Source organism: Entelurus aequoreus, linkage group LG24 (assembly GCF_033978785.1).
Source record: "Entelurus aequoreus isolate RoL-2023_Sb linkage group LG24, RoL_Eaeq_v1.1, whole genome shotgun sequence".
NCBI classification, from domain to species: Eukaryota; Metazoa; Chordata; class Actinopteri; order Syngnathiformes; family Syngnathidae; genus Entelurus; species Entelurus aequoreus.
In genome coordinates, this window is record NC_084754.1 from 25,737,724 (window position 1) to 25,798,671 (window position 60,948).

A 60,948-nucleotide genomic window follows, 5' to 3' on the forward strand; every position below is an offset into this window, starting at 1 on the left:
AAGCATTTCCAAGCATATAAATGAACCTAAAATAACGAATCTCGGCTGCTGTTATGTAGTGTACGGCAGATCATCATCGTTATTTTTAAACAACTGTATGTATTTTCACATGTTTCGTGATTGTTTAGGAACTATGTGTATGGATGTGTCTAAACAATTTTAAAGGTGAGTATAAGGGTGTTAATTTATTTCGAGATGGCTCCAAACATGTTTAAAATAACTTATTTAGAAAGTCGTTAACAGGTTATTAAATAAATATTACATTTATAAATAAGAATTCTTACTTTGCAAAAATTCTCCATCGAACCAATTAACCGCGAAAACGAGGCACGACAATAGTTCAACATTTGGTTATTTAAGAGCAATAAATGTAGGTGCTTAGGTAAAAGAAAAAATCTAAACGAACAGATTCTCTCTTCCCACTCTCTGGGTTGTGTGTAATGTAAACAAGGATGTTTCTACCTGACTCATGTCTCGAGTTGATCAACTTCTTTGAGTCAAATATACGCCTTTTTACCCCCTTTCTGTACCCCAAGGAGGCCGACTTGAAGAACCTGTCTGGTTACAAGCAGAGCATCATGAGCCTGTCTGATGGAGGGAAGCTCTACCGCGGCGAGCTAGAAATCGTCCTCTGCAAGGAGCCAATTCAATGACTTCTCATCCTGTCTTACTGTGTATCCTAATCATGTGTGACTGCCCTGCCCTCCGAGTAAAACACTCCCTCCCAGCTAGCTCCCCAACAGCAAAACACCAGGTGCATGTGCCGGCTCTCCCATTTCCTCTTAAAGCTACTACTTCTCAATGGATAACAAGTGCACAATTGGCACAAAATAGCGCAATTGCAAAAAAAAGAAATTGCATTGTTTTCTGTAACCTGATCTCTCAACCCTAAGGTGACCTTTATGAAATTAATCAACTAGATCTTGTAGTCCATTTAAAGTACTTTGTAATGCCATGCTATTATTTAACATTCAATGTTCTTTTTGTCCTAATACTGTTAATTGAACATTTAAATAAAACATCTTAACATGAAATCATCTTTCATTTTCTTCTGATTTATGGTCTGAGGCAGACCTGGGCAAATTAAGGCCCGGGGCCACATGCGGCCCGTTAAGCTTTTCAATCTGGCCCGCCGGACATTCCCAAATAATTTTTTTACATCTTTAAGATGGAAACTAGCTGCCATTATGATGTGCAGTCATGTTTTCTAAAGACTGCAAGTCTTGAACTATACAAAGTATTTCAATGGTTGGAATCTGCGCTTATGGATGATATACCAGTTACTATGGTAATCTAATGAGTTACCTTGGTCATCTAATTAGTTACTATGGTAATCTACGTCACAGCAGTTCAGACGAGGCACCAAGCAGTGTGGGCGGGAAGCGTTTCCACAGACGCGGAAGGAGATTTTTCACAACAAAGTTCTAAAGCTTAGTGATATATCAGATATATCAGATTGTAGATGGGTTTATTTAGTACCCTTCGCATTCATATTTCACTGTTTGTTGCATTTTTGTTGTGTTTCACTTGATTGTAAAATATGTTGATCGAAAGGGGGTGTGACATTCATATTTTGTCAATATTCAGTGTTTTATCGGTCGTAGAAAAATGTAAAATTCCATTATGCTTTTTAAGGCGGTCTGTCATAACGTTTTTTGGAATTCAATCAGACATTATTGTGAGGTTTTGTATTAGTGTTTCTTAAAATAGATATACCGGCCCCCAGACATATTTTTTTCTCTAAATGTGGCCCCCGAGTCAAAATAATTGCCCAGGCCTGGTCTGAGGTCAAGGCAGGCTCATGACATAAAGATCCGATCTAGTTGTTAAGGGCCACAACCACAAGTGGGGCCACATATGGCCTGGGTTTTTGTAAAGATGTTATTGTATTGATCTATTTAATTTAAACCCGTCAGTTACCAAATACGACATCATAAAAGTTTAGATAAAATCAATAAAAAGAATGTTTGAATCAAATTAAGAATGTGTAACAACCTACACCCCCCTTATAAAATGCAACATGGTTCAGTCCTCTTGGTAGCAGCAAACAGATCATGGAACACTTCATTGTTGTGTTCACTCAACACAGACGCCATAAAGTCATCAAAGCTCACCTTTATGCATTCACACACAACACCAATATTTGATAGGTGAAATAAATGTAAAAATATGATAAGTCTATTTGTGGCAGCAATGGACAAATGATGTTAAAAGTTTCACTTTTGGATCTCACACACATCATTGTAGTGTGTTCAGTTAAAGTTGATTAAAGTTTGAAACAGACTTCACGAGTTTTTAAATCCACAGGAGAATTAACTCCCGGTTGATGCTCAATAATGATAACATATTATTATTATGCTCCAATGATTATCATACATGTGTGAGGCAACACTATGAAGTAAAGGGAACCTTGCAAATTACATCTGTTATAAAAAGACAGTTTCAACCAAATTAGGTAAATAATTTGTGATTTAATCCATGTAAACATACTGAGTGTGTGTATTTCAGGCGGTGGCGTTTTCATGATCTGCCAACTGTCTGCTTTTTGCTGCAGTGTGTGGTTTGTGGGTCACGGGGCAGCACCTGATTCCCATTTCCCCCTGACTACTTAGGCTCTCCAGTCCATTCGCTTGGTGCCAGTAGATTCCTGATGGTTCGCCCTTCCAATCGTGTTCATCTCCTTTGCTTTGGCTCCACTCACGCTTCTCGTTTCCTGTGGCTCTGCCCCGGCACTACTGTGGAGTGTTAACTGTTTCCTCTCCACACCTTTTGTGTGTGATTTCTTTTTCTTTTTTTTTTACAGCTTTTGTGTGCATCCTTAGTTATTTTTCCTCACTCCTTTTTGAGTGCACTTTTTGGTATTATTCTTAATATTTATTTTCTGCTGACCATGACAAATCTAATGGCCAATATGGGCTGATTTGACTGCCGCCTTCCACACGCTGTCTGCCAATGCCGGCACCTTTCGCCAGCGGGTTGATCAGACGTGCACTGTGACTCACCCGGAAGGAGGTCACACCGGGACGGGGACCTTCCCACATCCTCCAGCAGCTACTCCTCCCACACCTCGGAGAGTTTCACCGGTGAGTCTGGTTCCTGCGAGCAGTTCTTCCATCGTTTGCTCATTAGTTTTTGACCAGCAGCCTGGTCTATTACTGGTAAGGAATAGCCTGCCATGAGCCTCTAATCTGACAAAGCCACACCTGGGCCTTGGCCTTGCGCACGGCACTACCTTGTTTAGGGAATAAATGATGAAGGTGTTCGATCATCCCCTAAAGGGCAGAGAAGTAGGCAGTCGCTTGCTGGACTTTAAAGGCCTACTGAAACCCACTACTACCGAACACGCAGTCTGATAGTTTATATATCAATGATGAAATCTTAACATTGCAACACATGCCAATACGGCCGGGTTAACTTATAAAGTGCAATTTTAAATTTCCAGCTAAACTTCCGGTTGAAAACGTCTATGTATGATGACGTATGCGCGTGACGTCAATAGTTAAACGGAAGTATTCGGACACTATTGAATCCAATACAAAAAAGCTCGGTTTTCATCTCAAAATTCCACAGTATTCTGGACAACTGTGATGGTGAATCTTTTGCAATTTGTTTAATGAACAATGAAGACTGCAAAGAAGAAAGTTGTAGGTGGGATCGTTGTATTAGCGGCTGGCTGTGGCAACACAACCAGGAGGACTTTGACTTGGATAGCAGACGCGCTATCCGACGCTAGCCGCCGACCGCACGGATGATCGGGTGAAGTCCTTCGTCTTCCCGTCGATCGCTGGAACGCAGGTGAGCACGGATGTTGATGAGCAGATGAGGGCTGGCTGGCGTAGGTGGAGCACTAATGTTTTTATCATAGCTCTGTGAGGTCCCGTTGCTAAGTTAGCTTCAATGGCGTCGTTAGCAACAGCATTGTTAAGCTTCACCAAGCTGGAAAGCATTAACCGTGTATTTACATGTCCATGGTTTAATAGTATTGTTGATTTTCTGTCTATCCTTCCAGTCAGTGAAGTGAAGTGAATTACATTTATATAGCGCTTTTTCTCAAGTGACTCAAAGCGCTTTACATTGTGAAACCCAATATCTAAGTTACATTTAAACCAGTGTGGGTGGCACTGGGAGCAGGTGGGTAAAGTGTCTTGCCCAAGGACACAACGGCAGTGACTAGGATGGCGGAAGCGGGGATCGAACCTGGAACCCTCAAGTTGCTGGCACGGCCGCTCTACCAACCGAGCTATACCGTCCCGTCAGGGGTTTATTTCTTTTGTTTCTATCTGCATTTAAGCACGATGCTATCACGTTAGCTCCGTAGCTAAAGTGCTTCGCCGATGTAGTGTCGTGGAGATAAAAGTCACTGTGAATGTCCATTTCGCGTTCTCGACTCTCATTTTCAAGAGGATATAGTATCCGAGGTGGTTTAAAATACAAATCCGTGATCCACAATAGAAAAAGGAGAAAGTGTGGAATCCAATGAGCCAGCTTGTACCTAAGTTACGGTCAGAGCGAAAAAAGAACCGGCACTGCACTCTAGTCCTTCACTCTCACGTTCCTCATCCACGAATCTTTCATCCTGGCTCAAATTAATGGGGTAATCGTCGCTTTCTCAGTCCGAATCGCTCTCGCTGCTGGTGTAAACAATGGGGAAATGTGAGGAGCCTTTCAACTTGTGACGTCACGCTACTTCCGGTACAGGCAAGGCTTTTTTTTATCAGCGACCAACAGTTGTGAACTTTATCGTCGATGTTCTCTACTAAATCCTTTCAGCAAAAATATGGCAATATCGCGAAATGATCAAGGATGACACATAGAATGGATCTGCTAACCCCATTTAAATAAAAAATAATAATTTCAGTAGGCCTTTAAGCAAGGAAAGCTCTCTGTGACCGCAGACTCCATAGACTTCTGTATTCTAGCTGCAGAGAGCGGATATGGTTACGCTGTTTTATGCAGACATTTTTGCAAGGGATTAAATCATTGCATCAAGTACAAACTTCCAATCCTTGATAAAACTACCACCCTTGTCACACACATTGACTTAGCCATTTGTCTTGATGATGGAATTAGCGAGTGCAATAGAGAAGGCACTAAGAAGGATAACCAATACCTCACCTCTTCGCCGAAGGGAACGCTATCGACAGCGGCAGAATCGAACCTGTAAACCTCCACTCGTCAGCTTAACGATACTAGTGAGGTGCCAATGCAGCTTTTAGGACAAGTCACCACTGTGGAGCGAGCTCATCAGCGAAAATTTTGCCTCTGTGATTACTGTGAAAGCCCAGACCACCATATTTCCAACTGCTCCATTCGTCCTCCCAGACAGACGGTGCTCGCACCCCCCGCTCCTTAAACTTTTTCTTATTCTCTTCCTGCGGGAATCAACTAACAGCATTCTACTAATGGACTGTGTGAGTACCCGCAGGCTCCTAGACTTGGAAAAAGAGACTTGAACTTTCAGAGACTTTGTCTGGGGAGGAAAATATGTCAAGATTGTTGCATTTATTGACTCGTTGGCTGAGGATTGCTTTATGGACTCGAACTTTGTGGACTTGCATAAGATAACTAAAATTTAACTTTGCTTCCCTAAGAAGGTCCGGTCTTTAGACGTCGCTCTTTAGACGGTCGGTCCTTAGACGGTCGTTTACTGGCGAGGGTGACGCACCAAACAGAGACTAGCTTTACAGCTATCGCTTCTTTATTCTTCTATGTCAGTTGACACCCATTGTATTAGGTCTCACGTGGCTCAAACTGCAAAATCCCAGTACTGATTGGGGTAAAACCACTGTTTTGAATTGGAGCACAATTTTTTGGCGTCCCGCCGTTCCCTCGTTTGCCACTCCTAGCCATGTTAATGAGACCATTAATCTGTTGGGGGTACCTGACGAATATCATGACCTCAAACAGATATTTAGTAAAGACCAGGCTCAGTCCCTTCCGCCACATGGTCCTCACAACTGTTTCATTAAACCCTTCCCGGGGGCATGTGATAGGAACACTCTAATAGGAGGTGTAGAGAAGATTGGCCGTTGCCGCCTCCAAGACCAAGGTCCCCGACAATGTTTCTGCAGGCAAGGTATTTGTACCTAATGAACTGAGATCTGAAGTCCTGCAGTGGGGACACCCGTCCAAGGTATCCTGTCATCCTGGTGTGAGGCACACTCTGTTTTTAACCTCACTAAATATAGGAAAACCCGAATCCCATTTTCTTCTGACTACTTAAAGGCCTACTGAAATGATTTTTTTTATTTAAACGGGGATAGCAGATCTATTCTATGTGTCATACTTGATCATTTAGCGATATTGCCATATTTTTGCTGAAAGGATTTAGTATAGAACAACGACGATAAAGATTGCAACTTTTGGTATCTGATAAAAAAAAGGCTTGCCCCTACCGGAAGTAGCGTGACGTAGTCAGTTGAACATATACGCAAAGTTCCCTATTGTTTACAATGATGGCTGCATGAAGTGAGAGAGATTCGGACCGAGAAAGCGACAATTTCCCCATTAATTTGAGCGAGGATGAAAGATTTGTGGATGAGTAAAGTGCAAGTGAAGGACTAGTGGGGAGTTGAAGCTATTCAGATAGGGAAGATGCTGTGAGAGCCGGGGGTGACCTGATATTCAGCTGGGAATGACTACAACAGTAAATAAACACAAGACATATATATACTCTATTAGCCACAACACAACCAGGCTTATATTTAACATGCCACAAATTAATCCTGCATAAAAACACCTGCGTGTTTGTTATGCTAGCTCCTAGCTCCTATGCTAGCTCCTAGCTCTATAGAACACGCCAATACAATTCAAACACCTGATCAACACACACAATCACTCAGCCCAAAAGACCGTTCACCTAACCCAAGGTTCATAAAGCTTATATATTTTAAAAAAGTTACTTACATACGCAAAAAAAAAGTTGCGCACATACGGTCAAGCGATCAAATGTTTAGAAGCCAAAGCTGCATACTCACAGTAGCACGTCTGCGTCTTTGTCATCCAAATCAAAGTAATCCTGGTAAGAGTCTGTGTTGTCCCAGTTCTCTACAGGCGTCTGTGTATCGAAGTCAAAAGTCCTCCTGGTTAGAGTCTCTGTTATCCGAGTTCTTCCATCTTGACTGCATCTTTCGGGAATGTAAACAAAGAAGCGCCGGCTGTGTACTGTTGTTGCTGACTACGTTCGAAAAATACGTCCATTTCGCACTGACAACTTTCTTCTTTGCTTGCTCAGCTTCCTTCTCCATAATGCAATGAACATGATTGCAACAGATTCACGAACACAGATGTCCAGAATACTGTGGAATTATGAAATGAAAACAGAGCTTTTTCGTATTGGCTTCAATGTGGAAGGCATACCCGTGTTCGCCGGGCTACGTCACGCGCATACGTCACCCTCAGAGGCGTTTCGAACCGGAAGTTTAGCGGCAAATTTAAAATGTCACTTTATAAGTTAACCCGGCCGTATTGGCATGTGTTATAATGTTAAGATTTCATCATTGATATATAAACTATCAGACTGCGTGGTCGGTAGTAGTGGGTTTCAGTAGGCCTTTAAGCTCACCAGTCCATTCCCTTGCCGCCAGTAGATTCCTGATGGTTCAACCTACCAGTTGTGTTTATCTCCTCTGCTTTGTCTCCACTCACGCTTCTCGTTTTCTGTGGCTCTGTCCCAACGCTGCTGTGTAGTGTTAACTTTTTCCTCTCTACAACTTTTGTGTGCGTTTTCTCTTTTTTCACACCTTTTGTGTGTAGCCTTAATTATGTTTCGTCACTCCTTTGAGAGTGCACTTTTTGTTATTAGTCTTATTATTTTTTCTCTGTGTTGGGGTCCTACTCCGGCAAAGCCGATAGTGACAGACGTTAGGTTTAGAGTGGGGTGGTGGCCCTTCAGAAGTCTAATAACAATAAGTAATGATAAAGACCAGAATGGGGCCACAAAGAAAATGTTGTTTAGGACCCTGTTTTAGGTAGTCTATTCTCTTACATTCCACCGCATGAATGTTCACCCATTATAGGACACTATTAGTGACATAATGGATCATTAGTCATCTTTCCAAGAGCAGTTGCAGGAATTCAGGGGTGTTGGGTGGCTGCACAAACCCAAGCAAGTAGCTTTTAACACGCATCCTCAACTTTATAACGTCACATTGATACAAATAATGCAACATATGGCAAAATAAATGTGACTGAAGCTGCACAATAAACAATATTTGATAAATATTTAATGTGGTAAACCAACAGTCTACAAGATTCAGCTCTGAAATCGGAATCACTTAGTAAAATCATTTGGTGTCTGCTTGTGTTTTAATTATCCAAAATAGATTAAAAAGACTGTTTTTTTCACTCTTGCTTCTCAGTTGAGGTGCTCATCTTTAGATAGTATAAGACAATGCATCATATTTCTCGTAAAACCCTTGTAATTGACTTGGCATGCTTTTAAAGCCATCTAAATTATACAGCAGGCACACAAGCAGTGGAGCTGAGGCAAGTCCACATCAATTAATCAGAAACATTTAAATCTTTAAAGTGACACACAGTTGCACAAGAAAAATGTCTGTATCACAGGAAATGTGACGATGAGAATTTAGCAGATGAGGGTAATTATGTAATTCATCAGTGGCAATTCCACGTTAACCGGTAAAGCTTTCGAGTCTTGCAAGTAAAAAAATCACATTTGAATGAAATAAAATAAATGTAACATATTCAATTATGCTAATAGTAAAATCATAATGCTTGCACAACAACATAAAAAAGAAGCCTACAGCTTTTATTTGATATTTGACCTACTGCAATACTGCCGTGCCTTTATATGATGTACACTAATGATGACTGTCTAAATAAAGTGATATATGTACAGTCACAATTCAAATTAAGTATAACCACCAAGATAACAGGAAGCATGCACTGCCGCAGGCTTGTTATAAAGCAGAGGCAGAAAACAACAATAGATATGAATACAGTATGAAAACGGACATGATTTATTCACAAATGATAGGCACCCATTTATTTTATTCATGATTAGTTTTAATATAGCTCATGTGAATTAAATACGAGATTGAAAATTGATGTTCCAACGCAGATTCTTGCATACACCACACACCCTGTCTGTATCCAAAGCATACATAACTCAAGAGCACTGATTGACTGAAAAATGTAATACAAATACAATACACATTTTTTGGACTGCTTCATGTTTCCGTTAATTTTCTATACCACTCGTTTGTGAGCTGGAGCCTCTCCCAGCTGACTTCAGGAGAGTGGTGGGGTATACCCAGGACCAGTCGCCAACATAGGACACACGTAAACAAACAACAATCCCAGCTAACATTCACATCAAAGGGCAATTTTTAGTCTCCAACGAGCCCAACATGCATGTTTGCAGGATGTGGCAGGAAGCAAGGAAAAAAAGGTAAAACATGCAAATTCAAAACATCTCCAGTAAACTACACCACCATGCTGCACATCAAAGATGTTACAAAGCCGATCCAGGAATCACAGATCAATAATGACATTTAAAACAGTAGTAATGGTCTGTCGACACTTTTAAAGGCCTACTGAAATGAAATGTTTTTATTTAAACGGGGATAGCAGATCTATTCTATGTGTCATACTTGATCATTTCGCGATATTGCCATATTTTTGCTGAAAGGATTTAGTATAGAACAACGACGATAAAGATTGCAACTTTTGGTATCTGATAAAAAAAAAGGCTTGCCCCTACCGGAAATAGCGTGACGTAGTCAGTTGAACATATACGCAAAGTTCCCTATTGTTTACAATGATGGCCGCATGAAGTGAGAGAGATTCGGACCGAGAAAGCGACAATTTCCCCATTAATTTGAGCGAGGATGAAAGATTTGTGGATGAGTAAAGTGCAAGTGAAGGACTAGTGGGGAGTTGAAGCTATTCAGATAGGGAAGATGCTGTGAGAGCCGGGGGTGACCTGATATTCAGCTGGGAATGACTACAACAGTAAATAAACACAAGACATATATATACTCTATTAGCCACAACACAACCAGGCTTATATTTAATATGCCACAAATTAATCCTGCATAAAAACACCTGCGTGTTTGTTACGCTAGCTCCTAGCTCCTCTGCTAGCTCCTAGCTCCATAGAACACGCCAATACAATTCAAACACCTGATCAACACACACAATCACTCAGCCCAAAAGACCGTTCACCTAACCCAAGGTTCATAAAGCTTATATATTTTTAAAAAGTTACGTACGTGACGCGCACATACGGTCAAGCTATCAAATGTTTAGCAGCCAAGGCTGCATACTCACGGTACCTGATATTCAGCTGGGAATGACTACAACAGTAAATAAACACAAGACATATATATACTCTATTAGCCACAACACAACCAGGCTTATATTTAATATGCCACAAATTAATCCTGCATAAAAACACCTGCGTGTTTGTTATGCTAGCTCCTAGCTCCTATGCTAGCTCCTAGCTCCATAGAACACGCCAATACAATTCAAACACCTGATCAACACACACAATCACTCAGCCCAAAAGACCGTTCACCTAACCCAAGGTTCATAAAGCTTATATATTTCAAAAAAGTTACGTACATACGCAAAAAAAAGTTGCGCACATACGGTCAAGCGATCAAATGTTTAGAAGCCAAAGCTGCATACTCACAGTAGCACGTCTGCATCTTTGTCATCCAAATCAAAGTAATCCTGGTAAGAGTCTGTGTTGTCCCAGTTCTCTACAGGCGTCTGTGTATCGAAGTCAAAAGTCCTCCTGGTTAGAGTCTCTGTTATCCGAGTTCTTCCATCTTGACTGCATCTTTCGGGAATGTAAACAAAGAAGCGCCGGCTGTGTACTGTTGTTGCTGACTACGTTCGAAAAATACGTCCATTTCGCACCGACAACTTTCTTCTTTGCTTGCTCAGCTTCCTTCTCCATAATGCAATGAACATGATTGCAACAGATTCACGAACACAGATGTCCAGAATACTGTGGAATTATGAAATGAAAACAGAGCTTTTTCGTATTGGCTTCAATGTGGAAGGCATACCCGTGTTCGCCGGGCTACGTCACACGCATACGTCATCCTCAGAGGCGTTTCGAACCGGAAGTTTAGCGGCAAATTTAAAATGTCACTTTATAAGTTAACCCGGCCGTATTGGCATGTGTTATAATGTTAAGATTTCATCATTGATATATAAACTATCAGACTGCGTGGTCGGTAGTAGTGGGTTTCAGTAGGCCTTTAACACCAAATAGTACAACATTCCTTTTGTTGCTCTTTCTCCATGTTGGTTTTAGTTGACCAGGGCTACTTTTACACCACATTTTATACAGTCAGAAGCTAGGAAAGTAGAGATAAAAACAACATTTATTCATATTTATATGATGGTGTTTAGTACACACACCATACACATTGTCCAAAATAAAATAAAATCACTCTTTTGGGACTTTCCAAGAAAACCAACCAAAACCCAATAATCCCCTTCATTAATGACCCAACATCTCGTCATACCTCACAGCCTACAAAACTATAATCATCAATTTATTTTGAGATAAAAAAACAATAACATGACACAACATAATGGACATAATCATCACCAGTGATGCACATTCCAGAATGTTATGCGATCATACTTTCATCCATCAGTCAGTCAGTCAGTCTGTCCGTCCCTCAGTAAAATAACTCGACAAGGTATGGGTGGATTTTCATCTAACTTACAGGAAGTGTCAGAAATGTGGGGAAGAACAAGTGATTACACTGTGGGGCTGATCCAGATCATTTAAGAGGAGGACCTACAGGCAATATGCTGAAACTACTCAGTGGCCTAGTGGTTAGAGTGTCCGCCCTGAGATCGGTAGGTTGTGAGTTCAAACCCCGGCCGAGTCATACCAAAGACTATAAAAATGGGCCCCATTACCTCTCTGCTTGGCACTCAGCATCAAGGGTTGGAATTGGGGGTTAAATCACCAAAAAATGATTCCCGGGCGCGGCACAGCTGCTGCCCACTGCTCCCCTCACCTCCCAGGGGGTGAACAAGGGGATGGGTCAAATGCAGAGGACACATTTCACCACACCTAGTGTGTGTGTGACAATCATTGGGACTTTAACTTTAAACATTTGGACACACAGCATGCAATAATTATGAATGAAAGTCGCGTTTTAACCGATCCTGTCTAATCCCAGCAGCAGTAATGCTAGCAAGTCATCTGCATACAACAGGTACTAAGTAACAACTCCTATCATGTTGTCGCTGTGATTTGTTGAATTGTAATGAATACCTTCTCATTGAGATGAGCATGACGAGAGACAGATTCCGACTGGCCGTGAGGCGTGCAGCCCCAGTTCACGTCTGCCGCTAGGCGAATGTCACCGGGCAGCGACTAAGTTTGTCGTCAAAAGTTTGCATTTTCGGCAGGTGAATGTTCAATTGTAGTCAGAGAAAATATGCATGTTTTCCTGCAACCAGATTTTCTCTCAGTCATTATATTATACAGATGAAACTCATACAATTAGAATATGGTGTAAAAGTCCATTCATGTCAGTAATTACCTTCAAATGTGAAATTAACTTATTTGTTATAATTCTGATCATCATGGCTTACGGTTTTTGAAACCTTACATTTTCTGAGATTGTCAATTCAAAGTTTTCATAAACTCCAAGCCATAATCATCAAACTTATAACCAATAAAGGCTTGACATATCTCACTTTGCATGTATTAGGTTAATAGCACATGTTACATTCTTGTGTAATTTGCACATGATTAAATTCTACAGAAGGATATGAATTTATGTATTTATTTACAAAGTAATTACTTTTTTCTTCGATACTACATATGTGCCTCTTGAGACCACACTGTAGGCTTTGTAAGGTCATGTTACCCCTAAACTAAACTAAATTTCTCTTTTTTTTCCCAAATAAAAATCGATAAGAGAACCGATAAGGAACCGACTCGTTAAGCAGAATCGTAAGTGGAAACAGAACCGGAAAAATCTCATCAATTCCCACCCCTACTCATAGTTAACCAAACTATTAAGTCCTTGAGGCAATATGAAAAGTCTTTTTGAGAGGTGTCACTTTTCCTTTTGAAAAGCACAGCAATTTGTGTGTCATCAGCATAAGGAGAATATGGCATAGTATAATTGTTATTAAACCAGGTAAAATCAATCAATCAATCAATCAATCAAAGTTTACTTATGTCACAAATGTCTCAAAGGGCTGCACAAGCCACAACGACATCTTAAGCTCAGATCCCACATCAGGGTAAGAAAAAACTCAACCCAGTGGGAACAACGAGAAACCTTGGAAGGGACCGCAGATGTGGGGACCCTCCTTGGGTGACCGGTGCAATGGATGCCGAGTGGATACGGTTGATACTGTAAGAGTCCAGTCCACAGAGGGCCATCAGTGGATCATCTTGCATGTAGACAAGTCAGCAGCACAGAGGCGTCCCCAAATGATGCATAGAGCAGTGGTCCATCCTGGGTCCTGACCTGGAACAGCTAGCGCGTCCTCTCTGGAAACTGATCTGTGGCCACCTAATAAAACTTTAACGCAAGAGAGGGGGGCAGAGCAGAGAAGAGAGATGGCAGATCAACTGTTCTAAAAAGGGGCCTATTTAAAGGCGAGGGTGTATAAATAAGTTTTAAGATGGAACTTAAATGCTTCTACTAAGGTAGCATCTCTAACTGTTACCGGTAGGGCATTCCATAGTATTGGAGCCCAAATAGAAAACACTCTATAGCCCACAGACTTTTTTTTTGGGCTCTGGGAATCACTAATAAGCCGGAGTTCTTAGAACGCAGATTTCTGGCTGGAACATATGGTACAATACAATCAACAAGATAGACCGTTTAGTATTTTATACGTAAGTAGTAAAACCTTAAAGTCACATCTTAAGTGCACAGAAAGCCAGTGCAAGTGAGCCAGTATAGGCGTAATATGATCAAACTTTCTTGTTCTTGTCAAAAGTCTAGCAGCCGCATTTTGTACCAACTGTAATCTTTTAATGCTAGACATAGGGAGACCTGAAAATAATATGTTACAGTAATCGAGACAAGATGTAACGAATGCATGAATAATGATCTCAATGTCGCTGTGGTCAAAATGGGACAAACTTTAGCGATACGGCGGAGATGAAAGAAGACTGTTTTAATCACAATCTTAATGTGTAACTCAAACGAGAGAGTTGGGTCAAAGATAATACCCAGATTCTTTACCGAGTGGCTTTGTACAACCGTTTTGTTGTCAAATGTTAAGGTGGTATTATCAAATAAGTGCCGGTGTCTAGCAAGACCAATAATCAATATTTCATTTTCTTAGCGTTAAGATGCAAAAAGTTGCTAGACATCCATTGTTTAATTTCATTTAGACATGCCTCCAGTTGACTACAATCCGGTGTGTTGGTCAGCTTCAGGGGCATGTGAAGTTGGGGGTCCTCAGTAAAACAGTGAAAGCTAACACCGTATTTGCGTATAATGTCACCTAGCGGCGGCATATACATACAGTAGATGCTGAAGAGTGCAGGACCAAGAACCGAACTCTGTGAAACTCCGCACGTTACCTCAACATACTCTGAGGTTACATTGGGAGACGCACTGCACCCTGTCAGTAAGATAGGAGTTAAACCAAAAAAAGGCTAAGTCTGACATGCCTATACGTGTTTTGATACGTGCTAATAGAATGTTATGATCGACGGTATCGAAAGCAGCACTGAGATCAAGTAGCAGCAACATGGATGACGCATCAGCATCTACAGTTAGCAATAGATCATTAATCACAGGTGCAGCCCAACCAGTGGCGGTTATGCTCCAATTGGAGGCCAGTTCTCCGAGAAATAGTCTCTACTGAAGGAGGAGGCGACAAAGGCAATGGGACTGGCTATCAAAAGACTGTATAAAAACGCAACAAGATGCCCAATGCACCCAAGACAGTAGAGTCATGCCAACATGTAATGAGCTGTTACTGGAAAGATCTGCAAACCATGCTGGCTAGAATCTTTCCCGACGCCTGTTAGACGGTTGAATGGGTACGAAATATTTCCTTTACTGTTTTCCTTAGCGCTCAATTTGACATACCAGGGACAGTTTAACAATATTACAATTTCACTAGGAGGATCAAACATAAAGTTGATGCGGGTATAGGTCAGATATTGCAAAGCACAGTTGTTTTTAAAGTAGATAATCTTATCATCAGTACAAAAGTTAGGGAAATATGCAATGACCTTTTAAAAAGCACAGAAGCATATTCATGTGCAAAGAGGGGAAGTTAAAGGAAATTACACAAATATGCATATTTTCTGGGAACCATAATTTTACATTTTAATATTATTTGAAATTTTGAGCAAAACATAGGCACAGGTACAACGAAATGTTGGGATAAGGTAAATGCTCTCTTCTGGTTACATTGCAAGCCAGACTAGATGCAGGATATAAAATAACCATGCAGTCTAACCAAGATGGACAGGTTGCCAAACAGAAAGATGCTCAGTATGTTGTCAAATTATTGTGCTAAGTGTGCATGTGCAAACTTTAATTTTGAATAGTATAAGATAACGAGAAGAATGTGCGGCTAAAACAGTGAACATTTTTCAAAATTCTGGTTGGATAAGATCCAGGGATGTGCGAGGATAAATAAATACCTGTAGTTTTAAAAGAAGGAATCGTAAAAATCCACTTAAAAATGTTAACAGTTAACAACATCCCACTTACATTACATGTCAATTGAGCAAATTTAGCAATCTTTGGATAATGCAACATGAATTAATCTCAGGCAGATGAATGCTGATATTTTAGGTGCCAACTACCAAAATGTGGCAGAAACTGTCACGCTGGAGGACAAGTATAAATATTTGCATACTATATACAAAAGCATATTTACATACGTTGTTGGTCACAGGACACTGTGGCACACATGAAAACAAGGTGATCATAGATGGACATGAATTGACAAGCACAGTTTAGGTCCAGTGAAGCAGGGTGCCCCATCAGGACAGCTGTCCAAGTCAGAGGCTTCTTGGACTGAGAGGATGCGGAAAAAGCAGACGGCTTGCAGATAAAAGTATATTTATTTGCAACAAGGAGGTGCACAGGAAGCCGACTTACAGTAGAATGATCCAGCCCTGTGTGCACGGCAGGTTGGCTTATAAAGAACAGGTGTGTCCATTGGCGTTGTTAGGCCTATTTTAGGGGGGCTCAAGCCCCCTTAAAATGTTCTTAAGCCCCCACTAAATAATTTGATGTTAAAAAAAAACAACAAAAAAAACAAAACTTTTTTTTTTTTTTTTTACAAATACATGCCGACATATTCATTATAAAGTAGCCCGAATATGAGTTTAAATAAATAATCATATAACCTGTCATTATTCACTCAGTTTCCCCTCACTTCATAGTGTAAGGTAGAGAGCCCCTTTAGTGCGTCGGTATCCAATCCATTCCACTTGTTCATATAGAAAATGCCCACATCACTCAAAATCCAGTCCGCATTTTCTATGCGACCTTGCAGTCCTGCAAGTGTACGAAGCACATTAGCACACAGCAGTGGAGAACACGAACCTTGTGTCTGCAATTGTAAATAATTTAGTTTTTAAGTTTTGTGTTTCTTGTAAAATCTATATCAAGTAACATACATTAGCCTATTGTTAAAATAATGAAAAAAAACATCATTAAATATATTTGTTTTATTGTATTGTTACATTAATAGCTGTTGTATTATTATAGGATGGCTTGTTAAACATTTCATATGATTTTCAGAGGGTGGAAAAACCAAGACATTTAATATAAGATGTAAAATGAATAAATACATAAAAAGAAAAAGAACAAAAATGGTTAAAAGCCATCGTCCCGGGGAGCATTTCATTTCGTCCCGGGGAGCATTTCATTTCGTCCCGTGCATTTTTTTTACCATCCCCGGGACGACGGGACTACGTTAATCTCAAGCCCTGGAAGTTACATTTTATTGTTTGCATTATTTGTTTCAGCATTGCACTTTGAAGATTGTCCCTCAGCTCTTTGACAGCTTTGGCTCTTTTTCAGATCAGCAGTCTTTCTTATTTACAGTATATATAAAAGTTTCTCATTTCTATTCAGACTTCCATATATATTTAATTTCCTTAACAGCTTGCCATAATATATATATATATATATATATATATATATATATATATATATATATATATATATATATATATATATATATATATATATATATTTATATATATATATATATATATATATATATATATATATATATATATATATATATATATATATATATATATATATATATATATTATATACAAGCCAAATTATCCCGATCCAGATATTACTTTAATTCAAGTAATTAAGTAATATTTCCAGGGCTTGAATTTACAACCATTTTAGTCACATATGTGCCCAAAATGTAATCTGTGCAACTTCAAAATATTTGGGAACAAACAATTATTGTATTGTGAGCTAAAGTGGTGGCATTAGCCTCTATGTTGTGAATGAATAACATAGAGGCTAATGCCATGACTTGCATTGTGTTTCAGTGTATCTCGAAGGATCATGCAAGTAATTGTTTCTTGTTGATGCTGTAAACAAATTGTCACTGTGCAAACCCATGTTTGTTGTTGTACTGAACACAGATTGAAAATAAACCCACTGAAATAATAATAATAACAATGATTAATTTCTAAGTCTTTGTTAGCCGTTTGTGAAGTTTTGTGCTCGTGCGCTATGTTCGCTCGCATCCTGTGCATCTCCTGGGGGCTAAGCCCCCCCTGTCCTTAAAAGTTAGTGACGCCCCTGGGTGTGTCTATGTGATAAATTGATTTTATTATCAAACAATGTGTTTATAAAGTGCTAAAATATGTAATGTGCAAAAAGACAAAATAGGTAAACTTTTAATAGCTCCGTTCCTGTCACAAGGACAGGTAGACAATACTCGAGCACAGACTGGATGGCAAGGCAGGTTTAAATAGCAGCTGGCTGATTGACACCAGGTGTGGCCAGGTGCCAATCAGCCGCAGCTGAGAGGAAGCAGCACTCAGGGAGAAAAGTAGGAAACAACCAAAATAAGAGAGCTGACAGGAAACAAAGACAAACAGAGGAAAAACTAAAACATAACCAAACTGTCAGGGACAAACCTGACAGTTCCATTCACAAATAGCAACTGATGAGTTGTATTCAAATTGTAAAAGGATTATAAATATTTAAAAATGTGTAAACTGCCTTACAATTGTCCAAAACATACCTGAAACTATTTGATCAGGCATCTGTGCTAGAACGATTTTTCCCTTTTCTAGGTACGTTGACTTGTTGGTTCTAGTGTTGCTCCCGGAGTATGTATTTGGAACATGTTAGGCGCATTTCAAGCGAAGTTAAAGGCCTACTGAAATGAAATGTTCTTATTTAAACGGGGATAGCAGGTCCATTCTATGTGTCATACTTGATCATTTCGCGATATTGCCATATTTTTGCTGAAAGGATTTAGTAGAGAACATCGACGATAAAGTTCGCAACTTTTGGTCGCTGATAAAAAAAGCCTTGCCTGTACCGGAAGTAGCGTGATGTCACAGGTTGAAGAGCTCCTCACATCTGCACATTGTTTACACCAGCAGCGAGAGCGATTCGGACCGAGAAAGCGACGATTACCCCATTAATTTGAGCGAGGATGAAAGATTTGTGGATGAGGAAAGTGAGAGTGAAGGATTAGAGTGCAGTGCAGGACGCCAGGGTGTATCTTTTTTCGCTCTGACCATAACTTAGGTACAAGGGCTCATTGAATTCCACACTTTCTCCTTGTTCTATTGTGGATCACGGATGTGTATTTTAAACCACCTCGGATACTATATCCTCTTGAAAATGAGAGTCGAGAAGGCAAAATGGACATTCACAGTGACTTTTATCTCCACGACAATACATTGGTGAAGCACTTTCGCTTCGGAGCTAACGTGATAGCATCGTGCTTAACTGCGGATAGAAACAGAAGAAACATTCCCCTGACTGGAAGGATAGACAGAAGATCAACAATACTACTATTACTTCTACTATCAGATATCTCCATGCCCAAGTTTAGTGTGCTGCTGTTGTCGGCACAGAGGACGTCCATGGACTCGCCACAGTTGCGGCCGACAAGGAGGAGGATAATCCACGACAGGTAGGCGCTTCTGCATCAGGCGAGGACAGCGAACGCCAGACAGGTGCTTCTGCTTTAAGCGAGGAAGCTCAGGCGACGACCCCACCAGGAGAGAGACAGGTGGCGGCATCGCCAGGACAGGACGGAACGATGTCAGCATCGTGGATGAATTCACTGAAGCAGCAGGGAGTACTGGTAGCGACGTCGCTGATGAGGTCATCCTAGCACGTCGGGAAAGACCTCAATGGAGCAGGAAGGCTTACTGGTAGAGACACTGCAAATGAGGTTATTCAAGCAGGTAGTCATGGTAGCAGCATCAATGGAGCAGGAAGTAACTGTGTCTCCCCAGCCGCACAACTACTCATAGCAACCCCCCTTCAAGGGACGGATCTCAGACGTCCCCAGAGAGGCCAAAAAACAACAGGGATAGGTGGGAGGGAGCTTGAGGAGAAGCTGGAGAACGCTTCAATGTGGCGGCCATAGAAATCCCTGCGGGGTCACTCACTGGCTGGATCATTTCTGTCCCAGTTTGGTGAGCGTTGCATGCAGCGTGACCCCAAGGATGCGAAAATAGCTGACGGCGTGCAGGTAAAAGTATATTTGTTGGCAACAGGAAGGTGCACAGGAAGCCGACTAACAAGTTCAGGGCAGGTTGGCTTATAGAGGAGCCCGATTAGCAACAAGTGTGTCAAGAGTGCCAATCAGAGACAGGTGAGGAGGGCACCGCTCAGAACATAGATGCATTGACATGAAACCGAAACCAAAATAAGAGCGCTGGACAGAAAAAAGCACAGGACACAGGAAAACACAAACATGATCATACTAGCACGGGGGTCGGCAACCCGCGGCTCTAGAGCCGCATGCGGCTCTTTAGCGCCGCCCTAGTGGCTCTCTGGAGATTTTTCAAAAATGTATGAAGAATGGAAAAAGATGAGGGGGAAAAAAATCTATTTTTTGTTTTAGTATGGTTTCTGTAGGAGGACAAACATGACACAAACCTCCCTAATTGTTATAAATCACACTGTTTATATTAAACATGCTTCACTGATTCGAGTATTTGGCGAGCGCCGTTTTGTCCTACTAATTTTGGCGGTCCTTGAACTCACCGTATAGTATGTTTACATGTAGAACTTTCTCCGACTTTCTAGGACGTGTTTTATGCCACTTCTTTTTCTGTCTCATTTTGTCCACCAAACTTTAAACGTTGTGCGTGAGTGCACAAAGGTGAGTTTTGTTGATGTTATTGACTTGTGTGGAGTGCTAATCAGACATATTTGGTCACTGCATGACTGCAAGCTAATCGATGCTAACATGCTATTTAGGCTAGCTATATGTACATATTGCATCATTATGCCTCATTTGTAGCTATATTTGAGCTCATTTAGCTTCCTTTAAGTCATCTTTATTAAATGTATATCTCATGATACATGTAATATGGCTTTTAATTTTTTGCGGCTCCTGACAGATTTGTTTTTGTATTTTTGGTCCATTATGGCTCTTTCAACATTTTGGGTTGCCGACCCCTGTACTAGCAGTAGCAGGCCTGACACATTTAGTACAATACCTGAGCCATTTTCGTCATGTCTAAGCATAGCCTTACCTCGTAACTGAGGAGCTTTGGCGAATGTCCGCTTTTCTGCTCTGGACTTAAGACACACAGCTACAGACACAAAAGTTCTCTTGAAGGCACTCCTTCACTTGTCAAAAATTAGCTGCTGTGTTTGCATCACTTTGCCCGTTTTAGAAGGTTGTTGCCACATGACATTATTTATAGCTGTAACACCAACATGTTGGCTTCAAAGTTGGAGTGAAATAGACGACTTTGTAAATATGAGTTGACACACCTATTAATTTTTTGTACCTCGTATACCTCAAGAGTGGGGGTCGGCAACCCTCTCGAGCCACATGCGGCTCTTTAGTGCCACCCTAGTGGCTCCCTTGAGCTTTTTTCAAACATGTATGAAAATGGAAAATATATTTTTTGTTTTGATATGGTTTCTGTCGGAGGACAAACATGAACAAACCTTCCTAATTGTTAGATATCCCACTGTTTATTTTAAACATGCTCCACTGATGAGAGTATTTAGCGAGCGCCTTTTTGTCCTAATTTCAGCGGTCCATGAACTGAAGTTTGTTTTTATGTACAACTTTCTCCAATGCTGCCACAGAAAGACGTGTATTATGCCACTCCTCCTTTTTCACATTTCGTCCACCAAACTTTTTATGCTGTGCGTGAATGCACAAACGTGAGCTTTGTTGATGTTATTGACTTGTTGGAGTGCTAATCAGGACTTTTTGGTCACTGCATGACTGCAAGCTAACCAATGCTAACATGCTATTTAGGCTAGCTATACATATATATTGCATCATTATGCCTCGTTTGTACAAACCTCGTTTCCATATGAGTTGGGAAATTGTGTTAGATGTAAATATAAACGGAATACAATGATTTGCAAATAATTTTCAACCCATATTCAGTTGAATATGCTACAAAGACAACATATTTGATGTTCGAACTGATAAACTTTTTTTTTTTGCAAATAATCATTAACTTTAGAATTTGATGCCTGCAACACGTGACAAAGAAGTTGGGAAAGGTGGCAATAAATACTGATAAAGGAATGCTCATCAAACACTTATTTGGAACATCCCACAGGTGAACAGGCAAATTGGGAACAGGTGGGTGCCATGATTGGGTAGAAAAGTAGATTCCATGAAATGCTCAGTCATTCACAAACAAGGATGGGGCGAGGGTCACCACTTTGTCCACAAATGCGTGAGCAAATTGTTGAACAGTTTAAGAAAAACCTTTCTCAACCAGCTATTGCAAGGAATTGAGGGATTTCACCATCTACGGTCTGTAATATCATCAAAGGGTTCAGAGAATCTGGAGAAATCACTGCACGTAAGCAGCTCAGCCCGTGACCTTCGATCCCTCAGGCTGTACTGCATTAACAAGCGGCATCAGTGTGTAAAGGATATCACCACATGGGCTCAGGAACACTTCAGAAACCCACTGTCAGTAACTACAGTTGGTGGCTACATCTGTAAGTGCAAGTTAAAACTCTCCTATGCAAGGCGAAAACCGTTTATCAACACCCAGAAACGCCGTCGGCTTCGCTGGGCCTGAGCTCATCTAAGATGGACTGATACAAAGTGGAAAAGTGTTCTGTGGTCTGACGAGTCCACATTTCAAATTGTTTTTGGAAACTGTGGACGTCTTGTCCTCCGGAACAAAGAGGAAAAGAACCATCCGGATTGTTATAGGCGCAAAGTTGAAAAGCCAGCATCTGTGATGGTATGGGGGTGTATTAGTGCCCAAGACATGGGTAACTTACATATCTGTGAAGGCGCCATTAATGCTGAAAGGTACATACAGGTTTTGGAGCAACATATGTTGCCATCCAAGCAACGTTACCATGGACGCCCCTGCTTATTTAAGCAAGACAATGCCAAGCCACGTGTTACATCAACGTGGCTTCATAGTAAAAGAGTGCAGGTACTAGACTGGCCTGCCTGTAGTCCAGACCTGTCTCCCATTGAACATGTGTAGCGCATTATGAAGCCTAAAATACCACAACGGCGACCCCCGGACTGTTGAACAACTTAAGCTGTACTTCAAGCAAGAATGGGAAATAATTCCACCTGAGAAGCTTAAAAAATGTGTCTCCTCAGTTCCCAAACGTATACTGAGTGTTGTTAAAAGGAAAGGCCATGTAACACAGTGGTGAACATGCCCTTTCCCAAGTGTGCCATTATAGATCACAGCAAACGTTACCCAGCTTGCAAAAATTGCAGTAAATCCACGAGAAGAAGACAGCCTGCAGTTTCCTTTAACTTGGACACACACATGCCTTTGGCCATTATAAGCCAGTAATTTCCAAGAGTTATCTCACCCTCTAAGAAGCCTCCATTTTACTAATGTTTTCCAATGTTGTAACAATGTGTAAAATAAATACCGTATTTCCTTGAATAGCCGCAGGGGCGCTAATTAATTTAAAACCTCCTGTCACTCCGGCGTTTACCGGAAGCCTGCGGGATGGCCGTGCATGCGCTAATTATTTTAAAACCTCTTCTCACTCCGGCGTTTACCAAAAGGAATGCGGTACATTTAGGCGTGCGCTTTGAGTGTGATGTAAGCATACCATCATGAAAAGCACATTTAATAAAAAAAAAACGTTATTATGGTCTTACCTGTACTTATAAATGGAGTCCATTTGCAGCTCCTTCTGACCAAAAGCATCGATAAATTGTTTATAGAAGTCTTCCTTATTTTCTTTCTTCAGTTTTAAAAGTCTCTCTGTCTCGATGGAGATATTCCTTTAATTATTACCTCCTGCTTCGATTGAAAGTCCAGTTTAGAAAACTGTTTTATTTTAGATACCGGTATGTAATCCTCCATGTTAAAAGTTCAGGCGAGAGGAAAAAAAAGAGACGATCTGTTGCTGCGTGTTGTCACTTCTTCTGCAGTACCGTGAAGTCGCAAGAAGGATCACTAGCGCCCTCTACCACCATGAGGCGGGAGTCATTTAATGACTCATACCGTATTTGACACACGCAGCTACGGTAAATTAATAAAACATAGCTGCTTACTGTTCTTTTTAGCATACCATACCGGTATTCAATAGCTTGGACATTAAATACTACTGAATAGCTCTTTATCTTTTTTCCTTTGTGCGATTGCAAACTACTGAAATCAGCTTCCTCCATTTTGAAAATGAGGACAGGTAAATTGTCACTTGTGACGTAACGAATTTGACCCGGCGGAAGTACTAGACATATGCTAAATATTTTGCGAAACGAGTTTGACCCGGTGAAAATTATAGACATGCGATAATAAGATTAATATTTTGCGAAACGAATTTGATCCGGCGTTAATAATGAACCGGCGATAAGGCCAAGCATGCGTTAATTATTTTGAGAAACGAGTTTGACCCGGCAGTAATTCTAGACGTGTGAATACTATATTCCCTGCGCCAATTCAAGGAAATACGGTCATACATTTGAACATTTCTGTAAACGAAGATTTGCGTCAGCCTGCGAGTCATTTTAATAGTAGGCTATTATAGCTAATATAGACACTTACATCATCTGTTACCTTCATTATAACATAATATAAGGCTTTTAATTTTTTGCAGCTCCAGCCAGATTCTTTTTTGCACTCTTGGTCCAATATGGCTCTTTAAACCTTTTGGGTTGCCGACCCCTGCTCTAGAGGTACAGGATAGGACACACCTTCAACTGATCACCAATCAATCACCATTTACTACTGAATATAATATTTGCAACAGTAACTTATGTCCCACAGAAAGTGGTAAAAGAGACAGCATCATATTCACAACCAGTATACTGTGTACTGTCTGCATGCATAGAACATCAACTGTCCATCTGCACTCATTACAGGGAAGACCGATAGTTTTGTGAGCCATGAATAAATTACAGAAAGTGGACAATACATAACTACTGTGCACACATGGGAAGGTTAATTAATCTCTCGCAGCTTTTGGACAGTAGCTCTGCACGGTGAATGCGGGTTGCACAAGTGTTAATTTGCACCATGTGTGTTGTGCCAAGGTAATATGTCTGTAAATGGAGGCGCAGTAGCCCAAAATTCAAATGACCAGTCCCAGTCCTCAGCAGGGATGTCTGCTGTTTCCAAGTAGGGACTTAAATGGACTAAATAGGGACGAGGACGGTTGCCAAGACCTGCGTAAGTCTGATCAGCCGTGCTGTCAGGCCTTATCTCTATACCTACACAGTAGAGATGCGCGGATAGGCAATTATTCCATCCTCAACCGCATCACAAAAGTCGTCATCCACCCGCCATCCACCTGAACTAACATTTTATCAAAACCACAACCGCCCGCCACTCACACGTTGTTATATATCTAATATATATAACAACGACATTCAATGCGTGCCACGCATTAATATCTCTTGGCAACACATTAGAGGCTAAGAGATATTAATGCATGATAATATTATTTATCATTATTATAATATTATTGTCATTTCCATTAAGAAAGTGTTGACTATTATTGTTATTTTTTTTCCCTGGTCTTTAGTATTCCCTTTTTTAGTTTGTCGCTTACTATTTCTGCCGGCATTGCAATATTTTTATTTTTTTCTTCTCCTGCTGTTGTGTTGTGTTGTGGTATGGTGTGCTGTGTCACGCCAAATTTCTTCCCCCTACAAAAACCTTCCCTCCCCCATTTACTTCCGGGGCTGCGTCCAATAAAATCACAAAGTTGCCGGGGGTCCTTAACCTGCACGCGACTGTCCTGTTTCGCGCCTGTACAAAAAAAAAACAATAATCGATTTCTTCAGATTCCATCAGCTGTCAAAGACGAAGTATCCTTCCAGCGACGGGCAGTCAAAGCCGAAGTGCTATCGATTGCTGTCAATGACGTAAAAGGAAACATGACCACGGAAGTACATGGAGGGGGGGGGAGTTTTTGTAGGGGGAAGAAATTTGGCGTGACAGCTGCAGCAGTGCCTGATGAATAATTGCCTGTTTCAAAGAATGCTGCTCGTTTTTCGTATGTGGGTAACAACATTTAACTATGTATATATATTTCCGAATTGGTTCAACCGCCACCCGCCCGAATCTATTTAAAATCTATTTTTTTCGTCATGCATCCGCCCGACCCGCGGATTATCCGCGGACTCCGCGGTTGTGTCCGCAAACCGCGCGTCTCTACTACACAGCTTACCAAATGCAAAATACATGCTATTTCTTAAAATGTAGTATGGGGGAATCCAATTGGATTATGAGTTTGATATATTAATGCAGGGGTCACCAATGTGGTGCCCGCGGGCACCAGGTAGCCCGTAAGGACCAGATGAGTAGCCCGCTGGCCTGTTCCAAAAATAGCTCAAATAGCAGCACTTACCAGTGAGCTGCCTCTATTTTTTAAAATTGTATTTATTTACTAGCAAGCTGGTCTCGCTTTGCTCTACATTTTTAATTCTAAGAGAGACAAAACTCAAATAGAATTTGAAAATCCAAGAAAATATTTTAAAGACTTGGTCTTCACTTGTTTAAATAAATTCATTATTTTTACTTTGCTTCTTATAACTTTCAGAAAGACAATTTTAGAGAAAAAATACAACCTTAAAAATGATTTTAGGATTTTTAAACACATATACCTTTTAAATTCCTTCCTCTTCTTTCCTGACAATTTAAACCAATGTTTAAGTAAATTTATTTTTTATTGTAAAGAATAATAAATACATTTTAATTTAATTCTTCATTTTAGCTTCTGTTTTTTCGACGAAGAATATTTGTGAAATATTTCTTCAAACTTATTATGATTAAAATTTTAAAAAAATTATTCTGGCAAATCTAGAAAATCTGTAGAATCAAATTTAAATCTTATTTCAAAGTCTTTTGAATTTCTTTGAAAAATGTTTGTTCTGGAAAATCTGGAAGAAATAATGATTTGTCTTTGTTAGAAATATAGCTTGGTCCAATTTGTTATATATTCTAACAAAGTGCAGATTGGATTTTAACCTATTTAAAACATGTCATCAAAATTCTAAAATTAATCTTAATCAGGAAAAATTACTAATGATGTTCCATAAATTATTTTTTAAATTTTTTTCAAAAAGATTCGAATTAGCTAGTTTTTCTCTTCTTTTTTTTCGGTTGAATTTTGAATGTTAAAGAGTCGAAATTGAAGATAGACTATGTTTCAAAATGTAATTGTCATTTTTTTGTGTTTTCTCCTCTTTTAAACCATTCAATTACGTGTAAATATCATTAATTATTAATAATAACATAGAGTTAAAGGTAAATTGAGCAAATTGGCTATTTCTGGCAATGTATTTAAGTGTGTATCAAACTGGTAGCCCTTCGCATTAATCAGTACCCAAGAAGTAGCTCTTGGTTTCAAAAAGGTTGGTGACCCCTGTATTAATGCATAGTAACTATTGCTCAATAATACTCCAAAAACTGAGCTATTATACAATATCAACCAGTGGAGGCATCTGTGCTGGCAAGGTGCCATTGTGGCCATTTGTTTTTGTCATTATTCTTTAACAGGCACAACACTGTAGATACATCAGCTTGGAGCGCCAAGGTTATAGCTCTATCGTCCATATTAAATACATAACACTTTAATAGAATTACACTGAGCTGATCGATAAACCCTTACTCAGCAAATAACAAACGTACCTTCACTTTTAATCAAAGCCATATTTTGCACAATTTAACAGGCATAACTGTATCTGATTTGACTTGAGAAATGTCTATGTCAACCAAAGAAAACCCAAGTTATCACACAATATTAAGTGTGAGCAAAAATCTAATTATAATACCATCATGCAACAATTCTGTTATTACTTTGTCTGTGTTGTCCTTTGACAATAGCAGTCTAAAGTCACCCTGGTTATCGTTTGAACTTTTTAGTTAGGGGGAAAACCAATCATTTTGCTATAGTTTTTTTAATGATAAAAATCAAGACTAAATAGTGCATTAACAAATACAATATTTAAAGTACCATAGAAAGCTTTGTTGATTTCTCGTCAGTACCTGTGCGGCTGTGCGGAAGCCCAAAGCCTTGTCAAAGTCTTGTCCAGGTCCTGTTCTGCGACAGAGCAAAGCCTTGTCGATGTCTTTTCCAGTTCCTGGCGGCTCCGCTGCAGCCCTAAGCTTTGTCAACGTATTGTCCAATTCCTGTTCCGGCTGTGGGTCAGCTCGAAGCCTTGTCAACCTCTCGTCCAGTTCCTGTTCCGCAGCAGCCCAAAGCATTGTCTATGTCTCGTCCAGTTCCTATTCTGGCTGTGCGGAAGCCTGAAGCCTTGTCGACGTCACGTCCAGTTCCTGTTGCAGCTGGGAAGATGGTGTCCTCTCATACACCTAGTGCAACGCAAGACCTACAAATGCACAACTCCAGCCCGTTCCGGATGCCTCACACCGATTTGGCTGGCCCTGCTGTCCTTTCCACCCGCTGGCTTCTCTAGAGGGTTCCCTCCTCTGTTTACGATCGGCCAAGTGACTTTTTATGTTCGACCTAAGCCTCCCTCCACCCTTTTGTTTTTTGTTAAAAGTTATGACCTTTTCTTGTTTTTGAACTCTGGGACATCTGGAACACGTTCCCCAAGGGTGCTGTCATGATTTGTTTGTGATTGTCCCGTGATTTTATTCCCCATATGCTCGTTTGTGGTAAACCTGTGTCCTGCCCTGGCCCCTGTTTGCTCCAATCAGCTTGTTCCTTCCTCTCATATGTGTTCAGACATATTCAGTTGTGTGATTATTCTATGTATTTAGTTCTCAATTGGATGTCTGGTCTCTGCCCAATCGCCAAATGTCTTATGCTAAGTTTCGCGCCAAGCTAGCTTTTTGCAAGCATTTGTGCTTATAACTTTTCCCTTTCTTTTGAATGCTTTGGACAGTTTTACTTTCAACTTCATGTTTTGTATTGCAACACTCAAGCCTCAAGCACCAGACATAGTTGCCGGAACACAAGCTTGTATTGGCAGTTGCAAGTTGCTATCAGGCACACCAAGCCCTATCACGGGCTACTGTTCTTGGCCATAACCCACGCCGCTTTAACCGTCACTCTCGTTACTCACTCACAAACATCAGTACAGAATTTTGGGGTCCTGAGTTCCTCAAGTCTTTTGGAACCAACCTTTTTTGCTTCCTTGCATTTGACCCACCTCTGCTGCTATTTAATTGATGCTGATGCATTAATTTAGCACCGCTGTGTTTTTCTTTTCTATTCTGTGACTTTGGTCCAATTCTAAGTCAAAATAAGCCTTTGGCAGCTAATTCCACCCGATCACTGGCGCTAACCATCATATATTTCATATGTAAAGGCATGCGGCCATATAGCGTTGTGGAGTACGAGGGGTTCAGGTTCATGGCCAATGCTTTTGACCCCAGACACAAAATACCCCTAAGGCGGTTATTTTCTAACAAGGAAATACCCAATCTCTACACTAAAGTAAAAGCGGAGGTAATGGAATCTCTAAGTATCAATCAATCAATCAATCAATGTTTGTTTATATAGCCCTAAATCACAAGTGTCTCAAAGGGCTGTACAAGCCACAACGACATCCTCGGTACAGAGCCCACATACGGGCAAGGAAAAACTCACCCCAGTGGGACGTCGGTGAATGACTATGAGAAACCTTGGAGAGGACCGCATATGTGGGTAACCCCCCCCCCCCTCTAGGAGAGACCGAAAGCAACGGATGTCGAGTGGGTCTGACATAACATTGTGAAAGTCCAGTCCACAGTGGATCCAACACATCAGCGGGAGTCCAGTCCACAGCGGGGCCAACAGGAAACCATCCCGAGCGGAGACGGGTCAGCAGCGCAGAGATGTCCCCAACCGATGCACAGGCTAGTGGTCCACCCGGGGTCCCGACTCTGGACAGCCAGCACTTCATCCATGGCCACCGGACCTATGCAACTCCCCCTCGCAAGGGACAGGGGAGAAGAGGAGAGAAGAAAAGAAACGGCAGATCAACTGGTCTAAAAAAGGGGGGGTCTATTTAAAGGCTAGATTATACAAATGAGTTTTAAGATGGTAACGCGAAAAGAGTTGCTCTTACCATGGATTGCTGGACGTCCTGTGCCACTCCATCTTACATTACTGTCACTGCACACCACATCGATGATGAATGGAATATGCACAACTACGTGCTGCAATCTAGACACTTTCTCGAGGCCCAGACAGGAGAGAACTTAACTGAATGTCTTCACTATGTTTTCTCCGAATGGAACATTACAACTGATAACGCCAAAAACATGCTCCTAGCAGGAGCAGGTGCCAAAATGAATCCACATATAAGATGCATTGCCCACTCCTTGAACCCATCATCACAAAGAGCATTGCAGGTGAAACAGGTTGTAGACCTTCTAATTAAAATCAGGAGAGTGGTGACCTATTTCCACAAGAGTACCGAAGCCTCTGATACTCAGTCAGTTGAGCATAAAACACCACAAGCCGATTGGTGATGTCTCCACTCGGTGGAACAGTTCCTTGGAGATGATCCAGCGTTACTGGGAACAGCACCCTGCTGTGGCTTTGACCTTGCGGAGGGTAAAGCCGAAGGCTCTAGGAGGCCTGCCGAGCTTCACAGAGGACGACTTGACCCTCATGCCAGAGATCACCAAACTGCCTCAGTGAAGAAAAGAGCCCCACTGTTTCAATTATTGCTCCAACACTAGGCCACAATTACAAGGCATTTTGACCCAGAGGACAATGATTCACCTGTCATCTCTGAAATGAAGGAGACATTCAGAGAAGCCTTTGACAGCCGCTACACATACGTTCAAGAATTCCTGTACAAAGCCTCAGCACTCGATGCACGCCTCAAGGAGCTGGAATTCCTCGATGATGACGTCACGAGGGACACGGTGTTCCTTGAGATAACCACAGAAGTTGAAAACATGGTAAATGCTCAATTGATGTATTTCACTAAGTTTTTACTAAACTTGTGTTATAATCCAATGTAAAACAGTATATTTCTGTTCATTATTCTCAGGCAGAGGAGGATAGCGTGCTGAGTGTAATCAACCAAGATGATGGACAGCGTTTCCACGGAGAGGAGGAGCAAGAGGAAGAAAAAGAAGCAGGTTTGTTTTTAAACTTTAAGGTGCTATCTGGATTAATGATATTATTTTATTCATTACAGGCCACCATGAATTTGCAAACAGCTAAAATTATGCACAAAGCAAACTACAATCTGCTACACAAGAATATACAACAATTATTCTTAATGAAAGATGATAAATATAATCTTAGAGAAATTAATTTAATTTAATGAAATGTAATTTAAAACGTGTATGCATGTACAACACTTAAGACCTTCAGTATATCAGTATGTGGAACGAAATTATGGAATGGATTAAGCAAAGAAATCAAACGATGTACTAATATGATCCACTTCAAGAAACTTTTCAAACTTAGTGTTTACAAAGTACAAAGAAGAAGAACCATGATAAACATTCTGAATATATTTCATCCTTCCATTCATTTTCTAGATAATCTTTCTTATCTCACCATATGAAATATAACTTAGTTCACTCATTATTATTTATTTATTTATTTGTAATGTTATTACCTATGAAGTATATTGTGAATACATTGAGAACAGGAAGTGAACAAACGTTTTAGCAACTGCTATGTAAAGGAAAACGGGTAGGATTAAATAAGCTCTGCTTCTTCCTACTCCTTTTCCAACATGTTGAATAGAGAAACTGGAAATTGTGATGTATCATGTTGTATGCATGCATGTTTGAAATAAACACAAACTCAACTCAACTCAACCAAGTGGTCGAATGCTGCCTTGTTAATAGACACAACAGCCTCGTAGCATACACAATTGTAAAATATGCTCTGAAGAGGGAGTATTCACCAATACGTGGCACAATAAACATTCAGACACAGCATGCTAACCTGCTGCTGGCTGGAGATATTTCATATGGCCTAAGTACGTTATGTCACTACGCACACGCTGAGTGCAATATCAGCCAGGTAGAAGTCATGGGAAGATGTATGTCTGCCCTATGGTTCTGACCAGCAGATATAGATGTTTTAGCATTCTACCTAACAACAAAATCACTGTCACCAAGCTAACGCCCAGTACAAATAATGTAAAAGCAGAACAGTGACGTGCGGTGAGGTTCATGGCTGGTGAGGCACTGACATCATCACAGTCAGATTTACAAACATATGAGCCCTAAAGAGTATCTTATTCACCATTTGATTGGCAGCAGTTAACGGGTTATGTGTTACGGCGCACGCCCAGTCTGCCTTCCTCGACCTTCGACCCCTCGCTTGGATCACAAACCTCTTTTGCTTCGCCCATTCTGGACTTGTTTGCTGCCACAACCAACACGCACTTACAACAACCGCTGGTAACTTATATTTGGTTAACTTCCACACATAGCCCTGCATACACACACATAGTCGCATACACACCCTACGTAATCATCAAGCTCAAATAAAACCCGTTGAGCTAGACCTCCTGTTGTCGTGCCGTCTCCTTCCCCTTGTCGTATGTAACATTATGTTTAAAAGCTCATACCACCATTCTTCCCTGCTTGGCACTCAGCATCAAGGGTTGGAATTGGGGGTTAAATCAACAAAAATGATTCCCGGGCGCGGCGCCACTGCTGCCCACTGCTCCCCTCACCTCCCAGGGGGTGAGCAAGGGGATGGGTCAAATGCAGAGGACCAATTTCACCACACCTGGTGTGTGTGACAATCATTGGTACTTTAACTTAACTTTAACTTTACACATACAAACTGTAGCACACAAAAAAGCACATTTAATTTAAAAAAAACGTTATTATGGTCTTACCTTTACTTATAAATGAAGTCCATGCGCAGCTCCTTTTGAACAAAAGCATCGATAACTTGTTTATAGAAGTCTTCCTTATCTTTCTTCAGTTTTAAAAGTTTCTCTGTCTCGATGGAGATGATCCTTTAATTATTACCTCCTGCTTCGATTGAAAGTCCAGTTTAGAAAACTGTTTTATTTTAGATATGTGATCCTCCATGTTAATAGTCCAGGCACGAGGAAAAAATAAACAATCGCTGCTAACTGTTGCTGCTTGTTGTCACTTCTTCTGCAGCCGAGTAGTCGCAAGAATGATCTCTGGGATCACTACCGCCCTCTACCACCAGGAGGCGGGATTACTGCGAGCCTCACACAGTGCGTCTTTTGCAGCCGTTTTATGATTGCTCAGCACAAGAAATACGTTACACACATACAGTTGTTGACAAAATACAGTGTACATTATATACCTCAGCTAACTAAACTATGGAAATGTATAATATAATTCATATAGCAATACGGTCTCACTGCACAACAGGCCAGCAGTTAGCCGAGTCATTGCGCAATCCATGGTGAGGCTCAACTCAGTGACATGCCTCAACTGGCTGGTGACTCACCGCAAGTCTCTTCTCAGTATTTGAACGGCAAATGTGAAAATTCAGCGATTTTGAATAAAAATAATCTAAAACTGGTGAAGTTTAATGGAAAATAACTTTATAGTATAATCACTGGATACATATAACAATTTTATTTTTTTATTTTTACATTTTTTTTCTTTCCATCATGGCACGTGAGGCCCCACCTCACCTGCCTCCCCTGACTGCACGTCACTGAAGCAGAGTAATTATTAATGTCAGTGTTGCTGTTAAAATCGATAGACCAATGATCAAGCTGTGCTAATGAAGTAATGTAGTAATAAAAGGTAGTAATAGTCTGTTTTTCTTCTCTCTTCTTTTCTTTTATTTAAAATAAATTATGCTCCTGAGCCTCCATCAAAGAAAGCAGCCTTGGACCTGATGTTTGGGCGTTTCTCCACCCCACAAACCCAGAGGAAGAGCACTAGAGAAAGAGCTCAGGAGGAAATTGCCAAGTAGATAGATAGATAGATAGTACTTTATTGATTCCTTCAGTATAGGTGGAGGGAATGTTTAGCACTGAGTGGCAATGTGCTGCAGTGGTGGAAACCGCAGGTGGATCATCCTCTGCTCTCCAAGTTATCCAGAAGTGACTTAACCACACCTGCAACAGTTCCAGCGAAGCGCAGTCTGCTTCTCCCTGAACATGTTGACCAGTTAGTGTTTCTGAAGAAAAAACCTAAAACCAAGCCATTTGAGTTAAACATGGCACATTGGAAACAAGCATTGAGTATTGTTTGCAGTAGCTTTTACTGTCTGCCAATAGTATTTTATTTTTGTACTTTGATCAGGAACTTGTATTTTTTGTTAGTTATTTGTTCCTAAAGAAAAACCTAAAACCAAGCTGTGGAGGTCTTGCACTTCCGGGTTCTTCGGACCACCCAGTAGAGACATGACAGGCTTGACGGTTTTGTGATTTGGTTTATTTTTCAATACACTCGTTGCTCTTCTTTCCAGCAATCGCCTCTCGTGACAGTATCGTTCTTCGGATCGCTTTTCAGCCATCCGCTCTGGTCTCCGTCTCCGTCTCGCTCGTGCTCGGGTTTTCTCTCCACCATCCACAACTCCAACTTCTCCCACCTCTTCCTTCCCGGCTGCTGCCCTTTTATAGAGTGACAGGTGATTAGATAAACGCGCCCAGGTGGGCTATCTATGCACCTGTCGCCGAAATCGGAGCACACCCCGCCTCGCTGCAGGTCTGCAGGCCACGCCCCCTCACATACCTCCACCGCCAGACTCAGGCCGGGACGCCGTCCGGCCGCGCCTACTTCCCCAGTCAGCCACGGCCATCTGTGTACTCTGTCTTTTCTTCATTTCTTCTCCTCTCTTCTTCCTGTCTCCTCTTTTCTTGAGCTAGTCTTTCCCGCTCTTCTTCTTCTTCTCGTCTTCCTCCTTTTTTACCTTTTCTTCATTCCTCCTCTTTTCTTCTGTTTCTACTTCTTTTTTTTTTCTTCTTCTTATATTTCTTTTTTTTGTTCTATTTCTTCTATTTCTCCTTCTTCTTCTTTTTCTTCTTCTTCTTCTATTTCTTCTTCTTCTTCTAATTCTTCTTCTTCTTCAATTTCGTCCTCTTTTTCTTTGTGGTCCCGACTGGCTCCTACTTCCTCAGTGGGGGGCCATTTGCAGCCCCTCTCTGCCCGGTCCGCCAACACCTGCAGGATCTGGCACTGTTGGCGGTCCTCCTCGAGCCGTTGGCGGCTGCTCGCTACCAGCTCGGCGAGCACACCTGCGAGGGCCGTCAAGGGTCGTCTTCCCCCGCCTCCGGTGGTCAAGTCACTTTGGGCCCAAATTAAATTAATAATTACCTCCGAAGATGAGGTACACAAATGGTTGAAAGACTTTGAAACATCCTCCCAACTAACTTGGAGGAATTAGAATTAGCGGTGAATGCGGTGTCACCGCAGCACCGCCGCTGTATATAATCGGCGGGCCAGCTCTAGTGTTAATTTGATATCGCCTCAAGGGCCAAGTGAATTTACCAAATTGCCAAATTTGGCCCGCAGGCCAGAGTTTGACACCCATGACCTAAATCATGGGTGTCAAACTCTGGCCCTTGAGGCGATATCAAATTAACACTAGAGCTGGCCCGCCACTCGCCGCTAATTCTAATACTTGCCAACCCTCCCGGGAGACTCCCAAATTTCAGCGCCCCTCCCGAAAATCGGCACTTACCCTTATCGTTCAGTCCAACGAGTGCTGGCCCAGTCATATAATATGTGCAGCTTTTAACACGTACACAGAAGGGAATGCAACGTACACTACCGTTCAAAAGTTTGGGGTCACCCAAACAATTTTGTGGAATAGCCTTCAATTCTAAGAACAAGAATAGACTGTCGAGTTTCAGATGAAAGTTCTCTTTTTCTGGCCATTTTGAGCATTTAATTGACCCCATAAATGTGATGCTCCAGAAACTCAATCTGCTCAAAGGAAGGTCAGTTTTGTAGCTTCTGTAACAAGCTAAACTGTTTTCAAATGTGTGAACATGATTGCACAAGGGTTGTCTAATCATCAATTAGCCTTCTGAGCCAATGAGCAAACACATTGTACCATTAGAACACTGGAGTGATAGTTGCTGGAAATGGGCCTCTATACACCTATGTAGATATTGCACCAAAAACCAGACATTTGCAGCTAGAATAGTCATTTACCACATTAGCAATGTATAGAGTGTATTTCTTTAAAGTTAAGACTAGTTTAAAGTTATCTTCGTTGAAAATAAGGACTGTGTGACCCCAAACTTTTGAACGGTAGTGTATACTTGATCTTCAGCGATACAGGTTACACTGAGGGTGCCCGTATAAAAAAACGTTAACATTGTTAGAAATATACGCCACGCTGTGAATCCACACCAAACAAGAATGACAAACACCTTTCGGGAGAACATCCGCACCGTAACACAACATAAACGCAACAGAACAAATACCCAGAACCCTTTGCCGTACTAACTCTTCCGGGACGCTACAAGGTGTGTGTAGGGGGTGGGGGGCGAGGTTTGGTCGTAGCGGGGGGTGTATTTTGTAGCGTCCCGGAAGAGTTAGTGCTGCAAAGGGTTCTGGGTATTTGTTCTGTTGTGTTTATGTTGTGTTACGGTGCGGATGTTCTCCCAAAATGTGTTTGGTGTGGATTCACAGTGTGGCGTATATTTCTAACAATGTTAAAGATGCTTATACGGCTACTCTCAGTGTAACCTGTATCGCTGTTGATCAAGTATGCATTGCATTCACGTGTGTGTGTGTGTGTGTGTGTACAAAAGCCGCACATATCTTGTGACTGGGCCGGCACGTTGTTAGAATGGATGAAAAGCGGACGTGACGACAGCTCGTAGAGGACGTTAAAAGCAGTGCCTGTATGGCATGCCCCCAAGACTGTGGAATACGACATATGCCTGATGAACACCTTTGTTCGATAATGAAGGTTGCCTCAACTCAAAGCCTGAGCCCCGACATTAATGAACTAGCATCCAAGAAAAGATGCCAGGTATCTGGCTTGGGCACATCAGATTAGATCAGTGTGTTGCAAACTGAGCAATTTAAAGTCCAGAATGGTTGGTTTATTCATAATTTTATTTTCAAATTTATTAGCCTGTGGAAAAAAGTTAATGTTGATATTTACCTCAGAAGGCTGCAAATAGAAAAGAGGCATTACATTTTTATTTAAATTGTATTTGATATGCCATTGATATTTTTTAATTTATATATATATATATATATATATATATATATATATATATATATATATATATATATATATATATATATATATATATATATATATATATATATATATATATATAACTCGATTTTGCATGTCACTATAAAGTTATATAAGCCTTGCTTGTTCAATATTTAATGCAAAACTTGTTTGGGTCCCTATTAAAAAGGGTAATTTGTTCAACCTTGGCCCGCGGCTTTGTTCAGTTTTCAATTTTGGCCCACTCTGTATTTGAGTTTGACACCCCTGATTTAGGGCCACTCACAGTTAAAGACTCCCTGAAAACCACTGGTTTTGGTTTATATAGGCTACAATAACACCCAATAGGTACATGAATTGGCTATTATAATTCAATCAGGTTTCTGTAATCAAGATACAAAAACAAAACTAATCCTGTACAGTTACAGAAAAATATGTTATATAGATGCCACAATTGAGATTACTAGCAGGATTACATGTGTTTCCTTCCACCACCGAAGGTGGCGTACTCAAGGCACAAGCGAGAGACTTTGCAGCGGCCAATCAAATGAGCTCTGGGGAGCGCGGGGCGTGGTCATCCCGGAATATTTTAATGATCGACTTGTTTGTCTATCCCAGGGGTCGGCAACCCAAAATGTTGAAAGAGCCATATTGGACCAAAAATACAAAAACAAATCTGTCTGGAGCCGCAACAAATTAGAAGATATTACATACATATAGTGTGTCATGAGATATACATTGAATTGAGATGACTTAAAGGAAACTAAATGAGCTCAAATATAGCTACAAATGAGGCATAATGATGCAATATGTATATATAGCTAGCCTAAATAGCATGTTAGCATCGATTAGCTTGCAGTCATGCAGTGACCAAATATGCCCGATTAGCACTCCACACAAGTCAATAACATCAACAAAACTCACCTTTGTGTATTCACGCACAACGTTAAAGGTTTGGTGGACAAAATGAGACGGAAAAAGAAGTGGCATAAAACACGTCCTAAAAAGTCGGAGAAAGTTATACACTACGGTGAGTTCAAGGACCGCCAAAATTAGTAGGACAAAACGGCGCTCGCCAAATACTCGAATCAGTGAAGCATGTTTAATACAAACAGTGTGCTTTATAACAATTAGGGAGGTTTGTGTCATGTTTGTCCTCCTTACAGAAACCATATTAAAACAAAAAATTTTTTTTTTTTCCCCTCATCTTTTTCCATTTTTCATACATTTTTGAAAAAGCTTCAGAGAGCCACTAGGGCGGCGCTAAAGAGCCGCATGCGGCTCTAGAGCCGCGGGTTGCCGACCCCTGGTCTATCCATACATTAGTTTATAATGTACAATAAAACGTTTAGACCAGCCCACATTTAGGGAAAATGTAAGCCCCTCCTCGATCGAGTAACCTCTGACTGCAGCGGGGGTGAAACGTTTAGCCCCTCCTCGATCTGCGGGCTGCAGCCAGGCGCACTTGTCTAAACTTGCAAACGCGTCATACCGTAGCCCCGCCCACTAGCTTGGGTACGTGTACGTGGGGTGTTGGAAGAGTTTGAGGGCGAAGCAAAAGGACAATTTTGAGAAAAGCTGAAAACATGAGTGGCTCTGCTTGTTTCAAAAAGTGTGGTTCTGTGCTGATAACGGGAGCTAACCGAGGACTGGGATTACAGCTGGTGGACAGTCTGGTCAACGGGGGATTTTCGCCGGGGAAGATTATAGCCACCACCCGTGACCCCTCCGCCGCGCTGGTAAACATCACATCTCATGTTTTACTCGTTCTAGCCAAAACACTGCCAGTAAGATTCGATACAAAAAAAAAAAAAATACATTGTAGAAAAAGTTGTATTAGCGCCGAAACAAGTTTTGGCAACGAATGAATACAAAAATGAAAAAAATACAATATTTTTAGTGGTTATTTTTTTGTACCGCGACATGTTTTTTGATGCCAGCTGGGTTGTAATCACGTGACCGAGAGGCAGCTCAGGTGGCGTGCGAAATTCTGTACCCCCGCGGGAGCGCGCATGGGGGCGGAGCCTTGCTCCTTGTTCAGACTGCAGCAACACTTTCATGTTATTAGCGATGTCAATGATACAAAATGTGGATTATTACGATCGTGCTTTGATGGTCAAAAATGTTGTTGGAGTTAACATGTGATAAATGCTTGATCATCTGTATTTGTATCTCCACTAAGCACGTTAAACCCAGATTCCGAACTAACAAGGTAACCCATTCTCTTTCTATGCCACATCAATATGGAATGCTCTCACAACAAGTGTATGAGAAAGGGCATCTTTATCCTCCTTCAAAACCGCACTAAAAGAACACCTCCAGGCAACTACAACCCTAAACTAAAACCCTCCTTTCCACATGATACCTCTTCGGACTGTAAATAATCAATTGTAAACAATCAAACATTCAAATGTAGACACTTTTTCTTATACTGTCTGATCTCTCTCTATGTCCACTACTTGCTATATATAGCCTACCAAGTCAGTCCTACACTGTTTCAATATCCATTTCTCTGTTGATGCAATTGTTGATGCTGATTGTTGATGTCTGAAGTGTTGATACCAACCAAACCTACCCCCCTCCTCCCCCCCTCCATATCCCACACTCCGGATTGTAAATAATGTAAATAATTTAATGTATATACTCTGATGAGTATCTTGTGTGATGACTGTATTATGATGTTAGTATACGTGTATATTTGATAGTATTTGATAGTATATATCTGTATCATGAATCAATTTAAGTGGACCCCAACTTAAACAAGTTGAAAAACGTATTCGGGTGTTACCATTTAGTGGTCAATTGTACGGAATATGTACTTCACTGTGCAACCTACTGATACAAGTTTCAATCAATCAATCAATCAATCAATCAATGTATTCACATCGCTGCACAAGCTTCTCTATTGTGTACAATCAATCAATCAATGTATTCACATCGCTGCACAAGCTTCTCTATTGTGTACGGTGTAATGCTGCCAAGCGGTTGGTCAGCCTACCTATTTTCTGCAAATTACATTATTAACATTCTGTAATTTGGTTTATTATTTATTTCATCTTCTAATAGATTAAAAAATAACACCAATATAATGCGACCCGATTCCGGATAAGTGGTTGAAGATGGATGGATGGATGGACCAATATAATGGAAACAAGCACTACAGGGTAGACTCAATTCCATGTTAATAAACAAACAAAAAACAACACATGTTTTATGCTAGAAAATGTGTCCCATATACGTCTATTTTCCTCAAGATATGTACTAACATCATGTGGATTATATGTAAAGATTTGGCATTGTACAAAACCGGTGAATTTGGACTCATGTTATTAATGACGGGCAGCACGGTGGATAAGGGGTTAGTGCACCTGCCTCACAATACGAAGGTCCTGAGTAGTCCTGAGTTCAATCCCGGGCTCGGGATCTTTCTGTGTGGAGTTTGCATGTTCTCCCCGTGACTGCGTGGGTTCCCTCCGGGTACTCCGGCCTCCTCCCACCTCCAAAGACATGCACCTGGGGATAAGTTGATTGGCAACACTAAATTGGCCCTAGTGCGGTGGTTCTTAACCTGGGTTCGATCAAACCCTAGGGGTTCGGAGAGTCGGGCTCAGGGGTTCGGCGGATTGATTGATTGAGACTTTATTAGTAGATTGCACAGTGCAGTACATATTCCGTACAATTGACCACTAAATGGTAACACACGAATAAGTTTTTCAACTTGTTTAAGTCGGGGTCCACGTTAATCAATTCATGGTAGAGGTCAATACACACCCGACTCATCTTGTAACTAAAAACTTCTCCCTATCGGCGTGATACGGCAACAGCAGAAGTCAGACTGATTTGCAAGTGTGTAATTTGTTGTGAGTTTATGCACTGTGTTGGTTTTGTTGTTTGAACAAGGTGATGTTCATGCACGGTTCATTTTGTGCACCAGTAAAAAACATAGTAACACTTTAGTATGGGGAACATATTCACCAATAATTAGTTGCTTATTAACATGCAAATTAGTAACATATTGGCTCTTAACTAGACATTATTAAGTACTTATTAATGCCTTATTCGGCATGGCCTTATTATAACCCTGACCCTCTAACCCTGGCCCTAACCCTCTAACCCTAACCCTAACCAAATAACTCTAAATTAAGTCTTTGTTACTTAGAATATGTTCCCCTAGTGTCCAAAAAACTCTAAATTAATTTTATGTTACTTAGAATATGTTCCCCATACTAAAGTGTTACCAAAAACATATAATAACTTTGTCTTGAATTTGAAAAAAAGGAGGGTTCGGTGAATGCGCATATGAAACTGGTGGGGTTCGGTACCTCCAACAAGGTTAAGAACCACTGCACTAGTGTGTGAATGTTGTCTGTCTATCTGTGTTGGCCCTGTGATGAGGTGGCGACTTGTCCAGGGTGTACCCCGCCTTCCGCCCGATTGTAGCTGAGATAGGCTCCAGCGACCCCCCGCGACCCCAAAAGGGACAAGCGGTAGAAAATGGATGGATGGATCTCATTAATGACAAAAAAGTTAGTAGGGGATACATAATGTTTCAGCATATTTCTGTGCTGCCATAAAATGTGTCCCTCTTCTATTTTCCTCAAATGATGTACTAACTTCATGTGGATTATTATGTACACTTATAGTATCATTTACAGCTGAATTTGTACATTTGGACTCATTTTATTAATTGCAAAAAATCTAGAAGGGGATACATAATATTTCAGCATATTTATGTGCTGCCATAAAATGTGTCCCCCTTCTATTTTTCTCAATTGATGTACTAACTTCATGTGGTGTATTCTGTACATACTTAGCATCATCAACAACAAAACTTGTGAATTGGACTCATGTTATTACAACAAAGTTAGTAGGAGATACATAATATTTCAGCATTTTTCTGTGCTGCCATAACATGTGATCCCCTCTATTTCCCTCAAAGTATGTACTAATTTGAGGATTATTATGTACATTTTTAGTATCATTTACAGCTAAACTTGTATATATACGTCTATTTTCCTCAAGCTATGTACTAACATCATGTGGATTATATGTACAGACCTGGCATTGTACAAAACTTGTGAATTTTGACTTATTTTATTACTTACAGAAAAAGTTAATAGGGGATGCATAACATTTCATTTTTTTCTTGTTTGCAAGATTTGTTTCATGTGATGCTCAACCTATGAAACAATAATGAAAATGTTATTATTGTTACATAAAAAAGATAGCGCTTGCAGAAAAAATACACTTGAATATAGTTAGAAAATTAACAATGCCTCTCAAAAGTACTTAACAATAGTCATACAAACAATTTCACTATTACTTGCAATTTGTTTTAGGGCAACAACACAAGCGAAAGATAAATAGGAACAACAACCACATTGGCACAAAAGTTTAACAATCTATACATATTAATAGGAACTTGGGCTGTCAAAATAACAAGATAATCATGTAATTAATCAGAAAATATTATATCAGTAATCATGTACAGACTTAAGTTTAATCATGCAATTTATTTTGGCCTTACACGCTCTTTAAGCTCAACTGCTATACGGTCCGTGATCAGATCAATGCATAAGTCCGTACAACAACGAGTGAGAAGACCCATTCACTTACAGAATACACCCTTGAAGAATTTGAGATAAAACTGTTTTCTAAGTTTTGTGCAAATACTGTAAATGACATGGATTCAAGTGAAACGTATAAAAACTTTCCTGGAATACATTCTCAGAATAAAATTGTATCTGTGTAAACTAACTTCCATTTTGCAATAGATTAATCACCTGTCATTAATCATGATTAATCAAAATACCAACAAGTGATTAATCTGACTTAAAAAAATAAAATAAAATAATTTGACTGCTCTACTAAAAACATTTACATGCGATGCAAATAAAACTTTCCTCTGCTGATGGTGGGCCTTGAAGGCATTCTTGGTGGATCCACGCCAAACACTGAATCTGAAAGACAAAGAATCTAAGTTTAAAAAAAATATGTATTTCAATACACCCTACATTGTTGCTGTTGCTAAACCGTATTATTTCACAAATATAATTTCATGTAAAGTAAAATTGCAAATAAAACAATAATCCTAGGCTCATCAGGGTTCCATTTTAAAAATTGAGAAAAACACGGTGTTGCCCAATTTACGTATAAGTAATGTTGGCTACAAAAGTGATATTTGTCTATCAGCTCATCTATTGCAAATGAAGAAAACAGGATTGTTTAATTTAATAGTATCTATTGGGACTAACAGTTCTACTGGATTTTAGTAGAGTCAATGAAATACCAAAATATCTCCTACCAATGTCCAGGAGAAGGGTAACAGCAATGTCCAGCCTCCGTCTGTTTATCACAGCTTTTGTGGCAGGAATACTAATATTTTCCTTTTTCAGGAGACACTCTGCAAACTGAAAAATACATTTTAGCATAACCGTAAGCTCCACCTCATAGTAATAGTGTACAATATGCTCATGTAGAGTTTCTAATCTGAAGTAAACAAATGATTGCAGTGTTTTAAATGTCTCAAAAAAGTGTCATACTATTTTATGAGAATGATGAAGTTGCTCTGCAAAGTCAACTTACTTTCAATGCAAATACATCACATAATGTACTGTCAATCTGCTGTTGGTGTTGTACAGTACTGCATGTCCACCTAGAAAAATGATAGCCTTCATATCGCATGAAGGCCCTTTAGAAATAAAGGAATCGTTTAAAAAATATTATATTGTTCTACTTTGTCGTTTAAAAATCTATGTTTTACCTATTAAAACACTTGCCCAAAAGGATTAATATTATTCATGTGCCCATTTTTAGGTATTAGTTGTAATACCTTTCACCTAGTTGTGTCCAAACATGTTTTAGTGGCTTCCTTGTACTCCCCACCAAATTCAAAAACAGGGATCTTTTTTCTTGTGGATACATGAACTACAAATACTGTTTGAAAAAATGTGATTGGACATTATTTCTTAGTTTACTCTCCAGTGATAATGTTCCTTCACAAGTCCCAGGATGACCTCATACTCCAAAGGTTGAATCTAAAATTAAATAAAAATATCCAAAATCCAATACTTATTGACATATGTACAGCAATGTTTACAATAGCTGTATTTGCAATACATTACAGTACATTGCCTTCTTTTTAGCTTTGGAATTTCAAAGTATCAAAATCTGAGCAAAAAACATACAATACATCATAGAAATGTATACCTGCTTGAATCTTTGAGTCCTTTCTTCCCCACATAGCAGTCATTGCAAAGGAATCAATGAATGTGGCTTTTTGCAGGACTGTTCTTATTGTGCTTGCACACTATGACAGCCAGATAAGCTTTGACTACCTGTAAAAAAAAAAAAACACATGATGAAAGATTGACTCTTTTAAAGATGGTAATTATAAAACTAAATAAAATCACTGTACCTCGCTTTCCAACTCCATGTCAGGACCCACTTTGTTAATGTCCCATTAGTACAGATTGTAAAAGGGGTTTATGGCAGCACATAAATATGCTGAAATTTTATGTATCCCCTACTAACTTTTTTGTAATTAATAAAATGAGTCCAAATATAAACATTTAGCTGTAAATTATTCTAAAATTGTACACAATAATCGACATGAAGTTAGTCAATTTTTATTTCCCCTCGGGGATTAATAAAGTATTTCTGAGTCTGATTCTGATTCTGATAAATCAATTGAGAAAAATAGAAGGGGGACACATTTTATGGCAGCACAGAAATATTCTGAAACATTATGTATCCCCTACTAACTTTTTTTGTCATTAATAACATAACATTTGTGTGTCCTCTCAATTGCTCTGTTTATTGCTATTCTGAATGTTGCTGGGTCGGATTTGGTTTCAGAATTTGATTTGCATTATTATGGTATTGTTGTGTATTGTTTTGTAGGAATGATTAATAAAAAATAAAAATAATAACATGAGTCCAAATTCACAGGTTTTGTACAATGCCATGTCTGTACATATACTCCACATGATGTTAGTACATAGCTTGAGGAAAATAGACGTATGTGGGACACAGTTTCTGACATAAAATACTTGTTTTTTTTGTTGTGGTTTTTTTTAACATGGAATTGAGTCTACCCTACAGTGTTTGTTCCTATTATATGAGTGTTATTTTTTTAATCTATCATAAGGTGAAATAAATAGAAAAACCAAATTACAGAATGTTAATAATGTAATTTGCAGAAAATAGGTAGGCTGACCAACCGCTTCGCAGCATTACACCGTACACAATAGAGAAGTTTGTGCAGCGATGTGAATACAACATGTAATGTACAGATGATCAAAAGCATTTATTCGGGTAGGAATGTCACATGTTACACCAACAAAATTTTTGACAATCAAAGCATGATCGTAATAATCCACATTTTGTATCATTGACATCACTAATAACACGGAAGTGCTGCCGCTGTCTGAACAAGGAACAGAGCTTCGGCCCCATGCGCGCTCCCGCATGGGCATACAAAATATTTCAGTGATACAGAATTTCGCACAACCACTTCCAGAATCCGGGCGATGGTCGAGAGCCTCTTTAGGCTACTGTTTATTTACCCGAATCGGTGCAAATTTGGGCATATTTTGAAATGTTTAGAGGCAAACATATAAGCAATTGCGGAAAAGTGGACTCGGTTTAAGCCAAATTGCCGCTTTACATGTAGATAACGTAGATAACATTAAAAACTGATAACGCCACCTTGGGAAGTTCGCCCAATGAAACGGTAATACCAACAAGACACACAGGTTCGATACAATGAGCCAAGAGATGTGAGGGCTAATACAATCTCATTTTATTACTAAGTGTTAAAATTGACGAAAAAAAGACATAACCAGCTGGGTTAATGTAAAAATAATGCCAAATAAGGTCATCCCAATCACACATGACAACCACACAGCACACCGAAAGGGGGGGAACCACCACCCAAGACACCACCGCTGCCTGTCCTCAGCAAACTAAAATACAAGAAAAGAAAAATGAAATAAAGAATACAAAAAGGAAACAAATTATATGTAAACGGGTACGGTAAAGGTGCCAACCCTGCCCGAGTGCAACAATGGGCAGCCAGCAGATGAAGACATTGCATAATTAACATTAATCGGTATAAACAACATGGGCGCAGCCATTTTGGAAGCGTGAGTCAAAGGTTAACTGACAACGAGAACAGCCGAGTTGTTCCAAGATTTTCCGAGAGATGCACTCGTTGCATCAGGGTCTGGAAGGACGTCAGGTGTTCGGTGAATTTAGGTCAGACAGCTCTCAAAATGCAGAGTAAGGAACAAATCAAAAAAAGAAAACACAAACAATTACAGGCTGTTACAATTACAATTACACTACATTAACACATCAATTTACAATTTTTCATATTATATATTGTATGCCATAATCAAGGATTAGGTTAGAATAGAACAGAAAGTTTTACTGACCTTATATTAAATTATTCATGATTTATGGTTGCCACTCCTGGTCTGCGCTTTAAGAAAAATACAATTATTAATTATTAATTAAGTACTAAAAACAAAACTATGGATAAATGTACACAGATACGCCATGTAGCAGGTAAAACACATTTGTTAAAACACACAAAACACAAATTGTAGGAATTTGTCACAAAATATTTTCATTTCACTTGCATTAGTTGACTGCTAATTTTGCAGTTTTAACTGCACTAGTATTTGGCATCAAGCCAAGCAGCTGTGTGCACGTCTACGTATCTACATGTGCACAACAGGGGAGCTGGTTAACTTATGAGAGTAGTGTATGTGTGTTTGTAAGGATGGCAACGTGTTGGCAGAGTGACGTCAGTGAGTGAGTGGGCGTGTAAAGAGAGAGCAGCAGAACAGATGTAACTTGTCCGGCTGCTCTGTAGTCAGGGCTCAAATTTAACCACGGCAACTGTGGCAAGTGCCGCGACCACCCTTGTCATTTGCCGTAATGCCCTAAAAAATTAACCAGCATCTACAGCAAGAACATGCCGTGACCGCTCTTGACCTTTTACTTGTTCATGGACTAGGGATGTAACGGTAAACGATATAATGATAAACCGCTGTAAAATTCCGGACGGTTCGTAACACCGTTTAATTTTTAAATGATTGAAAAACCATTTATTAATGCACTCTAGGCGGCATTGCTCACTTCCTGCTAACGCACCAGCAGCCGCGCCTCCGAAGATGGCACATGCACACTAGCGCTGTTTGCAATGGCGGAAAACAACACTCGGACCTTGCTCTTGAGATTTTCCCCCCGTAGTAAACGGACACAATCTGAAGTCTGCCTCCTTTAAGGCAGCACTTGCCTTGACCTTAAAAATGTAAAATTCGTGGCCTGCTTCAGCTGGCGGGCTGCGTCTTTCCCCGGGAACACAAATGAAATAGCTTGCCCAAAGCTGACAAAAAAGACACAATCGCATTCAGCTCACATTGCCCTTTAGACTGAAATCACATTTGAAAAGATCAGATTCCAATCTAATTTGGACTACTTCCTTAAAGGCCTACTGAAATGATTTTTTAAAATTTAAACGGGGATAGCAGATCCATTCTGTGTCATACTTGATCATTTCGCGATATTGCCATATTTTTGCTGAAAGGATTTAGTATAGAACAACGACGATAAAGTTTGCAACTTTTGGTCTCTGATAAAAAAAAGCCTTGCCCCTACCGGAAGTAGCGTGACGACACCGGAGGAAGGACTGCTCACATTTTCCTATTGTTTACACCAGCAGCGAGAGAGATTTGGACCGAGAAAGCGACGATTACCCCATTAATTTGAGCGAGGATGAAAGATTCGTGGATGAGGAACGTGAAAGTGAAGGACTAGCGTGCAGTGCAGAACGTATATTTTTTCGCTCTGACCGTAACTTAGGTACAAGGGTTCATTGGATTCCACACTCTCTCCTTTTTCTATTGTGGATCACGGATTTGTATTTTAAACCACCTGGGATACTATATCCTTTTGAAAATGAGAGTCGAGAACGCGAAAGGGACATTCACAGTGACTTTTATCTCCACGACAATACATAGGCGAAGCTCTTTAGCTACTGAGCTAACGTGATAGCATCGGGCTTTACTGCATATAGAAACAAAACAAATAAGTCCCTGACTGGAAGGATAGACAGAAGATCAACAATACTACCAAACTCTGGACATGTAAATACACGGTTAATGCTTTCCAGCTTGGCAAAGCTTAGCAACGCTGTTGTTAACAATGCCATTGAAGCTAACTTAGCTACGGAACCTTGACAGAGCTATGCTATAAACATTAGCTCTGCACCTACGCCAGCTCTCATCTGCTCATCACGACCCGTGCTCACCTGCGTTCCAGCGATCGACGGTACGACGAAGGACTTCACCTGATCACCGATGCGGTTGGCGGCCCGGAGAAGGAGGAAGTCAAGGTGAGGTCGTTCGGCTAGCGCGTCTGCTATCCTCAAAGTCCTCCTGGTTGTGTTGCTGTAGTCCGTCGCTAATACACCGATCCCACCTACAACTTTCTTCTTTGCAGTCTCCATTGTTCATTAAACAAATTGCAAAAGATTCACCAACACAGATGTCCAGAATACTGTGGAATTTTGAGATGAAAACAGAGCTTTTTGTATTGGATTCAATGGGCTCCGAATACTTTTGCTTCAATTGTTGACGTCACACGCAAACGTCATCATATCGAAACGTCATCATATCGAAACGTTTTCAGCCGGAAGTTTGCCGGGAAATGTAAAATTGCACTTTTTAAGTTAACCCGGACGTATTGGCATGTGTTGCAATGTTAAGATTTCCTCATTGATATATAAACTATCAGACTGCGTGGTCGGTAGTAGTGGGTTTCAGTAGGCCTTTAAGTGGCCTGAATCTGATGTGAAAACAACATCAGATTTGAAGCACTTTGAGGCGATTAGACTGGCAAAAAAAATCAGATCTGTCTCACTTAAGGGTAAAAAAAATCAGATTTGGTGTGCAGTGTTAAAGGGGCCACTGACTATTTTTACAGCATGTAACAAAGTAAATAGTGAATATTTGATGTAATTTGCCTTCGGTCCACTTGTCCTGTATTTCGCATTTATCTCTAAACAACAAGGCTGTCGAGTCCGAGTAAGCAGCTCGCCTTGCCGCTTTGAAATTTGGCTAAATACTTCATACTTTTCAGTTAATATGTTTACTGAGTCCGTCCACTTCTCGTAGCTTTGCGTGTTTAATTCATCCATCCATCCATGTTCTACCGCTTGTCCCTCTCAGGGTTGCGAGCTGCATTACAGCATACACTATATTCCTCATGCATTCGGGAGGAAGGCAGTGTACACCCTGGACTCGTCGCCACCTCATCGCAGGGCCACCACAGATAGACAGCATTCACACTCACATTAGGGCCAATTTAGTGTTGCCAAACAACCTATCCCCAGGTGCATGTCTTTGGAGGTGGGAGGAAGCCAAAGTACCCGTAGGGAACCCAAGCAGTCACAGGGAGGACATGCAAACTCCACACGGAAAGACCCCGAGCCCGTAAATTGAACCCAGGACCTTTTTATTGTAAGGCAACAGCACTAATCTGTGTCCAATCGTGCTGCCCACATGTTTAATTGAAGTTTGTAAATATGAATACGCAGTATTAAACTGCATACTAGTTTAAGCACTACAACTGGGTAAAACCACTGAAAGATAGTTCAAATAATCGGCGTTCTTCAGCACACAGGTGCCACTCAAAAGTTCCTGCGAGTCGAAAGTTTATTTTGTTTTTCTTTCTCTAAGTCGTCAAGTATGTTGTAATAGAAATACACAATAAATAAGAAATAATCAAGTATATGGCTAGAACTTCCACCGGGTCAAATTCGTTACGTCACGAGTGACGCATCTGTCCTCCTTTTCAAAATGGAGGAAGTTGATTTCAGTAGTTTACTATCGCACAAAGGAAAAAAGATAAAGAGCTTTTCAGTAGGATTTAAGGTTCAAGCTATTGAATACCGGTACAGTATGCTAAAGAGAACAGTAAGCAGCTATGTTTTATTAATATACCGTAGCTGCGTGTGTGAAATACTGTATAAGTCATTAAATCACTCCCGCCTCCTGGTGGTAGAGGGCGCTGCCGCGCTAGTGATCCTTCTTGCGACTTCCTGTACTGCAGAAGAAGTGAACACACGCAGCAAGAGATTTATTTTTTCCCTCTGCCTGAACTTCTAACTTGGAGGATCACATACAGGTATCTAAAATAAAACAGTTTTCTAAACTGGACTTTCAATCGAAGCAGGAGGTAATAATTAAAGGAATATCTCCATCGAAACAGAGACTTTTAAAACTGAAGAAAGAAAATAAGGAAGACTTCTATAAACAAGTTATCGATGCTTTTGGTCAGAAGGAGCTGCAAATGGACTCCATTTATAAGTACAGGTAAGACCATAATAACGTTTTTGTTAATTAAATGTGCTTTTCATGATGGTATGCTTACATCACACTCAAAGCGCACGCCTAAATTTTATGGATTCCTTTTGGTAAACGCCGGAGTGAGAAGAGGTTTTAAAATAATTACCGCATGCACGGCCATCCCGCCGGTTTCCGGTAAACGCAGGTGTGACAGGAGGTTTTAAATTAATTAACGCCCCTGCGGCTATTCAAGGAAATACGGTACGCGGTATTAAACTGCATACTAGTTTAAGCACTACAACTGGGTAAAACCACTGAAAGATAGTTCAAATAATCGGCGTTCTTCAGCACACAGGTGCCACTCAAAAGTTCCTGCGAGTCGAAAGTTTATTTTGTTTTTCTTTCTCTAAGTCGTCAAGTATGTTGTAATAGAAATACACAATAAATAAGAAATAATCAAGTTGTTTTCTCATTCTCTAATGGAGGCTGAAACTTTGAATACAAAGTTTTAGAAACGCGACAACTATGTTTTAACTAATCAGCGTTTGACAGCAGAGACCGCCCCTCTCAAGTTGCAGCAGGGACTTTGGAAGTCCAGCCTCGCTACCAGGAATTGAAATAGTTACTGTGGAACTTTATTTACCTGGGTAGTTTTGGGTGGAAATGTAGAAGGGTATTTTATTTACCTGGGTAAATGGCAAAGTCCCTGTAAAGGTCCCTGCTGTGGAAAAAGGCTGTTTAGCTGCTCAGTGGCCTTGTGATTAGAGTGTCCACCCTGAGACTGCAAGGTCGTGAGTTCAAACCCCGGCCGAGTCATACCAAAGACTATAAAAATGCCTCCCTGCTTGGCACTCAGCATCAAGGGTTGGAATTGGGGGTTAAATCACCAAATGATTCTCGAGCGCTGCCACCGCTGCTGCTCACTGCTCCCCTCACCTCCCAAGGAGTGAACATGGGAATGGGTCAAATGCAGAGGATAATTTCAACACACCTAGTGTGTGTGTGTGTGTGTGTGTGTGTGTGTGTGTGTGTGTAACTGTCGTTGGGACTTTGAACTTTTTTTTTTTTTTTTGTAACACCATTTGAATTGAAATAATTTAATAATCTGGTTGTGTTTTTTTGTTTCTTTTTACCAGAAACTTCATGAATTGGCGAAGAAGCATCCCAACATCCACATAATCGCTCTGGGTAAGCGCATTAAGAAAGTTTTGTGTTGTATTTGTGCTGCTCATTAGTCTGTTACAAAAACAAAATAACTATGAAACTTTTGTCCATTTAAAAGCAAAAAGAACAAACAACAAAGCTGTCTAACTTCCTCAAAAAAACAAGCATGTTGTGTTGATTTGTTTAAAAAGCTGCACACATGTATATTATTAACTCTTGGTATTTTTCGCAATCTAATAGACTATTAATTCGGAACTTTTATCTGGTACACTGGAACCTCGATTTACGCATCCCTCAATTTGCAAAGTTTTCGGTTTACAAACTTTAAATCACGCCAAATATGCCTCTGTGTACGATGTGTACCATGTCTCGATGTACAAACGCTTCATTGATTAATTTTGTGTGCCGCTGCAATCATAACGGTGCTGCTATTTTGGGGACATCACCTCCTGTGCAGTACAGTACACACAGGGTGCGGCCATTTAGGAAATGTGGAGCCCCTACGTTACATCCTGTTTATGCAGTCTAATATTCTGTCACAACTGCTCAGTGCTTCTGCACGTGTTTCTTTTATCGTCATTCACCAAGCTTTGTCTACTGTATTTTACTTACTCTATTTAGGTCTAAAAATCCAACGCACCAACCTGAAAAGAAGGCGGGAATCGCTGTGGAATTACATTTAGAGAGGAGACGGAACCCCGAAAGATAAATATATATATATATATATATATTATTTATTTTTTTCCCTGCCTATTGTCATGTGACTAATTACAGCAGGGAAATCAAACTCATTTCAGAACGGGGGCCACATGGAGAAAAATCTACTCCCAAGTAGGCCGGACTGGTTAAATCACGGCACGATAACTTAAAAATAAAGACAACTTCAGATTGCTTTCTTTGTTTAAAAATTGAACGAGCACATTCTGAAATTGTCCAAATCATAATGTTGTTGTTTTTTTTTTCCACTTACATGTTGCGGTTAACATTATTCAATCTCTATTTGTTGTTATTTATATTTTCTTAATAAATTATGTTATAATGTTCATCAGTCAACTCATTGGTGTTAATTTTCTATTAAGATAAACAAAATATATCAAAATCAAATGACAGGATTATTATTTATTTATTTAGTTTGATAATTTTCCTCGACTGATACCTACATCATGTGGTTTATTTTGTACATATGTAGCATCATCTACAAAGATACAAAGAATTGCTATTGCGACATCCAGTGGACACATTTAGAACAGCGGTTTCTTTCATTAAAACATTTTAGGTTAATTTTTCTACATGGCAAACTCATCTCGCAGGCCGGATAAAACCTGTTGGGCGGGCCTGATCTGGCCCTCAGGCCGTACGTTTGACACCCCTGAGTTAGAGATTATCATCAATCAATCAATCAATGTTTATTTATATAGCCCTAAATCACAAGTGTCTCAAAGGGCTGCACAAGCCACAATGACATCCTCGGTACAGAGCCCACATACGGGCAAGGAAAAACTCACCCCAGTGGGACGTCGATGTGAATGACTATGAGAAACCTTGGAGAGGACCGCATATGTGGGTAACCCCCCCCCCCCTCCCCCCCCACCCCCCCTCTAGGGGAGACCAAAAGCAATGGATGTCGAGTGGGTCTGACATAATATTGTGAAAGTCCAGTCCACAGTGGATTAATACATCTCAAGTTTGAATGAGGAGCATCAGCTCTTTGAGACACTTGTGATTTAGGGCTATATAAATAAACATTGATTGATTGATTGATTGATTAGGAGCTGCGGCGATTTAATTATTTGGGATACATTATTTCCCGTGTTTACATGACGTAGTGAAGAGAGAGTACAGCCTACCTTTGCAAACACCTTGATTAGTTCCCTGCTGCAATAACACTCCCCGTCTCTCATCAATTGCTATTGTCAGTATTGCCAACAAGCTACTGTAATGATATTGTTGACAAATGTCATGTTTGCTCACTCGTCGACTCTATCCCATATTTGTTCCCACTACCGCACCTTAAATTGGAGTCCTTAATCTCGTTATATGCAAATATAATGACAATAAAGTCCATTCTATTCTATTCTATTCTGAAAAACACTGCCCCTAGCCACAAGACTCGTGATGTTGCTCCAATGTCTCTGTTACCAAAAGTCTGGATGAGTGTGGAAAAAAAACAGGATTGATCAACAGTAATGTTTCAGCTAAGATGAGAAACTGAGTAATTGTTCAACTTTAAAGACATTATTGATCAACAGGACTAACTTGAGGTGCCAATACAACATAAATCATGAAGCTAAGTAGCAAGGTATTTTATTGTCATTTTAAACATGGAACATAAACAACTAAATAAGATATTTTAAATGAAATAAAGTACTAACTATGAAATAGCAAAATTATCCATCCATCCATTTTCTACCACGTGTCCCTTACTGGGTGGCGGGGGGTGCTGGAGCCTATCTCATATGCAACAATAATAAAATCAGCATAGAATTGCATTTCATGCAGTGAACAAGTGTGCGAAATGCAATTTTATGCTGTTTGACAAATAGTACATGTACTGTTCATCAATCCGACAGACTCAGGGGAAAAAGCTGTAACTGCTCCCAAGTTGTTCTTATGGTAAGACAGACCACGCTCCAACTGATGTTTTACCGGGGTTTATTCACACAATCTTTGGGTTGTCTCCAGCAAACACCGTGCACAACTGTCATGAGGACATTTTAAAAAAATATAAGCATTTCATGTCATAAATACAAACATAAAAATAAACCTTAACATTTATTCATAAACAAAGTCAAATAACATAAGGTGTGCGCCTTCTTATCACTTCTTAGAACACAGTAAATTTCACATGACGTTTTCTGTGACAGTGACAGAAGCTTTTATTGAGTTGGGTGGTTCTAGCTCTAATTAGAGACCCCGCACACACCCATAATTTGTTTGCCCCCCATGCCTTCAAAAAGACATTTGTGTAGGTAGCATCAGGGCTTGGAATGCACTGATCCATATTGTTAAATTTCCGTCCGACACCCAGATTTGGATATTTTCCATTACCAACATTATTCCAACATAGGGATGGGAATTGATAAGATTTTTCCCGTTTCGATTCCACCTGCGACTCTGCTTAATGATTTTGTTCTTTATTCTTATTTAGAAAAAAAGATAACAAAGGTGGATTAACATCAATTGTGTTCAGTTTATAGCTAACATGACCTTACAAAACATGCTCATAGAAAAGAACGCATATTGAATGTTTCTTTGAATGGAGTTCATATTGAACAAGTTAAAGAAGCCAGGTTGCTGGGAGTTACAATAGATGAAAGACTATCTTGGGCCACTCACATTAATAACATAGTAACAAAAATGAGCAGAAGCATCTCAATCATAAGAAGAAGTGCCTATTTTTTAACTAACACAACTACGAAACAAGTTATACAATCCCTTGTATTGTCACATATTGACTACTGCCCAGCAATCTGGTCTAATGCATCTAAACAAGAACTCAATAAAATCCAGCTTACCCAAAACAGAGCTGCCAGACTCGCTCTCCATTGCTCATTTAGGACCAGCGTTGAGATCATGCATAATGAATTGTCATGGATGAGAGTTGGTGAAAGAGTAGCGTGTAGTTTGATTCTATTTTTAAAAACAATCTATACATACCATAAACCTTCATATCTGTATTCTCAGCTGTTGCTTGCTAGTGAAAGTCACAACTATGGTACCAGGTTAGCCCTAAGAGGTGCTTTCACCCGTCTTAAACCCAAAAGTGATGTTTTGAAAAAGACTGTAATGTATAGGGCAATCACTTACTGGAATCGACTTCCACAATATCTGGTATCAATCACCAGCAGAGTGGGTTTTAAGAATAGACTAAGAGGAGAAGTATTGCGGAAAGAGATTATTCTAGATTGTACCTAATGTCATGACTGTTTTTATTGACTATTTTATTGATTATGGGACAAGCAGTAGAAAATGGTGGATGGAACTTTTTTCGTCACTTACTGTTTGTCTTTGGTACACTAGTGTATGTATTTTAGGCCATTGGTTCTTTGTTTTATTTTTTTTTTGCAAAAATATATATATATCTATTTTTATATTGCTCTTTTTATCTTTGGTATGAACAATATTATGTAAACTCGAAGTTATTATTATTTTTTTGGTTCTTTGTTGTTGCTATTTTTGTATTACAACATTTTATTATTTGATCATGTTGTACTGCATTTTAATCTTTTGTTTTGTGATTGTGTGATGTTTTTTGCCTGGACCCCAGGAAGAATAGTCTCCACTGCGGTGTAGACTAATGGGGATCCTTAATAAACTAAACTAAACAAAGCCAACAGTGAGGTCTTCAGAGGTACATAGCATAGTAAAACTGTTTTGAAAATGAACAACAAAAAATCTGTAGAATTTAACAAAATAAAACATGTGGAAATTAGACAACAGTGTAACATTTAGTAACATGTTTTAAAACTTTTAAGAATCTTTGTCATCTGCCTAGAAAATATACCGTGCAAAAGTTTGCTTAGATTTACAAGGTGAAACAATAACATAGGCTTATAACATGCAACACAAGATATAAACCATGATAATTAAAATGATCATAAAAAAAGGCTTGACATGTCTAACTTTGCATGTAATGACTTTGTATCACGTATTAGTTTCACATTTGAAGTTGAATTGCTGACATGAATAGACTTTTACACCATATTCTAATTTCATGAGTTTCACCTGTATAATATAATGAATGAGTGAAAATGTTGTTGGAGGAAAACATCGATTCGATTGTCGTCGGCCGCAGCAGGTCCTCGACCGCGCCGTGTACTGCCAGCGGTTTCGTTGGCAAAAGAAAGCGTGGGAAACTTTGCGGGTCACTCACACGCACAACCAGCGTGTGAGTGTCTAACCAATGTGGCCCCTAATAGGCGACCGCTCAACACCTCTCTGGAGCCCGCTGCGGTCGTGCCACCGAGCCAGATAAGCGCTAGTGCTGTGCAATAGCACAGATTTTCTTTCCGATCCCATACCAAGTAAATTTCAGGCTGATATCAGCGGTACCTATCTGATACTGATACTTTGTATAAATATATCCAACGTGTCTGGTAAAGTGTATTTCAAGTGTTGCTGCTCTTGGGAAATTATTTTTAAATGCTAAAAAAGAAAATGAAGTTTCTCAGTTCGAACAATAAATATCTTGTCTTTGCAGTGTATTCAATTGAATATAAGTTGAAAAGGATTTGCAAATCATTGTATTCTGTTTTTATTTACAATTTACACAATGTGCCAACTTTACTGGTTTTGGGTTTTGTATATTCATTTTGTGGGTATATTAATATGTACTCTCTCAACTTCAAATGCAAGACAAGGGGCTCTCCACCCTCTTGCCCATATATAGAGCCGGTCCTGACAAGATCACATATGTTTCTTTTTTATGCATTCTAATTTGTAATGTGCGTTAAGTAACAGTGCAGCTGTAATTAAAGTTAAAAAGTAAAAGTACCAATGATTGTCACACACACACTAGGTGTGGTGAGATTATCCTCTGCATTTGACCCGTTGCTGCCAAAGGTGCATCAACAAATTATTGAGAAAAGGCTTTGAATACTTATGTACAAGTGATTTTTTTTTCATTTTTATTTGTTAATAAATTTGTAAAATTCTAAAGACATTTTTTTTCACATTGTCATTATGTGGTATTGTCTATGGAATTTTGAGGGATAGTGGCCTGGTGATGATCGGTGCTTGGTTTCCTTCAAACATAATGCCTGGCATTCACGCCAAGGAGTTCAATCTTTGTCTTATCGGAGCAGAGAATTTTGGTTGTTATGGTCTGAGAGTCTTTCAGTTGCATTTTGGCAAACTTTTACCAAGGAATGGCTTCTGTCTGGCCACTCTACCATACAGGCATGATTGGTGGATTGGTGCAGAGATAGTTTTCTTTCTGGAAGGTTCTCCGCTGTGATGATCCGCTGCCCAGATCATGTTTTCTTTATGACTAGGATTCCCTTAGTTCTGTTTTTCAGCACCCGGATTTGTGTTTTTTGGTTGATGTGGGTACTGATTATTTTCACCTGCCTCTAATTAGTGGTCGGGACGCTCACCTGCTCCCAGGCACTAATCAGAGAGCTTTTTATTCCTGCTTATTGCACGTTATTATGAATGTGCCTGTTACTACATTACATATATAATTACAGCATGTATATAAACATTTGATGGAGGTTTTGGATACTTTTAGAGCACTTTATAGGCGGAATAGATCGAATTCCATTACCCGAATTGTTAGCAGACTTTGCTAGCGTTTATTTATGAGTTAGAATGCATAAAAACAACAACAACAACAACATGAGTGTTTGTTTTACATAGGGATTGTGAATGATAGACAATTTTTTTAAAAAAAAGTGCAGTTCCCCTTTAACCGCTGATGGTTACCTGAAAGGTGGTGCGGGTTGTTGTATGTATGGTTAGTGATCAGATCAATACATATGTCAGTGCAAATATAAGCGAGGAGACTGACTGTTCTTGTAGGACATTCTTAGAATAAAATTGCATTTTTGTCTAAATTTTTTAAGTTATTTTAAAGTATGCAAGTGAGTAAAAACCAGTGATTAATAACCACTTCAAATTAAAAAGTGTGATTGATCTAAATAGAAAATATATAATTTGACGGCACTAAATAAAACAGAAATGTGAGGGCTGTACGTCACTTCTGAGAGGTGTTGTAGTAGTCTAACAAGCTTTTTGCCACTTGCATAGGTAAATTACCTGCTGTAGAAAAACAGACCAGTTAACTGTTAGCCTTATTTTCTTTTGGTTTAATTATTGGATGTTTTTCTCCCAGATGTACAGAGTCATGAAAGTATCCAGAAGGGTGTGGAAGAGGTGCATCAGCTGGTACAGGAGGAAGGTCTGAACTGCCTTATCAACAATGCAGGAATCAATGTGATAGCTAACTTCCACACTGTAACTGCTGAAAAGATGATTGAAAACTTCCACACTAATGCTGTAGCACCTCTAATGATTACCAAGGTAAAGACTTAACCAATTAAAGTGAAGTTAAGCTCTAGTCAATTTTGGGAAAGGCACTTATCTGTCAATGTTAAGTAAATATATTGGTATTTCAATACACTCAATAACATGATGAGTCTGTTCCTTCTCTGTTTCTGTCAGGCCTTCCTTCCTCTGCTGAAGCGAGCTGCATCCAGAGGAGCATGCGATCCAGCGACCATGAGCATCCAGAGGGCAGCTGTCATTAACATGTCTTCTGCACTTGGCTCTATTGAGCTCACAAATAAGGAGCTTGCAGGACACTTCAACTGGTACCCCTATAGAGTATCTAAGGTTTGTCAGTCCTATACAAGCACAAGCTTGCATTGCCTTTCTAGAAAGATAAATACTGTTACAAAAAACATTTTATACAACATAATTCATACTACCTGGTGCATTATGGTGTTAAGATTCTCACTGTTGAGACACTTGCGATTAAGGGCAACATAAATCATATTTGATTGATTGATTGAACAAGAAATTTGTTCTCACACATTCAGGTTGCCCTCAACATGGTGAGCCGCTCTCTGGCAATAGACCTGGAAGATGATGGTATTCTTTGTATGGCTATACACCCAGGCTGGGTCCGCACCGACATGGGCGGTTCTCAGGTACAGAGTAAAGACAAGTAACTCATCAAAGCTGCTCATGTAGATGACAGGCTGAATAATAATCTTTAATAATCATTTTAGTGTGTTCAGACTAGATGCTAACAATGTTTTTGTTTTCCAGGCTCCCCTGAGTCCTGAAGAGAGCGTTTCTTCTCTTTTGTCAGTTATTGGTGGACTGACTGAGAAGGATCATGGGTCATTTTTGAACTACACAGGAGAGCCATTGCCTTGGTGATTCGGATTATATTCAAAATGGTTGCTATATTCTTTCTTTCTTTCTTTCTTTCTTTCTTTTAGTTTATTTCGAACATGAACATACTTACAGTATAATACATTGACAAATAGTTAACAACGTTAACTATTTGGTGGTATTTAGTGCTATTTAACTTTAAAAAAGAACCTATCTGTCGCATTTCCCTGTTGAATATTTTGTTTTGCAACTTGTCCAGGGTGTACCCTGCCTCCTGCCCGAGTGCAGCTGGAATAGGCTACAGTGTGACATCCAGACAGATGAAAGTCTGTATGATCACCTTAAACATAGGAAGGGAGATGAGACTCAGTGTCCAAAAGCAATCATGACATAAGTAATAAATCCTACAAGACATAAAAACAGAGACATGTGACCCTGATGATACAAATTAAAAAAGTGAAAATGCCCATGCAGTTATAACCAAATAGAGAGAGAAGACCGCCTGTTTTTATACAAACTATAAGTCTGAAGTCAAATGTGATATGGATTAGGTACAAATAAATAGTGATTATTGTTATAGAGTTGATTGTGATGTACCTCACACATTAAAGGCCTACTGAAACCCACTACTACCGACCACGCAGTCTGATAGTTTATATATCAATGATGAAATCTTAACATTATAACACATGCCAATACGGCCGGGTTAACTTATAAAGTGACATTTTAAATTTGCCGCTAAACTTCCGGTTCGAAACGCCTCTGAGGATGACGTATGCGCGTGACGTAGCCCGGCGAACACGGGTATGCCTTCCACATTGAAGCCAATACGAAAAAGCTCTGTTTTCATTTCATAATTCCAGAGTATTCTGGACATCTGTGTTCGTGAATCTGTTGCAATCATGTTCATTGCATTATGGAGAAGGAAGCTGAGCAAGCAAAGAAGAAAGTTGTCGGTGCGAAATGGACGTATTTTTCGAACGTAGTCAGCAACAACAGTACACAGCCGGCGCTTCTTTGTTTACATTCCCGAAAGATGCAGTCAAGATGGAAGAACTCGGATAACAGAGACTCTAACCAGGAGGACTTTTGACTTCGATACACAGACGCCTGTAGAGAACTGGGACAACACAGACTCTTACCAGGATTACTTTGATTTGGATGACAAAGACGCAGACGTGCTACTGTGAGTATGCAGCTTTGGCTTCTAAACATTTGATCGCTTGACCGTATGTGCGCAACTTTTTTTTGCGTATGTACGTAACTTTTTAAAAATATATAAGCTTTATGAACCTTGGGTTAGGTGAACGGTCTTTTGGGCTGAGTGATTGTGTGTGTTGATCAGGTGTTTGAATTGTATTGGCGTGTTCTATGGAGCTAGGAGCTAGCATAGGAGCTAGGAGCTAGCATAACAAACACGCAGGTGTTTTTATGCAGGATTAATTTGTGGCATATTAAATATAAGCCTGGTTGTGTTGTGGCTAATAGAGTATATATATGTCTTGTGTTTATTTACTGTTGTAGTCATTCCCAGCTGAATATCAGGTATCGTGAGTATGCAGCCTTGGCTGCTAAACATGTGATAGCTTGACCGTATGTGCGCGTCACGTACGTAACTTTTTAAAAATATATAAGCTTTATGAACCTTGGGTTAGGTGAACGGTCTTTTGGGCTGAGTGATTGTGTGTGTTGATCAGGTGTTTGAATTGTATTGGCGTGTTCTATGGAGCTAGGAGCTAGCAGAGGAGCTAGGAGCTAGCGTAACAAACACGCAGGTGTTTTTATGCATGATTAATTTGTGGCATATTAAATATAAGCCTGGTTGTGTTGTGGCTAATAGAGTATATATATGTCTT

At 40.0% G+C, this 60,948-nt stretch overlaps 2 protein-coding genes and 2 long non-coding RNA genes across 4 annotated transcripts in view; 2 read left to right on the forward strand and 2 right to left on the reverse strand.

The window, feature by feature from the left end:
- The window catches only part of calb2a (calbindin 2a), a 67,122-nt gene extending 66,088 nt beyond the window's left edge, over positions 1–1,034 (forward strand). Inside the window, exon 11 of the mRNA XM_062036076.1 lies at positions 537–1,034. Within this exon, the coding sequence (XP_061892060.1) occupies positions 537–653 (117 nt within the window). The 3' untranslated portion in view covers positions 654–1,034. The remainder of the gene's footprint in view (positions 1–536) is intronic.
- A 26,441-nt stretch (positions 1,035–27,475) lies between these two features.
- LOC133641644 (uncharacterized) lies at positions 27,476–37,749 on the reverse strand. Its single transcript, XR_009824314.1, has 3 exons — positions 37,656–37,749; positions 30,336–30,487; positions 27,476–30,239 (listed from the first exon to the last, which is right to left on the reverse strand). It is a non-coding gene; the product is annotated as an uncharacterized LOC133641644 (long non-coding RNA).
- Positions 37,750–38,201: 452 nt separating this feature from the next.
- LOC133641538 (C-signal-like) lies at positions 38,202–60,163 on the forward strand. The gene is made up of 6 exons (XM_062035333.1): positions 38,202–38,470; positions 51,226–51,277; positions 58,086–58,273; positions 58,415–58,585; positions 58,792–58,902; positions 59,024–60,163. The coding sequence occupies exons 1-6, from the start codon at positions 38,318–38,320 to the stop codon at positions 59,135–59,137; spliced, it is 789 nt and encodes a 262-aa protein (XP_061891317.1). The 5' UTR covers positions 38,202–38,317; the 3' UTR covers positions 59,138–60,163.
- Positions 42,125–43,362, reverse strand: LOC133641539 (uncharacterized). Its single transcript, XR_009824300.1, has 3 exons — positions 43,317–43,362; positions 43,036–43,141; positions 42,125–42,691 (listed from the first exon to the last, which is right to left on the reverse strand). It is a non-coding gene; the product is annotated as an uncharacterized LOC133641539 (long non-coding RNA).
- Positions 60,164–60,948: the final 785 nt, after the last annotated feature.

Bases quoted from the DNA above. Each gene is read 5' to 3' on its own strand.
- LOC133641538 (XM_062035333.1), top strand. From the start codon at position 38,318: ATGAGTGGCTCTGCTTGTTTCAAAAAGTGTGGTTCTGTGCTGATAACG. The intron at 58,586-58,791 runs GTTTGTCAGTCC...TCACACATTCAG, and splicing joins ACCCCTATAGAGTATCTAAG to GTTGCCCTCAACATGGTGAG. The intron at 58,903-59,023 runs GTACAGAGTAAA...TTTGTTTTCCAG, and splicing joins CCGACATGGGCGGTTCTCAG to GCTCCCCTGAGTCCTGAAGA.